Source organism: Glycine max, chromosome 13 (assembly GCF_000004515.6).
Source record: "Glycine max cultivar Williams 82 chromosome 13, Glycine_max_v4.0, whole genome shotgun sequence".
Taxonomy (NCBI): Eukaryota; Viridiplantae; Streptophyta; class Magnoliopsida; order Fabales; family Fabaceae; genus Glycine; species Glycine max.
Window position 1 is genome coordinate 10,810,908 of NC_038249.2, and position 72,089 is coordinate 10,882,996.

At 33.4% G+C, this 72,089-nt stretch overlaps 3 protein-coding genes, 2 long non-coding RNA genes and 1 pseudogene across 5 annotated transcripts; 2 read left to right on the plus strand and 4 right to left on the minus strand.

Moving 5' to 3' along the window:
* The first annotated feature begins 5,654 nt into the window (after nt 1–5,654).
* LOC112998714 (uncharacterized) lies at nt 5,655–7,548 on the plus strand. Its single transcript, XM_026124839.1, is given in 3 exon segments — nt 5,655–5,792; nt 6,816–7,238; nt 7,240–7,548. Coding segments are annotated over 3 exon segments (870 nt in total).
* Nucleotides 7,549–9,313: 1,765 nt separating this feature from the next.
* LOC100776586 (uncharacterized) lies at nt 9,314–10,324 on the plus strand. The gene has a single exon (XM_003543911.1). It carries the CDS (start codon nt 9,314–9,316, stop codon nt 10,322–10,324), a length of 1,011 nt encoding a protein of 336 aa, XP_003543959.1.
* An 8,360-nt stretch (nt 10,325–18,684) lies between these two features.
* On the minus strand, nt 18,685–22,098 carry SWEET31 (sugar efflux transporter SWEET31). The gene is made up of 6 exons (NM_001357959.1): nt 21,653–22,098; nt 21,480–21,516; nt 21,248–21,343; nt 20,639–20,918; nt 19,369–19,488; nt 18,685–19,134 (listed from the first exon to the last, which is right to left on the minus strand). Exons 1-6 carry the CDS (start codon nt 21,684–21,686, stop codon nt 18,955–18,957), a joined length of 747 nt encoding a protein of 248 aa, NP_001344888.1. The 5' UTR covers nt 21,687–22,098; the 3' UTR covers nt 18,685–18,954.
* A 1,413-nt stretch (nt 22,099–23,511) lies between these two features.
* Nucleotides 23,512–24,177, minus strand: LOC100776051 (uncharacterized). Its single transcript, XR_417459.4, has 3 exons — nt 23,939–24,177; nt 23,693–23,817; nt 23,512–23,533 (listed from the first exon to the last, which is right to left on the minus strand). It is a non-coding gene; the product is annotated as an uncharacterized lncRNA (long non-coding RNA).
* A 21,942-nt stretch (nt 24,178–46,119) lies between these two features.
* LOC106795673 (transcription factor MYB78-like) lies at nt 46,120–52,004 on the minus strand (annotated as a pseudogene).
* Nucleotides 52,005–53,214: 1,210 nt separating this feature from the next.
* LOC102665096 (uncharacterized) lies at nt 53,215–56,127 on the minus strand. The gene is made up of 3 exons (XR_417456.4): nt 56,061–56,127; nt 55,878–55,954; nt 53,215–55,244 (listed from the first exon to the last, which is right to left on the minus strand). It is a non-coding gene; the product is annotated as an uncharacterized lncRNA (long non-coding RNA).
* Between the last annotated feature and the right edge of the window lie 15,962 nt (nt 56,128–72,089).

Below are 72,089 nucleotides of genomic sequence, written 5' to 3' on the forward strand. Positions count from 1 at the left end.
ACAAATTTTTTCTTATGCAAGAAGAAGGGACTCATGAAAAAGAATTGTCCTAGATTCTAGAAATGACTTGAGAAGAAAGGTAAATCAATCTCATTAGTATGTTATGAATCTAATATGAATAGTGTTAATATTAACACCTAGTGAATTAATTTTGGATCTACAATCCATATTGCAAATTCTTTACAGGGTATGCAAAATCTAAGGAAGCCAGTGGAAAGTGAGCAAAGCATTTATCAGGAAACACTACTACAAAAACAACATACTACGATGGTTCTTAACCATATTTAAAGACAATTTAGAACCGTCTTTGAAGTCAACATCGTTGAAAGTTTTGACTTTTGACGATGATTCTCAAAAAACTATCTTAGAAAAAGATACCTTTCTAAGACGGTTGTTAATTAAGAACCTCTTAGAAGTGTGTCTTAAAAAAGTACCCTTCTAAAACAGTTCTTTGAACAATCGTCTTTGAATGATTTTTTTAAAAATAAAAAATAAATAAAAATAGAGAATTCTGAGATGGTTTTTTAAAGAACCGTCTTAGAATGTCTTTTCTTTAAAAGAAAATAGAAAAAATTGAAAAACTGTCTTAAAAGTCTTTTCTAGATCTAATCGACTTTAATTAGCCCAGGAACTATTTGACAATAAACTATGGTGGGGAAAAAATGAAGGAATCCAAATATTTAGAAAAACAAAGAAAGAAGGAAACCTTGGTATGATATACAGCAGTCATCTCATCTAGAAACGTGAAATCAAGGCCAGAAACATCTGCGACCTCTTTGATAACTTTGAAATCTGTTGCATATTTTATAACCCCGGAAGAAAAAAGATTCTGCAGCATTTAATATCCTTTGGAACTTCATAAAAAAAATATTGTATATTGTATGTAGAATAAAAGTAAGACAAATGGGAATTTTTTTTTGGCCTAATTAAGAATGTATACTTGCTCATGTTGTACCTCCCTGTAAGAATTTCAATAAATTTTATTTAATTTGACAGTTAAATTTTTTAAGATTTTGATTTAAAGGGAGAAAATATTACCCAACAATATGATCCAACTGAGACAACTACGGTATATATGCAATAACATGCATGTAATACATCCTACAGTAACAATTTATGTGTGGGTATATATATATATATACCCTTCCAAAAAATATACAAATATATAATTTTAAAAAAATGTGCGACTTTTAAAATCTAGTTATATATTGTAGTTAACTGTGATTAATTAATAACCAGACATGATGACTCTCAGTATGCTTCCTTCCAGGATGATTGGAAAAGGTCGTCAGATCAAGAATAAGTTTTTGCATCGTCTTTTATTGTTAATTATTCCATAATAATAAGTGTGCTTCAGGTACCAATTTTTATATAGTTTTTTATCTATCTTTCGTTCCATTTTTTTATCAGGTAAGAATCAAATAAAGTTAATTAGTTTACAAATAATTCCAAACCTCGGCAGTGTTTCCTTCTTCACCAATCTTAAACATAAACACAACGGGATTCTTTGATCCGGTACCCTAATAAGAGAAACAACAAAATTTTCAGTTAGAAGCATAAATTTATTAGGGTGATCTGATGACAAAAGGTAGGCCCGTCTCATCTCACCATCAATTGGTCAAAAATAAAGTCAAGAGTGAACTAGGGTCTTGTTTGAGAACAAACTAGAAGAGTTTTTAAGAGCTTCTTTATAAAAAATATAATAGGAAATGTTTTACTAGAAAAATTCTCAAAAACTCTTCTAACAACATTTCTAAATAGACTCTGGTTCATTTTTAGAAAATGGTTTCAAAAACTACTTAGTTCAACTAGTTTAAAGGTGGATTGTGATACTGCACCTCAGAAGTACTAGACTTTGTGAAGCCAATGTTATCCAGATCAACAGCCAAATGAACATTATCACTAACAGGATGTTGCATATTAACAAAATTCCATGAGATGGGTGTTTTTATTTATATATATGTTGAGGGAAATATATCATTTGATTTTAATATATGGAAGTGAACTAAAATCCTTTCTAATCCACACGTATTCACTCTTGTAGCTTGTTCGAAAAAACGCTATCCGTAATTAATTAAAAGTGTCTCCAAACTAATGATGTGAGAAAACAAAATCAATTAATTATTATTAATTTAAGATGTATTAATTAACAAATAATTGAAGACCTGGGTTCTGAATCCTCCTCATCTCTTGTATTGAAGACGAATATAACAAAATTCTTAAATCCAGCACCAAATGCAACAGATTGAGACAGTCCCTGAGCAAGTTCCAACATAACGACTACATTTGAATTATCATCTCCACCACCTCCTTCTGATCCTTCTGATCTGTTATATCTTTAGCAGCAAATAATTAACAATTCCATGTAATAAAACTTCAAAAGCATCGATCAAATAAAGTAAAATTTAAAATTAAAGCCACTCCAATATCATAAAAAGTTAGTCGTCAAAATTAAAAATAAAATGTTAATTACTTATGAAAAAATAGTATCGATATGAGCAAAGACCAGAATAGCATTCTGTTTTTTAGCTTCAGATTGATTTTTAAGCGATACTTTTAGTACCACCAACTCACGAAACTTAGCGGGGACACGATCCACTTCAACTTTCACGTTCCCTTTAGCTTTCCTTAATAATTTCACTTTCATGTAGATTTATGTTGAAAGTCTTAGCATATTATTAGTGTAATGTGTTGAAAGTGTCTTCTCCTTTCATTTTTACCATATATTTTCTTAAAGATTTTAATAAGTAATTCTATTTAATCATTAAATTATAAATAATAAATAAAAATACAAAATAACTTTATAAGAATATGTTACTAATATTTCTCTTCTTTATCTTTATCATTTACAACAATTATATATATATATATATATATATATATATATATATATATATATATTTATTGAGGATTAAATTATAATATAAAAAAATGTTAATATATTGATCAAAATAAAACCAAGTTCAAACTTCTTAAATAATGTTTCATGGTTATTGGAACTTGCATTTTAACTTTAAGTAATGGTTTTATTTTGAAATTAGAAAAGACCTTTTATGTGTCAAGTTTTTCTCAAAACTTGATTTCTGTTTCCTAACTCGTACCTTTTGGATATTCCTTTAATTTTAAAGACATGTCATTTGAGTTATTTTATAATTTTGAATGTGCTGGGAATGATATCTTGTTTGATGGTTTTTATCTTCTTGGTTTACAAAATTATGCCACTTATAGTTTAATGAATGTTCAAACTGGTATTGAAAGATGTAATATTAATGAGAATTCCTCTATGTTATGGCATCGGAGATTAGAACATATCTCCTTTGAGAGGATTAAAAGGTTAGTGAAAGATGGGGTACTCAATACTCTAGATTTTGTTGACTTTAAAACTTACTGCATTAAGGGTAAGCAGACCAACATGTCTAAGAAAGGTGCTAACAGGAGTTCAAGCATATTAGAAATAACTCATACTGATATTTGATGTCTAGATATGGATGCACGTGGTTAGAAATATTTTATCACCTTTATAGATGATTATTCATGATATATGAATGTTTATTTGCTTTATAACAAAAATGAAGCATTGGATGCCTTCAAAGTCTTTAAGGTTTGAAGTTGAGAACTAATGTGGCAAGCAAATAAAAATAGTGAGATCAGATAGAGGTGGAGAATATTATAGTAGATATACTGAGAATGGATAAGCACTTGGTCCTTTTGCAAAGTTTCTTCAAGAACATGGGATTGTTGCCCAATACACTATGTCTGGTTCTCCAAATTAGAATGGTGTGGCAGAAAGAAGGAACTGAATATTATTGGACATGGTATATAGTATGCTTAGCAACTCCAATCTTTCTAAATCCTTGTGGGTTGAAGCACTAAAGACGACAATGTATATATTAAATTATGTTCCAAGCAAGGTTGTCCCAAAGACACCTTTTGAGTTGTTTAAAGGTTGAAAACCGAGTTTGAAACATATGTGTGTTTAGGATTGTCTGTCTGAGGTGAGAATATATAACCCACAAGAGAAGAAACTTTACCCGTGGACTATTAGTGGGTATTTCATTGGATATCCCGAAAGGTCTAAAGGTTATAGGTTTTACTGACCATATCATATTACTAGGATTGTGGAATCAATAAATGTCAAGTTTCTTAAAAATAACTTGATTAGTGGGAGTGATCAATTGAGGGACTTAGGTTTTGAAATTGATCATATAGAGTCTCAACCTTCCACGTCAAGTAAAAGATTGGTTGTAATTCATACCCCTCAAGTACAAAGGGATGATGAACAATAAATGACTAGCATTTCACAACATGTTGCTAATAATCCAGTAGATCAAGTTGATAATCAAATTCCTAAAAATGATGACCAACCAGCTGAACAACATGATACCTAAGAAAATGTTGATGCAACATTAAGGAGATCTACTAGAGTAAGAAATCAGTTATTCTTAGTAATTATATTGTAAATTTGCAAAAGTCTGACTATAATATTGGACCTGAAAATGATCCCAAAACTTTTGATCAAGTCATGAGTTGTAAAGAGTCAAATTTATGGTATGATTCCATGAAGGATGAGATGAATTCTATGCAAAGTAACAAAGTTTGGAACCTTGTAGAGTTGCCTAATGGGGTAAAGGCCATTGGCTGTAAATGAGTCTTTAAGACCAAAAGGGATTCATTAGGCAACATTGAAAGATAGGCAAGATTTGTTGCTAAGGGGTTTACTCAAAAAGAAGGAATTGACTACACATAGACTTTTTCTCCAGTATCTAAGAAAGATTCTCTTCGTATTATCTTGGCATTAGTTGTTCATTTTGACCTTGAGTTGCAACAAATGGATGTGAAAACAACCTTTCTTAATGGTGATTTAAAGGGGGAGGTTTATATGAAACAACCTGAAGGCTTCTCCTCTAGCAATGATGAACATTTGGTTTGCAAGCTTAATAAATCTTTATATGGTTTAAAACAAGCCTCTCGTTAGTGGTACCTTAAGTTTCATGGGATAATTTCTTCATTTAGTTTTTATGAAAACCCCATGGATCAATGCATATACTATACCACAAGGTCAATGAGTAAAATATGTTTTCTTATTTTATATGTAGATGATATTTTACTTGCAGCCAGTGAATGGGAGAGGTGAAACAATTTCTCTCTAAGAATTTTGACATGAAGGATATGGGTCATCTTATGTCATTGGCATTAAGATTCATAGAGATAGACCTCGAGTTATTTTATGTCTATCACAGGAAACCTATATTAACAAAATTTTAAAGAGATTTCGGATGAAAGATTGTTTACCAAGTGTCGCTCCCATTGTGAAAGGTGATAGGTTTAATTTGAACCAATGCCCAAAGAATGACTTTGGGAAGGAACAAATGAAAAACATTCTTTATGCTTCAGTTGTTGGAAGCCTCATTTATGCTTAAGTATGCACAAGGCTTGACATTACTTTTGCAATTGGAATGTTAGGAAGATATCAGAGTAATCCATGTATTGACCACTAGAGAGTTACAAAGAAAGCGATGAGATACCTTCAAGGGACCAAAGATTACATGTTTATGTATAGACAGACAGGAAATCTAGATGTGATTTGTTATTCAGACTAAGACTTTGTTGGTTGCGTTGTTTCTCGCAAATCAACATCTGAGTACATTTTCGTGATGGTCGGTGGAGCTATTTCGTGGAGGAGTATTAAGAAGACTTTGACTGCTACTTCTACCATGGAAGTTGAGTTTGTCTCTTGCTTTGAGGCTATATCACATGGTGTATGGCTTAAGAGTTTCATTTCTAGACTAAAGGTAGTTAATACTATTTCAAGGCCTTTGAGAATTTTATGGGATAACTCAATTGTTGTTAATACTAAGAATAAAAAGAGTGAAAGTCGAAGTAAACACATTGACATTAAGTACTTAGCCATTAGAGAAAGAGTAAAAGACAAAAAAGTGGTCATTGAGCATATAAGCATTAAGTTGATGATTGTTGATCCTTTGACTAAGAACATGCCACCATTTAAATTCAAGGATCATGTAAAGAGAATAAGGCTTGGTTCCACTTTATGATTGTATACATATAGGTTAGAGTTGAAACTTTTATATTGTGATATTTCTCATATTCATGTGCAAATTGATTTATTTGAGAATAATTATATTTTGGACCAAGAATAAACATTAAGTTTATTCATTAAGTTTTATTACCAGCTTGGGTATACTACTTGGGAAATTGAGCATGTTATAATAGATTAATGATATAACTCGTTATAAGAGAAACTATCGCTATGATTCGTATGTTCATTACTTAAGAAGACTGAACATTGACTTATTTTAATCAATAAGTCAAAATGTTCAGACCAGGTGAGAGAATGTAATAATTTTGATACGTACGTTTTGGAATGTTAATTCCTCCATCAATTTTTGAATTGAAAAGTCAAATATTGAACGACTACTAATGGATGATAATGACAACTAATTAGTGGTAATGACTACTAATTAGTGTAATGACTACTAAAGGTATTATTGATGGTAAAATGCCTATATATAGCACATGTGTTTGATCTGTGAGCTCACATCTTTCAATTTTCATGTGATACGCCATCTACTGAAAGAGTAGAGAGAGTGAGAGTTTGAAAGAATTAAAACAAAATAGTTCTTTCATGGCAATCGCTGGAGATATATTTTGATTGTTTTTTCGCATTTGTTAATGACCTGTATTTCGTTTTGTAGTCTGTAACATATTAGATTTGTAATTTTAGTCTTAGAAATTTCCCACAAATCAAGAGACTTTAAACGCCACATTTTCAATCTATTCCAAACCCTACTCTCCAGTGTTCTTGTCTTGATCTTCTTGGTCTCTCTCTCAGCAGTGGTCTGCACCACGCTTCCATCTACACCGCAAAAGATGTAACATTCAAAAGGGTCATGAGTGCTGTCCCTGCGGTGTGTAACAGGCTCATGTGGACCATTTGTTTTTCCATAACTTCTTTTATTATTTACAATCTTTTTGGTTTTTTTTTAGTCATGATCTTATTACTATTCCCAATTGTAATTGGGGTATTTGGTAAAGGAGTTGTGGTTTTTCTTTTAGTTTTGTTTGCGATTCTATACATCATAGAGTTTGTGTACGTCACCGTGGTGTGGCAAATATCAAGTGTTGCGGCTGCGTTAGAAGACTATCACGGTTTCATCACTCCCGAGGTTTCTCTTTATAAGTCACAAAAGAGCAAGGAGTTGATAAAGGGGAAGAAGATGGTTTTAATTTTTGTCAATATTCTTGCTTTTCACACCGGTGGTTGCTCTTGTATCGATATTGGTTTTGTTCCAGGAGATGGTGGTGCAAGGATGGAGTGTGAGTCCTTTGGAAGGAGCAGCATTTGGGGTTCTATGCTTCTTGTTATTGTCTTGTTCGTTCCCTTTCTGGTTTGTTGTGCAAACTGCGTTCTATTTTGTTTGCAAGTCCTATCACAATGAGAACATTGACAAATCAGCTTTAGCAGATCGTCTTGAAGGGTATGCCAATAATGGAAGTCCGGATGTTCAGCTGAAGCAAAACCAAGTTTGATTTATAATAATGTAGCTTAGATAAATTAAATCACCATTCATATGCATGTCTAAATTGGTGATGTGATTATATAAATATGGTTTGTTTCTTGATGCCATAATTAAGAAAATATCATTTGCGTGTGAAATTCAGCCAGGTATGAAATGAATTGTGAGTACTATGCACAAGATTGATTTTATGTTCAATTTACTGTTCAAAAATAGGGCTATGTGGATTCTTTTGTAAAGGTGTTACTGCTTATGATGCGATGGATATAATTTAATTTGTTCACATCAGTTTTTGACTGTGAATTTTATGTTTAGCAGTATCAATCACTAGCGAATTTTAGCATAAAATAGGAGGTAGAAGAAAGAAAAAAATTAAAACCCATGTAAGAGAATGAAATTTAATTTGTAGCTTACATGTACGATTTTAATTTGCAAAGTATAATATTAAAAGTTTATAATATTCACTCATTCTATTCAATTAGATGTAGTTGATACGAAGAAGGACAATTGGAGAAGGATAAATTTACTTCTATTATGTCCCATCGTGGAAAAATTATGAACGTCAAAGCTTTACTTAATTGTGACGTTGTTTAACTATGATAAGTTATTCAAATTCAAACACGACAAGCACTTGCAAGAGAAAATATGAACTATCCCAACCTTAATATATATATATATATATATATATATATATATATATATATATATATATATATATATATATATATATATATATATATATATAAACTATTCCAAGATTTTCCATGAAAATAGATTTTTGTTTCTATTATAACTAGACGAGAGTTAATTGGAAATCTTAGACCTAGAGATATAATACTGTAGAAGTTACATTCTTTTTAAGTTGCACCTTTTTAATTTGAGGGCTATGATCCCTTTCGGCTCGAAAGAATCTAAGATATATGGATGGGCTATGATTTGAGTTTGTGACTGCTCTAATTATAATTTTAAAATTAAACTTAAATTACTAGACAATATTTGGAAATTCATTTTTTTAAGATTATAAAATTTATTATTCCTTATTAAAACTTAGACGTGTATTATTAAAATAATTAGATAAAACCAACATATGTTGTTACCTCTGAGTGCCGCGCACTGAAAAATTTGGATCATGTAAATAAGATTTTGATTTTAAGCCGGATGAAAATAAAATGGTTGAAAGGAAAAATCTTCATTGAGATAGTTAGTTAAATGTTGAATAAAAATTAGTCATGGCAAAAAATCGATGAATATTTCACATCAATAATCAAAATAAAAATAATTAGATGAAAATAAAGCTTATTAACATGATTGTTCAAATTAATATAACTAAGAATATTTGTATTAGAACTTTTAGTGTGTGTTTAAATAGAGTATTTTGTATGTTTAAGAATCAAAGACAAATCTTAGGAGATTTAGATATTGTATTTAATAATTAAAAACTCTAGGAAATAAAATTGATGGATCAAAATTCTAAATATACTTAGAAAGAGAAGAGACATATTACAAGAAGATTCTAAACGTTTAACGATACTTTTCAAGAAGATTCTATCCATCAGACAATCCATTATTCTCTTGATGAAGATTATATCCAACAAAGTCAGTTACACCAGATTTGATCTTCGGGAAGTTCATTTGAAATTTGAAAAGTAAGAGTAATTTGAAGTATGCAAGTCCAAACCCATTTTGATTTTCTTTAAAAGCTTTCAACACATTCATCCTCGCCCAACCACCTCAACCATCTTGCAATCCAAAACTCCATTGAGGAAAATCCAGAGGCCATGGATAGAGAACAAGAAGAGATGCAGTCTCTAGGGTTGTTTGGCTTCCTTTACGAAGAAGCCTCCAAGATCACACTTTCATGGAGGAAAATCCTCACCCAAATCACCTTAAAACTAATAATCCCTCTCTCCTTCATCTTCCTCATCCACATTGAAGTCTCCAACCTTTTCTTCAGCAAGATTCGCTCCCACACTAAAGAAATGCATGGAACAAACCCTAACCCTAACCTACCTCAATATGTGAAGCTCTCTGACAAGATCTCGTCTGAATTGATCACTGTTTCAACATTCCAAATCGCTTACTTCACTTTTCTTCTTATCATCTCCCTCCTCTCCACCTCATCAGTGGCATACACCATCGCTTCCATCTACACCCCCGAAGATGTAACATTCAAGAAGGTTATGAATGTTGTCCCAATGGTGTGGAAGAGGTTCATGTTGGCCTTTTTATTTGCTTTAGCATTTTTTTTCCTTTACAATTTTGGGAGCATGATAGTTATATGCTTATGGGCAAATACATTTGGGATAATGAGTGGTGGGGGTGCAATTTTTGATTTCATAGGGGTTATTTACTTCATAGGGCTTGCTCACTTCACCGTGGTGGTGCAACTAACAATTATGACTGATTTGCATGACTCTTGGGAAACCCTAGCCATGGAGAAGAACTACAAGTTGATAAAGGAGAAGGTGGTTTTTTTAATATTCACAATTTTCGCTCAAATGGTTAATCTTGTTTCAATAATGGTTTCATCCTCTGGGAAGATGCCGATATTGAAGGAAAGGCGGGCGAGTTCCGTGAACAAGACGGCGATACTTCTCTCTTTCTTGCTCGTGACTTGTTTGTTCCTCTTTGGATTTTTGCTGCATGCTGTGATCTACTTTGTTTGCAAGTCCTACTACCATGAGAATGTAGACATGCCGGCTTTACCAGATAATCTTGAAGTGTATGGAGGAGAGTATGTGCAATTGGAGGTCAATGATGTTCAGCAGGAGCAAGATTTTATAATATAGCTTATTATTATTATCTGTTATGGTTTTTGGTTGATAGGAATTGAAGTTGAATAGGGTTTATAGCAATTCACAGATAGTGCTGAACTAATTCATGAATTAGACTTTTTTATATATATATATTTTATAGTTGATTTTATATTTAATTTACTTCAATTTAAATATGGCTATGTGGCTTCTTTTGCAGAGGTATTAATGCTATATTTGATGGGTTGTAATATGTTCACATCAGTTTTTGACTATGTGTGTGTGAATTTTATGCTTAGCAGCGTCATTCAGCGAATCATGTGTTAATTAAAAAAAAAAAAAACCCATTTTATTGTTCCTTTAGTAAGAGAATGAAATTTCATAGGTTATGTAGGAAGGGGAAATTTTGTGCATGCACACTTCATCCGATCAGACGGCGGAGAAATTAAGAACATCTGACAAGAGCTTTAATCTTAATTGTAATGCTGTTTAGTGATGAATATTTTTTCAAATTTAAATCATAAGGCAAGCATTTGCCACAGAAAATATGAACTATTCCAAGATATTAGAAGAAAAAAAAAAGGAAAAAGCTGGATAATACCAAAAATTTGACGCGAATAATGGTGCATGGATGTGGTGGTTCGTTTCTGTTTCCCTTCATTGGTATTTAATTATCAACCAATAACAAATCATCACCGTGATTTCATATCAATCCGTACTCAAATTATTCGTATGAGGCAGTTCATTGACGTCACTTAAAAATAAATCACATTATATGTGTTATATATTATTTAATCATATAATATCACGTGATTTATTTTATATTGCATTACAATTAAGTTTAATTTTTTTTGTTTTTTATAATTACAGTCTAAGAACCCCTTTTGTAAATTTGATATTTTTTAATTTAATATATTTTAAAAGACTAAGTAATTCTTAATCATTCTACTTCTAAACTTAACTTTTCCTATTTTCTACCAATGTTTCCCCCGTGGGTTACCTATGTGAGCACTCCGCTAGGCCAAGAAACAGAAGATGAAAAGATCCCAATGATCTCTATTTGAATGGGTGGTGGACCCAAAATATGTTCTCGACCAATTGCATTGAGGAATCCCAAATTTTGTTTGGCTACAAGAGGTCGAACTAGAGTGCATTTGATTGGCTAAAAAGACAGAACAGAAAGGATAATATTGAACAACTAATTGAATTACATGATAACTTTTTGTATTATACGTTGTTTAGTGGTCGATGCAGAGGCGCCTCCATGGAGGAGGCGCAACCCCTGACGCCACCAGGTGCAAGACCTGACAGTGTGAGGTCGTCATAGGGTCACGATGATGGCGGTGGCGGTAGGACGGTGCGATGCAGCTTTGTCAGAGTTGGCCAAAAGAAGAAAAAAACAAACGACCCTTGCCAACAACCAAGGTGTCCATGCCGGCTGCCAAGGCGGCTCTCACCAGTGACCAATGTATAATGTTTGGAGAGTGAGGTTTATAGAAGGAGGCGCATATGGGAAAAGAAAAAAGTGTGGGATAATGAAAAGTCAGAAAATATGGATAGTATTGTATTTTTACTTTTGTTAGACATTGGACAAAAAGTTATACGAGACGAATGAGTTACAAGTTTTTGGGTATTTGTCAAGTCTATCATTTTTATTTTGTATTGTCCATTAGTCATTTTTTAAACCAAGCGTTGGACAAATATTTTTATGTTGTCAAGTCCTTATTTTTTTTAGTGAATCAAACGCATCCTAAGTTTTATGTGAAGTGAATATTTACATATAAACTTACAACAAAAATAATTCTAAGAAAATTATTTTTCATTCTTACCATTCATTTTCTTAAAATTTAATGGTTAAGATTAATTACTCATTATAACTATTATATTTTAAGAAAATGAATTATAAGGATGAATAATAACTTTATTAGGCATGACAATAAACATTGAACCTGTGGGTATCCATCCGATCCATTCCGATTTTGACGAGGAAAACCCGTTTTGACAAGGGTCTGGGTTAGGATCGGGTTTTTCCCGACTTAAAGAAACATGATTGGGTATGTTACTTCCTGCTCTCTTCCACTTTACTACATATATTTTTATAATTATTAATATTATAGTTATATTATTATATATTTATTTTGATATTTTATTATTTATAATTACTTTAATAGTTAAATAAATAATATTATACTTATATTATTAATTATAACAAAATTAAAACTTATATATTTAACTAAGAATATATTTTAATTCTTAAATATGTTTACGTTATTTATTTTTTTATTAAATTATATATAATGATTGAATTAAAATATAATATATAATTTAATCTATGATTTATTTAATGTATATGAATAAATTTTTTGTTTTTAGATGTGAGATGGGTTCCCCATAAGTTTGTCTAAACTTGATAAAATCTAATAGTGATGGGGTTGGATTTCATTTTTTCACACCCGCCTTTATTAAACCCGAATCCATTCCACCTTCTATGGGAACGGGACAGGGATAAACTCATTTGCATGTTGTTGTTCTTAAATGTAACTTGATCTCTCCTTATATTTATATAATAGTTGGTTCCCAAATGTTTTTGGCTTTTTCCTTGTTGTGTTTGTGCTTTGTAAACTGTTCTGATGTAATGTGACCCTAGGGATGCATGATTAATTGCCACAACTTGTCTCATTATTCCTATTAGGTTATTATCATTAATATTATCTTCTTGGCTCTAAACAAAAAAAAAAAGGAAAAAAAAAGTAGAAGAATAACCTTCCTTCTCTTGTTCCACTCTTTTCCTTCTTAATTTGAAAACCCTTGCCAATCTCTTCCTAATTCCCCTATTCTCTCATCCCCTTTACTTACTCTTCTATATATTTTAATATTTTTTTGGTGGAGTAGGATACTCTTCATTTGAAATTGAAGGACTAATCTCTCAAAGTACTGAAATCTATGGGGTTGATCTCTTCCAAGAAATATTTTTTTCAACACATGGGACAAGGATCGAACCCATAACCACATGTTTAAGGGACAAAGTTATCTACCAACCATGTCACACCTTTATGATCCATGTATTTTAATTTGAGTACAAAAAAAACTCTTTAAACTTTTTAATTTTTTAAGAGAAAAAAGGTTGTGCATTAACAATGTAAAAAGTTTTACATAGTCATCCATTTATACCTCATCATGTATGATCAATTTGTTGACTTTTAAAATAATTAACTTAAAGTAATTCAAAATATGATGCAATTTGGATAACAATATAAGATTTTTTTACCTTCAATATATAAGTATTAAACTCTCTTTTTTAAAATCAAAATAAGTTTTGTAGTTTTTAGATCTCGTGTATGGTAGTTGTAAGTTTCTAACTTTTTTGTTTTTAAACTTAAATTTGAAAATAAATCTTGTTTGGATACAAATGGATGGAAATGGTTTTTAATTGAATTACAAAATCATTTTAACTTGTTTTGAAAATTTAAAAAATAAGTGCTTTCCTAATTCTAGTTTTAAATTTTTAGAAGTTTCTTACTTTTGGTCTTTTTAGACTTTGGACCCATCTTAGCTTAGTTGCATAAAGCTTCAACAAAAGTTAGGCTTTCATCAAGCTTGTGCTTCATTTTAGAAGCTTGAATCAAATGTATGTTTCTTGGCTTGGCCAATTGTGGCCCACAACCCTAAGCTTGTGATCAACTTGCCTTAATTCTATTTGTTGGACCGTTGGTTTTGGACATTAATATTTGAGCATGAATAAAATGTAGGTCTCTTTTAAGCCCAATATAAGCTTAGCCCACAAAAAGTATGTGCAAATTGGGCTTTCCATGATCTTAGAGGTAATAACTCTCACATATCCCAATATTCCATGATCACTGCCAAAATTCGGAAAAAAGTGCATAGTTAATTTCAGCTACCTTTGCTAAATACAAAATCAATGATATCCTTAGGTTTTTGGACTAATTGATATGAAAACCAATGAAAAATACTTGGTAGAGGCGAAGAAGGCAAAGATTCGCGTCCAGACTGTAAGTTTGTGATGAAACCTAAAAGGAGACAGAAATTGGGTTTCGTTTCAAACCTAGGTTTTTGGATTTAGGAAAAAAGAAGATAAAGAAGGAACCTGGTCGTTGACATAGTTTTGGAGATCTGGAAGAATATTCGGGATTGTATCGATTGAAGGCTACAAGCTACTCCACTGTGTAAGCTACCTTTGTTGTCTCCTTTACTCTTCCCATCTCTCTCTTTCTCAACGCAAACCCTACTTAGCCTCCCTTAACCCTTCTCATGGCATCGTGTCTAAGGCCTTCACCATCACACACACAATACTTTAAGTGTGGTTTAGAGAAATTTCCTTCGACGTTGGTCTAGAGAAGAGAAAGAGGCAGAGAGAAGGAAGAAGCACGACAATGAGTGCGCTGCCGATGCAAGAGAGAGAAAGTCACAACTTTTAAAAGCTAGCTATAAGCTGTCTGATGAGAGAGAGAGAGAGAGAAAGAAAAAAAATCCAATTACAACGATTTTTCAAATAATTGTTTTTGAATTCACAATTTTAAGGCGGTTATTTGAAAACCGTTTTCGTTATTAATAATTTTATTACAATATTGCCACCGGATATTTTCTAAAACGGTTTTTGGTCAACCGTCGTAGTTGACATGTCTAATAAATGTTTTTTTTAGTAGTGTTGGACCATGCTTTAAAAGTCCTAATTTTATCCAAGTCATTTTAACTCATGTGATCATGACTAAATCTAAATATAGCTTTGAGAAAACTTATACCTGTTGATTTTCATCAAATTTGAGCTTTACTTCACAATTTCAAATTGAATTTAGATTTTTTTAGCTTAACTGCTATAGTCGATGACTTGCATTAAGCCCACAACTGACCAAATACTCAAACTTGCTCGAGTTTAGAGCATGATGTTTAAATTTTGAATACAATTTTTTGACTCTTTAGTACATTTCAATCATGGTCCAATTTGAACTAATCCTGCAAAATTTAAATTTTTTATTTTTATTTTTTTCTCACTGTCCAAACCCTCTTATCATAATCTCATATTAAGAGTCTCGCATCTTTTTTGCAAACATTTTAAAAGAAAATTATGAACAAAATGTTAAAATTAGAAGAAAAATATCTAATACTACATACTAAAAATAGAAAGTTGGTTCCCCCATATCTCCTAAAACCTACCCAATATTTAGCTGGCCAAAATTATGTATTTGGTTTCCGCAAAATTTTTTGTCCGTTTCTGAAAATTAAAATGTGTGACTTTTTGGTTCAGAAGTAAATTTGAATTCATCCAAATTTATATGGTATTTTTATAGTTTAAATTTTAAAATATAATTTTTGAGGATTAAAAATCATCACAAATTATTAAAAAATTAAAATAATTAAAACACAATTTTTGAGAGTTTAAAACCGTCAAATTTAAAATCATCACAAATTATAGGAAATAATATATATTACAAGAAACCCCTTCTTCCCGAATCAAGATTATGTAAATTCCTCTCAAATTCAAACACAACCTATATCAAGTTTTTGATGAAACTCAACCACCTCCATCATCGAACACCATAACAAGTCATCATCAAAACCACCAAACACCACATGGAATATAATTTGTGTATGGTGCACAATTTTTTTTAATTCTAAGATTAGTCTTTGGTGCATCATGATATCTTGAACTTCCCACACCATTCTTTTCTCCTCCAACTCTTTTCCTTATGAACCTTGACATCGTTGATGCAATTTCCGATGACTCCTCCAATCACCACCCACCCCTGCCACAAGCGCCACCGTCACCCACCAAACCCCTTCTACTCGTTCTCTCTTTTTATCCCAAATTGCTTCTTGCTATAATATTCAGAGAGCACACAATGAAAGTAACTACCCGGTCTCACTTGGAAGAGGCTTGGAGGTGGTGAGAAGTGAGGGAGATGAACGAGTGGAGTTTCGTGAGAGTGGCAGTCTTATCTGGAGGGTAGTTCGAGAGAGAGGTTGAGAGATTGGAGAGCTTCGTCGAGCTTGCCCCAACTTGTTAATGAACAAAACCCCCTTAAAAGAACCATTAGTGCAGCAACGAAAACCCTTCAAATGGAACCTCAAAATGAAACACAAAAAAAAAAAAAAAAAAACAATGGAAGAGCAAGTTCAATAAAACAAAAATAAAAAAATTAACAGCATGTTTGGAGACCTCGCTCTCTCTTCAGTTTTGAGGAAACTAATACAGACCTCAAGATGGATCCACCATGACACTTGACAAGATCGAGGAAGGGGCCGGTCAACCTCGTCAGCGTCATCAATGTCATCGTTTGTTTAGAGAAGGTCATTGGTGTAGTTGACGACGTGCTTGGGTGAGGATGACGATGAGGAAGGAGGAGGTTGGCATCCATGATAGTTTTCTGCATTCTGTGAAAGTCCAACAAAGCCTTCTTATTTTTGGTCACAGGGGAGAGAGGAAGAAGGATATAGTGTGGAAAGTTCAAGATATCATGGTGTACCAAAGACTAATCTTAGGTTTAAAAAACATTGTTCACCGTACACAAGTTTACATACTTGACAACCGTTGCCTACGCCATAAAACCAGTAGCCGACATTTCTATACATAACAACAGAAATTTCCTTCAAATAATAAGTTAGCTTTTATCCTTTTCAAACTAAATTAAATTCAAGGCCCTTTGTATGCTCTGCATACTAGCTTTACTATGACAAGAACCAAATACTCCGAGAAAAAAATCACTCAACTGATGAGTATTCACTAACCAGTAACCACGACACACCAAACTCGTGCCATACCCACCTCCAACCATCATTAACACAACACTAGCCAAACCCAGTACTGTACCACCACCACGTCGGATTACCAAGAACCGCACCACCTGAGCCAAACGCAAAATGACCCTTACCATCCTCAACCTCGACCACTACCCTCCAACTACCTCGGCGCACCCAAACTGCCACACTTACCCGATCCACCGCGTGCAGTGTGCGTCACCACGACAGACCACCATCATCAACCTTCGATGGATTTGGAACAAAAACACCACAACCTAAATAGTCGTCTGGTCCCATCATTATCAGACTTCCCTTGCGCGATGACTGCGGAGTCGAAATCGCATCGCTACAGCTTCATCTGCTTTGTTCTCTACCGCGACTCTCTCCTCTTGAATAGCCCTGGCGAAAGCGAGTTGCGGAGTCGGAACCCAACGAGGAAGAAGAGGCTAGGAAGAGAGGAGAAGCACATGTTGGATGAGGCAGGAGAGGGAGTACCAAACCAACGATAAAAAAAATAAAAAAAATCATACATTTTAATCTTCTAAACACGAAAAAGGGATAAATTTTTTGCAAAAACTAAAATCAAACTTTGGATATTTTGTTGGAAAAAAACATATTTTAATCTATTTATCTACTGCTACCACTCCACACTATTATTAAATTATATTAATTATTATTGTCATTCTTAATATCACACCAATAGTCATTACTTTTATTGTCTTGGCCAATGCTAAATTATTACCGTTATCACTAGTCAACCATTATTATACTATTGTTACTCCCACCACCCTGTTGTCATACACTAACCACACTATTGCTTTTGCTACATCAGGTCACCAGTGCCAGCATTTTTGCTTCCATTGTTTATCATCATTTCACTAAGTCTAAATGGAGAAATGATAATTGTTTGTTGGTTCATTAAATTTAAAATTTATATTAAATTAAAAAAACTTAAAATTATAAATCATTAAACTGAAAAATAATTTTATTTTCTTTTAAAAATTTTAAAAGTTCAATTGATAACCATCCTAACAAGTCCTTTAAGTCATAAAAGTACTCCCAAATCACATGCAATAAATACCGAAGGAAAATGCTAAACTCTACTGTGAGTTAAATGCACGTAAAGAGACGAAATAGCAGTTCTCGATCATTACAAAATTAGTAAGTTTCCATGATTCAAACTCTCTCCTTGTCACATTCTTTGTATGTTAGCCAAGACTCGAGTTTAAATTTCTGAAGCCCACACAATTTCAATCTCTTCTCCATTTTTTTTATTTAATTAAATGAGAGAAAAGTTTATTCTTTTCAAATTTTATTTCAAATTTCTCTGTCTCTCTATTCCTTCTCGTGTCAAACCTTGCATAAAATTAGTTAATTATTTAACAGAAAGAATTAAACCCAAATATCATTATTTAATTTTGATGAAAAATTTAATAGTTTGTTTTAAATTGAAAAATAATGGATAAACACTTATTATACGCTACTTGATACCAAGAGAAATAACAAACCAAAAATATGAATATTTTAAATTAAAGATAGAAAGATTCACATATTCATTACTCTTTTAAATTTTATCCAGACAAGATATCGCTCGGATGTGTCTCGACAAATGGACTGAAAAGGAAGAAAAGAAAAGAAAATTCACACAACACAAACTCGTTTCAATATGGCAAAACTTATAGTACAACTATCATAACTAAAAGAAAAAAAAAACAAAAACTACAAATCGTGGAGGAAACAGAGTCACAAAGATGATAGCAACAACAACAGATTTTTTAAAAAGAAAAAAGAAAAAAAAAAAACAACAACAAAGATGTAAGCATAGTCCAAATTAAAGATGTGCTCTTAATGCTTAGAAAGAGACAGAGACAAAGATAACGGCATGTTCTTTTTAATGCTAACACGCGTCCCTAGACGCGTCCCTCTTGTATTCCATTCGAGTTGGATATGGGATTTTTATTAGCGGTGCCCATTTCCATAGCTTCTTCTTCTGTTCTTGGAATCTTCTTTGGATCACTTTTGTTGTCACGGTAGATAAAATACAATATTAGTTGTGCTGTCCCCAACGCAGAACCAACGCCATTAGGTACCTATACGTTCAATACAAACCAAATTGCAACACAAGAGGGTAAAATCAATTGGTGACATTTTGTTTAAATAGTGACAATTTGCATTGTATTCAATTTATCCAATTGAAGATTGATAAACAAATACAAACCAATTGCAATACAATAGGGTATGTTTAAATAGTGACATTTTGTATTTGTATTGTATTGATCCAATTGAAAACTGATAAACGTGGATAATGTGAGTGTGCTACTTACAGCCACAAATGGGTCACGGCCTAGTAGCCCGTAGATGAACCAAGATGTGCCACAGAGGAACACAAAGAGTGAGAGGAAGAAGGGCATGAACTCCACGCTCTTGGTTTTTATCACTAGCCTCTGCATACACAATGCCAAAGTTCACTAACAAAAAAATCTATGCAAAAATATCTCATATGAAATTTATATAATAATATGTTTGGAATAAGATTGCAACATACTTTCTAGACACAATGATCTCCAGTTATGTTTTTTTTTATATAGTTTTTTTATAATTATTAACTAATTGAGTATGGTAGATGTATTCCAAAGTTTGTATAAAATATATTGCATACATTTTTTTCTATAAAAGATTTCAATCAATATATTCCAAAGTGTATTATAGAGCATCATACCGTTTTGTTTTTTTTTTCAACATATAAAGAGCATCATACTATCTCTTTTCATCATCTCAGTGACATGAAGAGATAAGAATAAAATTAAGGAAATGAAAATAAAATAAATGAAGTTATAAAAGAGAAAAAGAAATTCTAAAACTTCGAATAAAAATAACTTTATAAAAGATAACGTCAGGTTTCACTATAAAGTGTTAACCACTAACCATTACCAATAAGAAGACAAAGATGCTTAGGCAGAACTACATGAGCCCTTTCTAAATCTGTGCACAGCAACCACCATTTTAATAAATAAAAAATATTTGGACTTTATAATTAATTTTGCATATTGACATATTTATAATTCAAATCAATTTTCAGTACCTATAATTTTTTACTTATTTAAAGTAAGTAAGCAAGAATATCTATTGTCCCGCTTATTTAAATAATTTAATTTAAAATAACTAATTTTTCTTTGTTAGTTGAATGAATGATTAAAAAAAAACTAAAATTCAATCAAACAAGAGTAACATAGACACTCTTAAAATAATGTTTAACAAAAATGGAAATCTAAAAAGTAACATACTAAAATAAGAAAGGAGAAAATGAAAAAGATAAAGAAAAAATTGATGATGCGATAATGACACCAGGTGGTTTAAGACTATTATATTATTTATAATCATGATTAATATAGTGACACATATATAGATAGGTTAGTTTTTAAATTGATCAAGATTTTTATATAATAAGAAATAATATAATATTCTTATTCATGTGACATAATTATTAATCGGGATCATAAATAATGTGATACTCTTGTACCCCTAATAATTTATATGCGTGAGTGAGGTATAGACAAAAATAAATTAATATTAATATGTGTGAGCTAAGCTTACCATAATTGAGAGGGGTGAACCATACATGACGATGGAAAATATGGCAGCAGCGAAGCCACAGAAGAGCTTTCGGGCATTGCCCTGCAGAGCAAACAGTGACACCAGAACAACAACAGAGAACACTGCCACCACGAAGGAGAAAAGGCCAATAATCTTGGTCTTCTCTTTCTTTGGTGCGAAGTAGATGAATATAAAGACGTATATGATTTCAATTCCTGCTCCTGTGCCATTGATAATTGTCACAAGTAAGTTGTTTGGGGACACAAATGGCAAACCATACCTGTAAACAGTAAAGTCAACAGAAAAAAAAAAATTAGACCCATCATGAAAATTCAAAACTTTACTAGTAGGGAATCAACCCATTTGAATTTTTTCCTTCTCAAATTGAAGTAATTAGAAAATAAGCACAAGGGTATGGTTTCTAAAGCCAAGATTTGACCAAAAAGTACTATTATATGCCTCGACTCTACTCTACGTACCCATATGAAATTTACGTGAAAATGATGAACCAAAATAAAAACAAATGCAAGAAATGACAACACTAACCAACAAAAAAAAAAAATCTAAAGATGAAGCTAAAGAATTGAAAGAACTGAGTGAGTAACTTACCAAGCAGAAAGGAGACAATTGAGAAGTGTCATAGGGTAAGGAACCCCCGAGAACTTCTCTGTGGATTTGTTCGAAACGATCCTCCAGAATGTCACTCTACAAAACCAAATTTCTCATAAATTTTGCTCAAATTGGCATAAAAAGATGATTTTATGAGCATTTAAAAGAACAGATAAAGGAAAATAAAGATTGACAATGAGAAAACAAAAGGAGGCAGTTATGAGATACATACATTGGGGCCAAGAAGAGGAACAAACCAGAAGCATTCCCTGCACCACAAAAAAAAAAAAAAAACATTGAGAAAAAAAAAAGCAAGAACCATAAACAAAGAATAGCATTCAAATGCAACCATTGCGAAGGAAGATAAGAGAAACCCATGTGAGAAAGAAAAGAAAAATAACTAACCAAATATCCCGAAAATGAAATGCGCAACATCCATGATCTTGAAGGTTGGATATTAGAGACAAATATCCTTTGGGATTTGAAGAAAAGAGGAAAATGAAAAGAGAAATATCCTAAAGAACAACGAGTGGTTTCTTTAAGAATGTAAGGAAACTCAAAAACTGCTGCAATGAGGGGGGTGGTAGTTTGAAGAGGTTATGAGAGGATTATATATACGGAAAGGGAAAGAATTGAAGTTGAAAGGTAACTTCTTTGGGGCAGTAAAATTATTATAAAGAACAAATTTTAGTGTTTGATCTTATCCTCGGGGATTCGATGGAACCGTTTTTTTGGCTTCATCGAGAGTGTGTGTCTTTATATATTAATTGCACCAAAACCATTTGAATGCATGCAGATGCTAATGTAGCATTCTGGGTTGAAGGCCAACCTGCTCTATAGGGGGATAAGGTGAAGCCTCGACCAAGAGAAAGAAAGCATTAATATGCATACAAGTACAAATGAGGACAAACAACTTATATTTAAGTGTTAAAGATTAAATTGGTTGAACACGGTTTTATTTTGATTTTTTTAAGGAAATAATTTTTTGTGAAATTTATTTGTTTTTTTTTTTTGTCTAAACTCTGGATTAGTCAAGAGTTTCTTTCTCCTTATGGATTGAAGGTTAGAACAAAAAAAACTTATAACTAAGGGAACCAATATAACTAGAAGATAATATTTTTTACTTATTTATGTATTATAGGTGTAAAATATTTGTTTTATTGATGATTAACCTTTGTCAAAAAATTTAACTTAACACCATTGATGATGTTTCCTCTTTTAGTTATGTGTTTTTTAATCCATAAGACTCAAATACTTAAGAGATGAAAACCAAATATTTATTGATAATAATTAACACAAAATATTAGTAATGATTTATTTTCATAATTTGTATTGATCTCTAGAAACAATACTTTGTCTTAATTATATTGCTTCTTTCACACATAGAAATACGTCTTTCTAAGTCGGTTAAGTAGTGTTTTTAACGATGGTTTTTAACCGTCGTAATTGTTGCCGTCGTAAAAGGTAAATATAACTTTTTACGACGGTTGTTGATGAACCGTCGTTGTATGTCTGTGCTGTTTACGACGGTTGTTGATGAACCGTCTTCGTATATGTGCGCTTTTTACGACGGTTGTTGATGAATCGTCTTCGTATGTGACATGCAAAAATGACTTTTTACGCCGGTTTTGATATAACAGGCGTAGTAAGTGTAATATACTAAGACGGTTGGATTATAACCGTCGTAGTATTACCAATTTTTTTTTAACTATTTTACGCCGGTTGTGAAGTAACCGACGTAGTAAGGGCAATATACTAAGACGGTTATAGAATAACCATCGTAGTATTGTTATTTTTTTTATTGTTTTTTTTTGTATATTTTCTTTTTTTTGTTTTTTTTTAATTTGATAAGAACCAAAACTATCAAATGAAAATGATGCAAGAAATTAATAAGTCTATCAAAGCAAATTTATACTAGATTTTCATTCTAGAAGATTATATTAAATATTTTTAAAAATAAATTAAATTAAAAATTTTATTAGTAATTTAGTCAAATAATAATAGTAATAACAATAAATGGGGATGATCTATTTAACATAAATCCTGTTATGGATGAATTTCTGCAGTCCATAAAAAGTTAAAAAAATGTTCATATCAACAACACTCATAATATGCTACATCTCCATATCAATAGAACCAACATTCCAATCATGCGTGCTAGAATCATCACAACTGCATCATTTGGAAATTAAATAGCACCTGCAGAAGACATAAGAATTCAGCATAAGTTTCATTTGTTTTTTTTCCAAGTAATTCTTGGCAGCTTTCAAGTAAATCTTCCCGTGCCTAATGATAAAAAAAAAGGATTAGTAGATTACCGCATCTAGTTTCTTATTTTGGGCAAAGATTGCAGAACATATACAACACAACAATGCAAATGAAACTATTCTCAAGTGACATAACTAAAAGCAAATGTTCTAGAAGGATGATGTTTATTTAAGTTACCTTGAGGCAGAACCCTTCAGCTTCTCAACTTCCTCTTCCATTCGGGTAAACACGGATTTCTTCTCTTCATCGCTGGCAGCTACAAACTCCTTAACCAAGACATCCAAGCTTTCTACTATACCAGCCTGTACAGAAAATATCAAATGTATGAATAAGACACCAACTGCAACAATTTTAACTTTCATCCCCGACCAAAAAATAAAATAAAACAAAACTCTAGCTTCTCTTTGATGTCATTTCACTAACTTGGGAAGTAAGTTGTCCTTTTACATCTCGACTTGTTCCAGATTTCTCATTGATAAAAGCCACAAAGTCATCCAAGTCTCTTCCACCTCCGTACTCTTCACCAGCTTTGTTGCCCTTTGGGAAGAACTTCAAGGTAGGAAATCCACTCACATCATACCTGCATAAATATTATTCCAGCAAACTTCAATTATTTATCATGTTGTAATATTCCATCTTTATCCTCTTCGCTGGATTTTTTGTTTTCTTAACCACTGTAATCACATTAGTTATGTAGTATCATTTATTAGCAGTATTAACACATTTATCTATTTCTGTTCCTATATTATTTTGTCTTGTTGCTATATTCTATAAAATCCCATATATGAATTACACAGAAATATAGTCCCTGAACAGGTAATGATTCATATATTCCATCACATTATGACTCGAAAAGAAGACAACTATGAATAAGCACTATGCAACGTGGACATCTATCAGTCTAGGGCCTCTAAAAACAATTTTACTTCTACTGGCCTTCACCTGTAAAGTTTGATTCACTCAGAACAAACACAACTACTTCTAGTGCTCAGTTTAATTCAATGGTTATACCTATATTGTAAAGCATTGTTTTAATGGGAGCAAACAAGACAACATATTGCTAGGAAGAATAGAACAAAAACAAAACCCCATATAATAAGCTCTTATAGATTATTCAGCTCAAACATGCCGATGATATTTCCATAGATTTCAAGGGAGAATACTGGGAAGTGTCAAGGATAAGGATTTAGAGCTAAAGTTTCAGAGAAAATTATGACAGTGTCATTGGGAATCCACATAATGAACATCACAAAATCAACATCTGCAAGGATACATGACCTTCTATGCATTCTGAAGAATCTCACCTCAAATGCCAACATTTTTATTTGCAGCCTGAATGAAGCTTCATCAGAAGAATCAACATCGTTTGGCAAAGCAATACAGTCCCACCACCTACAAATACTTTGTAGTGACTCATCTTACATAGTTCAAATAAAACCATACTACAATGTTCAACATCAAATGGAACAAGAAGATCATAGTATTCCCTTTCCACCAAAGTAGCATATTTGAATGATAACAAAACTAGATTAAATTATTCTTTTGAAATTTGAGCAATGAAGTTGATATTTTATTTGATCAGTTTTACAAAGTATCTTGATGGAATGGGAACTATGATTACATGAAACAATGCAAATAAAAGTTTAATATTTTAACAAAAAAGAAAAAATAAATGCTGTTTTTTCAGTTAGAAGTCTTTTAGAAAAGGACATCATTCACTCTCTAAACAATTTGATTAAATGGATAATTTAACAAGAGAACAGGAAAAAAAAATGATAAGACCAAAACATATATATCTTGCATTTTCTCAGACCCAATGAAAATTATCCAATTTCAACAACCCTGCAACAGAAGAACATGAGTTGTAACATATATATCACAAATATTTAAAAAACCTAAATTACTTGAAACCATGGTGCAGTGTATTCCTCGAATCATGCAAATTTATCAAATACTTTTCCTCAAAAAATTTCCTCACCATTAGCTCTCTGTATTAAGGCCTCATGTAGCAGGTAAAGTTAGTAACTAACTACCTTCTCTTGTGTCCCATCAATATAGGCTTCCAAGCTTCCAAAAGAATAGATAAGTTACAGTGGTTTGAAACACAGGATGTATGATGTTTCATTTGCTTTTCAAGACTGACTGCTTTTAAGTTGTGATACTTTAACATGGTAGAAGAAATGGCCTAGTCACAAAATTCAACCAGGCCTCCATGTCAGACAAATCTAGTAAAGATGATTTACGCAAGACTAATGAAAATAGCTTATTTAATAAGTTGAGCATCTATTAATACACGCATGTCTATGTCTAATGTCAAATTAAAGGCTAGCTTAGATAGAATAAAAAGCGAGATGTAAAATAATTAGATAAAAGGACCATAAAAATTTGAGGAAGAAGCAATCTCTTATGTTATGAAAGCAAAATATTCACCATATTTTTTTTCTAATTGATTTGCTTGATGTGACAGCATTTACTAAAGAGTAATCTTTATTGAACTCTAATGATAACAATATCAGGTGATGTTATCAGATATACATGCATAAACAGTATACACATGCATGTGCATTCTTCAAGCAGGATTCGATAAACATGAAACTCAGAAAAATTAAACCTTACCTTTGCAGCAAGGAGGAATATATCATTTGTTTCTGGGAGAAAAAAATAAAAGAAGGATAAATCAGCAAGAAATGAAACAAAAGGGTTCAGACTTCAGAACACATTTGGATTGTTAAGAAATATTCACACCCATAAGGAAGGAGTCTTACATTAGCATGTTTGATGAATTTAAGGGGTGCCTCTCTACGAGCTGAATCAGAACTCTCACTAGTACAGAGTAAAGAATGGGAGGATTCCCAATCCGCCTCTGCACATGACATGCTACAGGTATTGACTACGCCATCAGAAGAGATTACATCATACTTTGAACGCAAAAGAATGATGTGCAACAGTTCAAGAACATACCCATTATCCCAATAACCACAGGAAGCTACAGTTAAAAACAAAGTTTTTTCTTTTTCTTTTTTCAATCTAATAGACCTTGGAAAGTGTACATGAAAAGGGATAAAAAGATGACTGAGACTCAGTAGGCCAGAATTGTTAGTGTCTGTGCAGTATTTGTCATTAGGTAGTTATAGAACCGAGTTATTATTTTTGTGTATCATTTATGTTTTTATGCAGTTATTTAGGCACCTATACATAGTGTGCCAGATAGTGTGTGATCTGTAATGCTTTATGTGTATGGAGCTTGGGGAGTGGTTATTCGTGGGGTGGTTAGTAGTTTTACTAATTGCTGAATGCAGACGGAGACTCCTTGTTAGGGGGAAACCCAGTGTGGTCTATGTCTTGTACTTCAATTCTGGCCTAAAAACCATATTGTGTCAAGTACTCCCTCCGCCGACCCTTTTTAAAAATTTGTTTGTTCCTTTTTATAAGATTATTTTTTAATTTTTAGATGTATTAACTATTTTTTTTTCCACATATCCTTACTTAATTATTCTTTGTCCAAATATTAATGAGAAACAATTAAGTGGATAGAGAGATAAGAAAAGGATAAAATTTAGGAATGCTAGCACAATTAATTGACAGATTTAATGTGGTTAATTAAACTAGGTACTTTTCTTAAAGGGCGTAAATTAGTTGAAAGAGTCTTATAATTAAGGACGGAGGGAGTAATAAGTACATAATTTAGTGCGCTTACTCTATACTCTAACACAATCCTAAATACATGCACAAAAATCAAAGTTGCAAACTGTCAAACTCTCAACCTATAATCAGCTTTACTCTTCTACAGTTCTACAAATTTATTCCTGTTCCTTGGCAAGAAACATTGGCAAAATAAAAATATTATATATAATCTATTTTTTCTTTAGGCAACCATAGCCTTACCTGCAATAGTAAGCTTCTCCACATCCACCAGGGCATGGAACAGCTGGCGGCAAGGAGACTTCTCGGAGAAAGGCAACACCAATTGGCCATTCATTAAAGATTTCACAGCATCTTCAGGGAGAGGAACTTTAGTTTTGGGACTACCAGAAGTGCATTGCTGAGTGCTCTCCTCTTCATCTGAAGATTCCATTTCATGGCAGTGTTTCTAAGAGCTTCCCACATCACAACCATGACTCTCGTTGGCCCTCAGTTGTTGCATGTAAAGCCTCCTTCCAATTTCAAGTTCTATGGAACCAACAAAACGAAAGCAGAAGCTACACACCAAACAATCAATCTGCGAAACAAGGTAGAATATAAGAGAAAGGAGCAGAAAGCTTTTAATATGGCTACACAAGAACAAAAACTGTGAAAATGAAAACAAACCTTTTTGAGGGGATGTTGAGCTCCTACAACATGGGGTCCTTCAGAACCAGTTCCCCCTCTTTGAAGTCCATGTCTGCATATAAACCTGCAGTTCTCCAATTGCAGAAAAAACACATACTATGAACTAATAATTGCGTTGATCCTATTAAAATGAATATTTTATAATAAAATAAAACCACAAACTAAAACAATTTAAGCATAAACAATGGAGACCTTAATTGTGCCTTTCATATAATCAGATGAAACAATTGTTTGAAATTTTAAACGAAATGATGTAATGACACTAAAAATGTTCTACTACATAATGAAAATCCTCTTTAGCATCCGCTTTTCCTAATACTTAAAAAGAATGTTGCCCATTTTTGGCGAAGTGTGGTGATGGCCTCCACGTCTAACGGTGATCCATCAGAAAACCACTACAAAATTAAGAATTGATGACATTATTAGTAAGTTAACAAATATTAACCAAACCTACAATCGTAAGTCCATGCATTACGTATACCTTGTTCCAGTCATCCTTCAATCCACCAGTCACTATGCACCACATCCAATGCATGACATAATATCCGCACTCGTACGCTCCAGTTTGGACATGACTCTAAATTTAACATTGAAAATTGTTAGTTAAGATACAAGACTTCAACATGTACAAACACTTCATTAGAAACAGGTAGAACTTCAATAATTTCTAACCTTTGGTTCAACCCACCGAGGTGCAGCTTGATTAGACATGCCTTGGAAAGAACTGGTTATTGTCTTCATTGCACTAGTAAAAAAAATACAAACAACCATATATATGACAACCATTATTTATGTATATGTAACAACAGTTACCTCCACAGACCATCATTTGTATATTTGAATAGAACCTGTTAATTGTGGCTTTGATGTTAATATCTGGCTTCTTCCTCAGAGAACAAAACCAAACAACCGTGTTTTCCCTTGGACACAAAACAAATAGTTGCCAATGTGCCCTGAAGTTGACAATTACAATTAGGTTTTTATTCAAGAAAAAAAAAATGACTTTAATTACAACAACAGTTCAACTTACTGATGCAAGTAAGCCCCTAAGTACAACTGCCTTTGTGATTCCTTGACCTATGTTTGAATGTATTCTTGGCATTGTTCACGTCTGTCCTTAGCATTGTGTATAGTTTGAGGCTCCAACAGACCATACAGTGACTGATCAACTTTGCTTCTACCACAGTTATTCATAAAACTATTTGCAACACAAGTCATGAATATTGTAAATGTTTTAGATTCAAGAATGTTGGTTATGACGTAATCAAACATAAAGGTTGACAAAAAATGACTTACATGGTCCACAGCTGCAGGATAGATATGTTCAAACACTTGTCACCTGATATTATTTCCGCTAGATCAGCATGTGTGATGAAAAATTTTGCCCCAACATCAGGAAGTCCAAATTGCGTTGCCTCCCATGGCACTTCCACTGGACTCTTGTACACGTAAAACAATGTCTTCATTAATTCGCCCAATGGATCAGGTTCAGCTGCAACCTCAGTCTCACCAAGACGTCCAACTGGCAAACGCGCATTATGATTTGAATCCTATATGGTACAAGAAAATAAGTAGTAAAGTTAATCACAAATGGTGTATTAAATTAAATGACATTAGGCAGGGCGATAATTATATTACTTACATCAGTTATAGGCTTCACTAGATGTCTGGGCCATGCAATGAATGTGCTACTCGCGTCCCTGACATACTGAATCTCTGCAGTGGGAAACGGGACAGTGGCGTCACCATCGTAAATTGTGTCAACACAAATCCTTACTACATCATCTGCGTAAGCAACATTGTGTATAATGCCACCAACTCCATACATTTTTCCCGCAGCCACCACCTGTGTACTATCACCACACACAATGTATAACCCCACAATAGAAGCATCAAGTGTAGACCGCTCCTTAGCAACAACATTTGCAGCAGCCTCGGCACAACTTTCTTTGGTGCTGACACGTGCAACCAATACATCAGGGATAGACGGTCTACAAGGAGCTGACTGTTGCGTTTGAATTTGTGATAACTCACTCTTGATCGCATCCAACTGCTTTTGCAATAAGTCGATAGTCCGTTTGTTTTCGTCTTCTACCTCTTTCCTCAACTCTTGCTTTATACTTCCTATGATTTCCACCAATTTATCTGCGGTCATCGTCGCCGAAGAAGTGTTGGAGCCACTACCACGCGGTCCATAGTAATTACCTATCGTGACACCATGTCCAGCAACACGAACCCGACCTGGGTGCTCTGGACGGCCAATGGCAGTGTTCAAAATGTCTTCACGACCATGCGGGACAAAAGTTCCCTGTGTTGATTGTTCCTGCAAATCATCCTGTAACAATGACAACAAGTAAACTCATAATTGTCATTACAACTTACAATTTTTAAGGGAAACATATATTGAGCTTACAATTTTGTCTGCGATTTCTTGAGCTGCAGCAGATGTCATTTGCCCAAATTTGTTAGTTCTAGCCTTCTTCCACTTCACATGTCTTGCAATAGGGGATGGAGGGTCGACGACCACATCTGTATTGTCAGTACCATCACCTTGATTCACTCTTGAGTTTGTTTTCTCGGCCATCAATTTTTTTTCAAGCACGTCGTACCCTCCACGAGATAGTACGTGGGGACAGTCATTGAATTTTTGAATTTCCTGTGCTTTTTTGCGGATTCCCTGTCAACATTATTAAATACAAGTCAATATATCAAAACTTTGACAACAATTAAATAAGTTAAATGTTGAGTAAAAACAATTAAATTTAAACCTTCCAAGTTGGTGTCTGTCGTGTCTTTGAAAATGCTTCCCATGTTTCTCGATCGAAACCATACTTAGCAGATGGATCAATGTTTTGTTGATCGTCTTTGTCAGTGTATAGATATCTGGAGGTTAGGGAGGACTTAAATTGCCTCCATCTTGTTGCAACCGTGGACATAACCTTCTTCTTCGCAGTTAAACCTTCAGGAATATCAAATTTGGCCTAAAATAATAAATACTTTTCAATCAGTAACTGCATAAACCACATTTCCACAGGCATTAAATATACACAAAAGTAAACTCGTTACCAGTTGAGTGGACTTACCAAAATGTCATCCCATACAATAACTTTTAAAGTTTCGGGGACATCTTTCCAAGTAGCATGAACAATAGGGATTTTCTCCCGCGCCACTACCCCCAAGTAACTATGGAATTTTTCTTTATGTGGGCCAGATCCTCTACCAGTACTAGTGTTGACGTGGACAGTTGGTCGTGGTTGATATAAGCTTCGTGCAGTCAACCTTCGGAGCCTGGTAGTTTGTCTAGTCTTCCTTTTTGTGGTTGCACTAGGAGAATCTGGTGGTGGAGGGGATCTCGGGGGTGTTGTCATGGCTGCAATCAAAAAGAAAAATTAATTATGCCAACTTAATTGTCACAACATAGAAGTATGAAATTATAATGAAAGAAAAATAATGGCAAATTGAAAATCAGAATGGACAACATAAAGAAAATTTGGGTTATATACCACATTCAAGTAGCAATATTTTCCCATAAACCTTCATCATGATCGATACGATTTGCAAATACATCATCCTCCTCATTTTCAGCATTTACCGAAGGCATTTCTGTGCAGAACGTCGGGATGTCATTAACATCAAGGGTTGAAACATCAATATCGGGAGGGATACCAGTTGTTTTACCCTGAAGAACCACTGACCATCTTGCGTCACTGGGATCTTCAACATAAAACACCTGTCTTGCTTGTGCTGCCAGGATGAATGGCTCGTCCTTGTAGCCAATCTTTTGAAGGTCAACCAAAGTAAAACCCATTTTGTCTTGTCGGACACCAGCATTTCCATTAACCCATTGGCACTTGAAAACAGGCACTCTAAATTCACCATAATCAAGCTCCCAGATTTCCTTAATCAGTCCATAATAAGGCATGGACGCTCGAATAGGATGGTTATCTAATGCACTACTAAAGTGCTCCGAATGAGCATCAATCGTTACTCCACAGTTTTGCACAGTGCTATTATCATCCTGGGATTTTGTGTAGAACGAATAATTGTTGATATCATACCCCCTCCAAGTCAAGACATTGAGATTAGGCCCAACAGCTAACAATGATAATGTCTTAGAAGCGTTGTCGCTAGCAAATATTGTTTTTCTAAACCAATTGACGAAACTCTTATTGTGCTCCTGCAACACACGCATCATATTCATGGTTGGGTGACAAGCTGTAACATATTCTTTGTGAGCATCTATGTATGGTATAACTTCAGCTGTGTTGTTTAGTACATATAAATGCGCTTGTGACAGTTGCTGGCGATCCATGGTTACAACATTGAATCCTCGTTTCTTCAATAACAACAGTAATTCGTTGAAGCTTTTGTCACTCCACCCAAATCTTGCTTTCAAATTCACCAAAGCTAACACCCCTGACAACCGTGTATACTTAGTGCATCCGACATACAACGGTTTCTTTGAATCATTATCTAACTTTTCAAAATATGGTGCGTGTGTTTGCCTAAAACCCTCTTGTCCAAGATCGCGTAGCATGTCTTCTATACGATCACCAACTTCTTCATGAACTCCAACATTTGCAGGGGTTGATGACATTTCTGATAACTCACCATGCCATATCCATCTTGTATAAGTAGGACAGATACCATCACATATCAGATGTGTTCTAATGTCATCCAAAGATTGTCGTCGACCATTCAAACATTTCACACATGGACAGAAGTATACCCCACGAAAGTCTGGAGCATTTTCAGCAGCAAATTGCAAGAAATCTTCAACCCCATTCTCGTACTCTTCAGTTATGCGTGGTCTTGTCATCCAACTCCGATCCATATTTAGTGTACTGTCAAACGAGGTTCATTATCTGATATGCATGCGAACCTCTCTTTTTTATTGTAAAAAGGTGTGACCCTACCCCATTCAGGAAGACACTTTTTTACTTCATTCAAACAAACAAGTTAAGGCAGTTATGTTAAATTTGACTAAATTTCGGCAGCATTTCGCTTTGGTCTCCAAGTACACGACATGAAACCGGTGACATCAATTGACACCGATCATGTATGCACCCGGAGAACAAAGCAAGATGCAGTGACCGAAATATAATAAAAAATAACACAACATACTTGTAAGTCAAAATGAAGTAAAAAAAATTGTCTTCCCAAACTGTCTAAACGGACAATTCAAGATTCAATACAACAATTAATCCAAACTATCCGTATTAATCGTTGTATTGAAGCTCAAACGGGGAACTATGGCTCACTCAATGAGGTAGAATGTAATAATAAACAATACTTACATCAGGGGCAAAAATATAATAGTTAACCACAACAGTTTAAGAATGACATACATACCTCCGAAGATGAGCAGTATGACAGTATTTGTTGCAGTAACACTGAAGTTGGCAAGTACTTTTTGCCAATCCGTAGCAGTCGATACCTACAAATTAAGAATAATTTCATATTTAATAGCACAGCAAGATTACAGTTGTGCAACAAAAAAAATTGAAACACACATTTTTCATATGGCTGTAAGGTAATTCAATGACACAAAATTGTTTCCATCCATTCCTTCCATTTTCACCCTTTCCAAAAGCACAATAAATATACAAATATAGTTGTGCCTTTTTTTTTTCCTTTTTTTTAGTTTTACAAGCATAATTAATATTTCTAAGTTGCAAACTAGGTGTTCTAAGTTGCAAACTGGGTGTTCAAGCTTGTGCTCAAAGAGTTTCTTCAACCAACCACTAGGATCGGTCTAGTGGTAGGAGAATTTGGAAAATTCAAACAAAGTCCTAGACTCTTGTACACCAAAACAGTTTCTTTGGCCTCTATGTATAGTACCCAAAAAAAAGGTAAATATGAAAGCGATCAAGTCTTACAATGATTCATCTACTAAGGTACAATGAATTCATATCCTTAATGACATTAATGTTGTCCACATCCAAAGCTTGCTTCAAATTACCAGAATTTCTAAGGCAAAATTCATGAGAAATATATTTGATGTGCTCTAACTCATATATATATATATATATATATATATATATATATATATACACACACACACACAAATATTAATTACAAAGACATCTAGAAAATTTTGTTTTCTCTTTCACAATATTAACAAAGTAGTGAATAGAATAATATAACTCAAGAAAAAGAGTAGAAAACACCCTCAAATTTGACAAGAGAGTTACAAAGCATTTCTTTTACTGGTACTTAATAGAATTTTTGTAGTTACATGTAACTAGTGATGACATTTATCATCTTCCATGGATTAGAAATGACTCTGCCTTAATTCAAGCTTTGCAACGTCTTGCTGTAACTTCTTTATAGTCTTAAATCAGACAGCTTTCCTTTGGAAAGTAGAAAATAACACCAGTGACTTTATTTTGTTCTCACGCTTTGGTTGAAAATGTTTTGGACAACAAAAGTGTTAACTTGAGTTCTAAATTGGACGGGCTCTGCTAACACAACTGAGCAATTACGGATCAAGTGGCCCAAAAGAGACTGTTGCTTCTTGCAACCTTTCCCAAATATTTTTTCTATTGGTTATTTCAGAAACCAGAAAAAGGATGCATTTTGAATTGGTCATTCCAAAAATAAAAAAGGAAGTATAGGAAGCAACTGGGAGTTGCATGAAACAGAAGTCCAAAAACATGGTAGGAAAGGGTTGGTGAAAGTATACATAAGGAGACAAAGCCGTTACTTCTTCTATCCCAATTTTTGCTATCTGCACCCCATAAGAAAAGTGAATGGACAAATATTGTGTTTATAAGTCCATGCTTGACACCTATATGAGTTTGATATATAGAAGGATAGTTCTCCAGCCGCAGGAGACATTGGTGGGCATATAGCAGCAGCCTTCACAGAAATTAATGATCAAGTTTTTAAATATAAACCCAGAAAACATTAATGGGTTTCCCCCAAAGAGTTAGCCAATAGTCAATAATGATTTTGATTGGTTTCAGTCCCGTAAGCATTGCAAGCACCAAATTAAGAAGTAGGCAAATGCCTATTAATAACTAGAAAATTCAACTAACTAAAATGGTGAAAATTTTTAATTCGGGTATATTGCATTTTTCTTATGCTCTAGATAACCTTTAATAAAAGGTTTGAACTAAGGGGCTAGTTCTTAATATTCAATGTGTTTTTTTTTGTTAGAGTTTTTTTTTATCTTTTTTATTTAATAGAGATATATTCAATGTGTTTGCTATCGAGCATTTCCTTGCTCATTTTTATTTATTTATTTTTGGACATATTTATTTTAAAACACAACTGAGTTTGCTACAAGAAGTCTGGATAATGAATTGTTAGGAGTGGATCATGAAAGTTAAAGCCTTAATTCAATTTTGAAATAGAACAAATCAAAACCTTCTCCAAAATTTCCTAATTATGTACTTGTTGTCACTCATTTACTTAATCCTAATTATGTACTACTTAATCCAAATTACTTAATCCGGAATAATACTATCAACTTCTTGAGTAACTGTTTCAAAAATATCATTGCTTTATTTTGAACTTAGTAATCCAGAAAACAACATGGATTCCAAATTACTTAATCCGAAATAATGCTAGGATATTTTCAGAACAAATCCAGAAGCCTAAAAAAATATTTTCACAGTCCGATTAACTTATGGATTACTCAATTCATAATTATAATTGCTGGAAAAAAAAAGTAAACGAAACTTGTTTGAAGTATAATGGGCCCATCCACCTTTACTGGGACGGTATGACAGAATGACAGAATACACTAATTGTTTGACAAATGGAATTCTAGAGGCATACTCAGGGATCTTAGAAGGATTTAAAGGTTCCCCAAAGACCCAATTTCTAATGTCTTATATATGCTCGTCACTTTGCTTTGGGAAATCCTTCCGAGGATGAAACGAAGCACAGAACCAAAAGTGAAGAAGAAAAAGAAATGAAATTTGTTTTATTTTTTAAACTAATGATAAATATAGTAATTGCCACTGTTCATAAATAAAAGCCGCTGAAATATGAAATCAAATTAAACCTCTTAATATAATTTGAAGACCAAATTGATAACTAAGATACAAAAAGCTTATTATTGGACATTTGAATGAAATTAATTTTGTCAAAATTTTGTTAAAGAGAGCTACCAGTTAAATTAGGAAAAAAAATATAATATATTAATTTTTTGTAAAATTAGCCATGAGAGTTAAAAGATCTAAGCGACAACTTTAAATATCCATCTTTATGAGTGAAATTTCTTCAAATCTTGATGTTATTTTTTTTCAGCTTTTTTTCTCATTATTATTTGTATAAGAAGTTAATGTTTCAGCTTTTTTTTCTCTGTTTATTTTTCTCTTCTGTTGATGTTATTTGAAAATTGAAAGGTTTCAATTTTGCTTTTTGTTAAATAAAAATTTAAAAACTATGAGCTCATCTTATATTATAAAGGAAACAGAGGGTAGGGGAATATTATTGCATATATCCTATTGACTATGGACTTTTCTTCCTTACTGATCATAAATTTTCAAGTCCTCGACAAATAATAATAATAAAATCTAAAAGTATTCCCATCTTCTCCATCCATTTTTTTAAAGATTTGTGATTTTATAATAACTGGTTATAATTTGAAGGGAAAGAAAAAAAATAAAAAGGAAACCCACTAAAAAAAGGAGAAAGGAACAAGGAGATGTTTTTGGCCTTTGCTTTTATGTTTGCCTGATACATGACAGTGAGATTGACAAGTTTGGTAGAGGGAGATAATTTGATTCCTTTTATTTTTCAATTTAAGTTGCAGTTTGCATATGAATTGTATATGTGAGAAAAATGGATTATAAAAGGTTGGCCTATCAAACTCAACCTAACAAAAGTGAATTGAAATTAGATTCGATTAGTTTAAAATTTAATAATAATTTTTTGGATCATAATAATATTAAATTTATGAAAAGTTTGATTACATTAATATTAAGTTGAACTCAAAGCCTGCTGTTTTGGGTAACAAAAGCCTGCTGTTTTGGGTAACAAAAGCATGCAGCAACCTTCATGTGCTTAGGATAGAGTACAACATGAAAGTTTGTATTAGAGTCAAGCTGCGAACTCAACTCATTTCTAGACATGTTTTTTTTTTTTTTTTTCTGATTTCTCATTTAGTGTCAACTATCCCTACTCTAATTTTATTTATTATGTTTTAATATTTAATCTTCTATACTTTTGTAGATTTAATTTATTGTTTTAAATATACTATAGCAATGTGTGTGCGCGCACGAATTTATGCATTTTTAGGTTTGGTGTATATTGTTTATCGACAATTATTAACATACCTCCTCTAATTGTTTATTTTTTTTAATCCCAAATTCAAAAGCTAGCCTCCATAATTCTATATTGGGTTATCCGATTTTAAACTTTGCAATCATATTTTATTGTGTTGTCAATGTCCCTTGGTCCATATGTCTAGAATGAAACAAGTGAGTAATAATGTTGAAAGTTGAAATTGCAGAGATAGATACCTGGCAGAGAATGTGAACCGCAGTGAGGACGAGAGAGGCACTTGCACAGATTACCAAACAAATGTGAACCCTAGCAGAGATCTATATGAATAAAGTAATTTTCCTTAGTAACGAACAAAATTCAATTTGCTACATCAGGAATTGTAGCAACGGATAACGAATTGGTGGAAATAATAATAAAGAAGGGTGAGGGTTACTTACGTAGACAAAGTGAGTGCTCCAAGAAAGAGAGAAGAATGGACTGCGACGGAGGTGCAGCGGAGGACGGAGGTGACGACAAGCAGACAACTAAAGATGTGAGGCTGCAATGAAAGGGTAGCGAGTCTGGTTCAAGGTTTTGATTATTAAATTGAAATAATTAATTTTATTGTACAAAGTAAATGAATAAATAAATAAAAATATCTAAAATAGTTATAATTTTAAATCAAACTGAGCTAACAACTGCTCATAAGTTTGGTTCGGGTCGAATACCAGTAAAAAATAAAAGTTTGTATTAGAGTCAAGCTGCGAACTCAACTCATTTGTAGACATGTTTTTTTTTTTTTTTTTTCTGAATTCTCATTTAGTGTCAACTATCCCTACTCTAATTTTATTTATTATGTTTTAATATTTAATCTTCTATACTTTTGTAGATTTAATTTATTGTTTTAAATATACTATAGCAATGTGTGTGACATGTTGCCTAACTAAAAAAGTGAGAATTTAACCTTCAAATTGTTAGAATCCAATTGATGTTCACTTGATTTTATATAATATGTTACAATATAATATAAAACATAAAGCACTAACTTTTATTTATAGTAATAATCTATCATAATCCTAATTAAGTAGGAAACAAATCATGAGATAATTGTTAGAATCCAATTGCAAGGTATGGGGCTGGAGTCCCACATTGCAAATATAGGATTTGAGTGTCAATTTAAAAAGGCCTTGGGGTCTCCAACTGCAATGGCTAGTTTTTTAGGATTGGTTCTCTCTTGGTTCTTGTCAATAATAAGGAAATATGAAAGCCAATCCTGGGAGGTAATTCAGATAATAATAAAATATAGAACTAATCTTAACATATAATTGAGATACAATTGGATGTTTTTCATTTATTCTAACATTATTCAACAAAAACAAACAGAAGCCTTTTCCACTAGGTAACACCAGCTACATGGATAAAATAATGTCATTGTATTCTGTTAACAATTAATAAATTTGTGCTTTCAGAGAAGCTAATGTGGTGGCTGATTATCTAGCTTCAGTGGCTTATTCTTATAACATAAGTTTACATTTACTTGTTGTTCCACCATCTCGGTGTGTCAATTTTCTGTTGAAGGGTGTAATGGGTCTTCCATTGACCCAAAGAACTAATATGCTAAAAGAATAGTAAAACAAAGCTATGGTACTTACCCAAAAAATTGTTAACCGAATTAACATACTAAAGCAAGTAAGCAACATGGCTATATGAAACACCTCAGATTCTAGAAATAAATTTTGTACTCGCACACACACACACAATGAATGAATGAATGAATACAAGAAGCTTTCTTTCTTGATTGCTTTCTTAGTTACTTGAGGATACTTTTAATGCAAATTAGTTGAAGAAGAAAGAAAGACACGTTACTTGAAGAGAAGAGGTTTTTTAAGTTAGGGTTCTTCGCCTATTTTATTAGTGTTATATAAGCACCACATCAATAAAATTGTTTCTTAGTGTTATATAAGCACCACATCAGTAACTTCATTCCCATTTAACTTGATGGCAAACATTTAGAAGTTTCCTCCTTGATTCTCCCTAGGTTTAACTACTTTCTAACATTGATTCTTACATAAAAATAACAAGTAGTGCTTTTTACTAAAATAAGAAAACAAACAAAATAGAATTGGATTAAACAGGCAAACCATGAATCTTCAACTATTAATTTCAAATTCTGCAGCATACACGAATCAAATTAGTACAAATACAGTTTCATTTTCCTCATTTTGAATACATAGCATGAAACTGTGAAGCAAGCAACTTGTCAAGCAATAGAAAAAATACCAGACCAAGACATATACGTTCATAACAGTACAAGAATCTCAACTGCTTCAGATGAGAAGAATCTTGGCTACTATTTCTAACATAAAGTCCAAATATATACGTCTTTTCCGCCAATTACTCTATAGCCATCATTAAGCCAGCTTGTCAATGTCACCCATTATAAGTTGATCAGTTGAACAATTTGGAGAGAAAAACATGTTTACAGCTTTAAAAAATTGAATTTTAGAACTCAAATTGCTATTTATTTAATTTCTAATTTAGGTTCCATTTTTCTTTTGACTGGTTTGGTAATACACTTGAAACTTAAAGCCCTTTCTGACTCATGATAGCAATCACTTAAAAAGGTTATAGCCAGAGGAGTTGGAAAATTAGTATGCAGGCTTTGCCTAGTCTTTTGGAGGTGCATGCATGAGAAATTATTGGATGGTAGAAAGTATCTAGACTATTAGGTATGTGTTTGTAGTCCTAGTTAATTTTCAGCAGATGTGATGTCAAGTTTTTTAATTTATCAGAAAGTTAATAAAATTCAACTAATCATCATTTAAAAATCAAACTAATTAACTAGAATCATAGATAAGTAGTACTAGTTCTAGACCAAAGTGCATGTTTTAGGGGTGCCAAAGAAATCTAATGTCAATAAGGGGTGGGTAGGTAGGGGTGGGGTGGGGTTACACAGCCTGCAGACCAGTTCACATGACACACAAGGCTGGACAGGCTTAGGTCAGCAAAATCTTTTTCCATTAGCCTATGCAGGTTAGTTCGCATAACACGTGTTAAACATATTTGGTTGTGGACATTGTTGTATTACTAACTGGATTTATGAAGTTGTAGGTATTGTTTGTTAGGAAAATCATTTTATTCCCCTATTAAGAAAGGTAGCCTTTAGGTGAGTGATTCGAAAACTGACATGAAACCAATGGATTTTTACCAACAAGGTATTTTAAGCATTTTCCCCCACTGGACTTACTTTTTAACTTTTATTATATAAACCCTATTGTTACAATGCCTTTATTCACCAAAGAGTCTAAACTAAATTATAGTTCAATGAAGGATATGGTATAATTCTCCCACCAGATGGGGTGAAAATGGCAACAAAAAAAATATTGATTCCAACCAAGAAGAGTGAATGGAGAAATATATATCGACTACAAGAAGAAAATTAATCTAAGCATCTCACTTAGAATGTGGTTGTGTTTGTATCAAATGCAAAGCTGAAAGACCAATTTAAGTCAAATAGATCTAGGCTATTTTGATTTTTTTTTTTCCTTTTTGGTTTACTTGCTTGATCCTATTAGGTTATTTCATTTGTCATTTGTCTGATTGTTTTGTGGTAAATTGAAGGCAAAAACCAAGAAGAGTGGAATGAGTCACTTAATTTTCCATATCCGGCAAAGATGACACAGCCCTCTGCTCAATTGTGATGCATATGAAAAGCTTTCATTATTCTCTTTTATTCTGCTTTTAGTTCTATATAAAGCACTAAATTTAGATTACATGTTTATTGCTTCATTTATTAAAATTTAGTGTCAAGCTTAGATCAATATACCATCTGAATTGATATTCTTATGTAAAAGGATGGTTTTATTTTCTCTTAAACCTCACAAACTAATCTCTTTATTTGTATTTCTTTTATATTGTTATAGCAGATTTGTTAGCTTTGCCAAAGCTGCACAAATGATGTTGATGTCAAATTTGCATAAATCAGTAGAAGGGGTTCAGAGTACTCATTATTGTAGGGGTCTTTGGGGGACTTAAGCATGTTATGGCCATACCATATTGACATCTTGGACAGTGCTAATATAACTGATATATATTTACCCCTTAAGATTTTTATGGCTGGAGAATTGTGTGTTGGTGAGTATGTGTTGTTATCTAGAGGTAGAGAATGGTTGTATGTTATGATTTTGAATTGATATAACTAAATCCCCTGATCAATCTGTTGTTGATGTGGAACACTTTTTCTGACAATATGTTGTCATTGTCTGCAAAAGGAGCTTCATTTAAGTAAAAATAGAGCCATGCCAATGAGTATAATTACATCAACTTAAAAGATATTTAGTTAATCAATCTACATTGAAATAGGAGGATAAAAAACAAGATTAAGCCTAATGGGTAAAAAATATTTTCATCAACTCAGTTGCTGAGAATGTACTGCATATCTTCATTTGTGCCAAGTGGGTGAGAATGTTTTGGGTGGAAGAAAAGGGAAAGGATTGATGTATTTGGACTGGGCTTCAGTACATACTGATCAATGCTTTGCCTTCTTTACTCTCCAAATCCCTTCTACCAAGCATATAAGCTGTGCTATGAGTATTCTTGTTCTTCTCATTTGTAATATTGGTTACATTTTTAATTTGAGTTTCTGCTCTCAAGATATTTGTGCATATTGGCATCTTTTGTGTACAAACTCCTTACATCTAATTGCACTCTGCAGGTGCTAAGCAATCCAGAAAAGACTCATCTTCACACTTTCTTTTGCAACTATGATTTGAGTGACATGGCAGTTGGTACCAAAGTAAGATTTGTCAGTCTGGCTGAATATATGACTCAATTGATCTGGACATTTTCATTCCTAATGGCATAATTGTTCTGACAAGGCTAAATTTAGCTTTGAAGTTCATTGAAATCAGACTGTTGTGACCAGATGAGTGACTTGTAGAGGTTGTAACCCAAAAAATTGCCTTAAATATTGCTAGGCAGGGTAGCTTGGCCATAATTTAAAAAAAATAAAACTAGAAACCAATAACAAGATTTAATTGTAAATCAACCATCAGACACATTACAAAATATTAGCATCATTGAAATACACAAATGAAGTGTTGAAAAACAGGAGAGCTAACACACTAATGGAAACTATATCTTAAAAAGCAAAGTACTACCAAGACATGAATAACATAAAGTAATAAGACTTTTCTCACTAACATAAAATAAAAATAAGAGACTGGAAATGGTAAGGAGTGCTAGCTACCAGTTCCTTTGGTGGAAGGAGGGTGGATGTCAAGCTTCATTTCCTCTAATAATTTTTTTTTGGTGAGTTTGATTTACAGAAATCACATTCAATCCATTTGCGGTAGGAATTTTCACATGGTCTTTTGCTTAGTATTAGTCAGGTCTTGCCTCTCATATTGTATAAAGCTATGCACATTTAATTAATAATAGGGGATATTATTGGCAAAATATTCATTCTCTTATTGTTTATTAATCTTAGAATCAGAAATATGCCAAGATTGTAAGATCCAAATTTGGTTTTCTATGGCTTTTCTAGTGAGTTTTATTGGATCTAGTAATAGGGGTACTGAATCAAAGCTTGCAAGTTGAAACTTAGGGGTACATAGCTTGTCCTGCCACACCTGGGTCCTGTATTGTATCTGTGAGTTGGAAGGATTCATTTTATTTGGTTGATAGAGTAAACTTATTTTTAAAATATAACAAGTATAAATATAGTACAATTTGTAAATTTGATATTCAGCAAATAAAAAAAGTTTTTTTCTTCTCAAAATCATTTCTTCCTACATTTTTCCTCCACTATAAAAATGATCCAAAAAGCATAGTTGTTGACTTCTTGTTTAAAATCAAGGCGTCCATCACCAATAGTTCCTCTAGGCCATTAATTACTATCAAAGTGATTTTTAACTAGATGTACTCTTCATATTGGTCTGGGTAAAGATCGTTTAAAAGATGTTGTAAGAAAAGAAAGGAAACACATGTGAATGTAATATGTGAATCAGAAGATCATTAAAACTTGGTTTGTAGTAAATGGGAAGAACACTTCACACCATACTCATGGACGACAACACAAATTGGTTGAAATTGTATATCGCGTACAAGTCATCCTCATCAATCAGAATTTGGCTTTCATTTCCTTTCTCTAACTTTCCACACTAACACTATGAAACCAACATCAATTGTAGCGACCTCATTCCCCCTCCTCCCACACATCACCACTATTCATTGATAAGACCATGATCATCCTTCATTCTTTGTGTGCCATTCTCTTCACTTCCGACATTATACACACATATAATATTTATATTATAATTTAATAATAAATTTATGTTGAAAGGCATAGTAATTTAAAATGAAAGAAGCAACTACTAAGTGGGTGGATTAACTAGTGTATGATTGGTGTAACTTTGGGTTCAAATTCTGAATACATAACTGCATTATATAATGATTCAAAGAATACATTTGAGTTGGTGTGAGAATCACAATTCACAGTAAAGCAAAGAGAATGGACCGTGCCACATGGACTTGGTCCAATGAGGGAAGCCGCTATCATTTTTGTAATACAACAATACAAGGCTATGGAAAATTTCTAATTGCATTCTGTAACCTCTCTCTCTCTCTCTCTCTCTCTCTCTCTCTAAAGTTGGTCTCTTTGTATTTGCTAGTTATATGTGATAAAGTGTGAGTGAAGTTCATTTAAATTTCAAAAATTGAACAGCATATGAACTGGAAAAAAAGGAGGGCAAAGTTGGCACACCTGAAAGACCCCTTTCAGACCTTGGACTGCTAAGCTACAGAGGATATTGGACCAGGGTTCTCTTAGACATTCTGAATAAGCACAAGGGAAACATTTCTATCAAGGTACCATATTCTTTTCTATTAATGTTTCTAAGACACAGAAGAATTCATCTATTCTGTTTACAAATAAAGTTCATTTGATTGTGCCTGTGTTCAATTTAATTAACTCCAATTATTATATATAAAGTATAAACATGAAACCCCAATTATATCAACTAATAATTAACTCTTCTTTTGAGAAGCCAAAGAAAAGAAATTTTTGACAACCCAAGTGTACCTTAGGAACGAAGTATTGCAGGAGCTTCTAGTGCAACGAGAGAGAATATTATTAGTGCTGCAGCCACCAACTTTGTTTGAAACTGAAGTGAAGTACACCCATGGTGTTATCAAACTTGTGCTTCCATGTTGAGCCTGCAAATCGAAATCCAAATCTAATTTTCTTTTGTTAGTGGCACATGGTCAACAGATGCCTTTACAAAAAGAAAAAAAAATTGAACGATAAAGGTTGTTACAGTCCAAAACAAACAAACTCATAAGAAATTTTGAATATGCCTAAACCCCAGCCCTAACATTCAACCCAAACACTAAAAATTGTTTGGGCGAACAAGCGATTGTAAACACATTTCGTTACCTGTGGGCGAACAAGGGACTGTAGGAGGCAAGGGATGACTCCTGCTACCGCGCGAACTCAGCCCACCAAAAAACCCAGCCACACCACGTCGAACTAGATAGGGATGACTGCTGGAAGTGCGCGAACTCAGGCAAGGGATGACTGCTGGTAGCACGCGCAATAGACACGCACAACGGACGACGAGATGCAAGACACAGGCTGAGAGGCAAGATTGAAGCTTTTCGAGCACGAACGCGTTTCAGTAGCTAGGTTTTGTGTTTTATGTGAACATCGATAAAACGTCGTTCCACGTTATTACAAAATTGCCACTAGGTGGCATTCTAAGACGGTCGTAAGGAACCGCCTTAGATTCTGTGACGTAAAAAAAATAAAATTATTCTGTTAATTACAAAAATGCTACCGCGTGGCATTCTAAGGCGGTTCTGTAGAACCGTCTTAGGTTCAGTGTCGTAGAAAATTAATTTTCTAGTAGTGTTTTAAGATTGGAGGTTCGAGCTTAAAAATTAGGAGCTCAGGGCCACATAACTTTCAAAAAATATTTCTTATTTTTATATCATGTTTTCATTTTTAATTATAAGCATGATATGTTATTTGGATATGAAAATTAAGCTCTCAAACCAAATTAATAGCCCAAAACAGAATCAGAAAAAAAAAATCAAAAGTCCAAAACACCATGTTTATCAAATTGATTTCATGTGCAAGTTCCACACGCTTAGACACAAATGATGAACATTGCGTTGCTCCCTTCAGTGTGATAGTGATAGTGATGGAACCTTTGTCATGCAATCTTTCCTTTTTCTATTTTCTTTTAAAAAACCAAAACAAAAGGGCAAAGCTCAAAAACAAATGGAAAACTAGAAAACTGCAACTTAAAAGCAAAATTATGTCTTACATTATTTTAAGATGTTTTTTTAGATGAAACTTGTTAAGACGATAAGTTATTAGAAATAAAATTTAAATATTAAAAATATTGAATATGTTATTTTATATCATTTAACATTTATCAATTAATATTACCTAACATTCAATTAAATCGGATAATTTAATAATTTTTAGCTCCTAATTTATAACTTAATAAACTTTTAAGTAATTTATTAGCTAGATTTATCAAACATAACCAAATGCAATTATGCAAAAGTGTGAAAGTAATTTATCAAGTCATTCTAACCCATTCTCATAATCCAAACCATTTTTTATGTGGCTGTCAAAATTAGGATATAATTTTGTACAATAACCATTTTGAAAAAAAAAAGAAAGGAAAGTAAACAAACTACCTGATGTGATCCTTACTAGAAGCGGATTGCTTGATACAAATTACAAAATTTTGGATGACGTCACTTCCAAAAAGGGAAGATAAGTCAGGGTAGACGTCACAGGGATTACCTTGATAAGTCTGAGATTGATTCAATAAGGAACCCAGAGAGAAGTTCTCACAAAATTTTATCAAATGCCAAAAGTATCTCTATTGAAAACGAAATCCATACATATAGAGTATCTGAACGAAAAGATAGAAATAGACATGGGTCTTTAAAACAGTTTGGACCAAAATGACAATGAAAAAATTATAAATAAAAAAAGAACATATTTGGTATGGGTCTTTAAATTAGTTTGGGCCTTCAGCAATGATTAATATTCTTAGCAGTGTCTCTGCCTCTAGGCCTTCATTTTTCTCCACCTGGGCCTTGTTAAGTATGACTGCTACCATTTGTTGGAGGGTATCTACTGACTGTTTGGTCCTACTCCTGATCATAGGTCCTTGTATTTGGGCAGTTTTAGGATTCTCATCATTCCCTCCTTCTTGGAAAGCATCTTCCCTCAAATGTTCAAAATCATCACCAGGAATATCGATCTTGTAAGCATTGTCATTGATCCTCTCTAGTGCTTGGAAAGGTCAGTCTCCTCTAGGTTGAAGTTTGAACTTCCTTTGTTTAGGAAATCTCTCCTTCCTCATGTGTACCCAAATCCAATCACCTGGTTCAAGTACCACTTCCTTCATGTTCTTGTTTGCTTGTCTAGCATAGCTTTCATTCTTCTTTGTAATTTGAACCTTCACCTGCTCATGCAATCTTTTCACATACTCAAATTTAGTATGTGCATCCTTATGCTGAGTCTCTTGGGGATTACTTTTGTAAGTTGGCCTATTAGGCAATGAAGCTCCTGGAAGGAGGTCAGTTTGATGTTCCATGCCTCTTGAAGGTGGCAATCCATGAGGAATCTCCTTGGGAAAGACATCTTTAAATTCCTGCAATAAGGGTTCAACACAAGGAGAAATAGAAATAGTTAACTCATTATAATTATCAGTAGAAATTTTATTGCCTTTGCAAAAGAAGAAATTGACAAAGAGGACTTGACTGAAATAGAAGAGGATAATGATTTCAGATTTTTTGTGAAGAGATTTAATAAAATTCTAAGAAACAAAAGAAATCAAAGGAAATCAAACATCAATCCAAAGAAGAAAGGAGAAGATTTCTCCTTAGCCCCAAAATGCTATGAATGCGATCAAACTGGGCACATGAGATTCGATTGTCCTGTCTTTAAAAGAAGAATGAAAAAATCCAACAAGAGGAATTTCAAAGAAAAGAAAGAAAAGAAATCATACATCACTTAGGAAGATAATAACATAAATTCATCAAGTGATTCAGAAAATAAAATTATAAATTTGGGTCTCATGGTAAAAGACTATGAAAACAGATAAGAGTTGGCACATTGATAGTGGTTGCTCCAAACACATGGTGGAAAATGCATCAAAGATTATTCATATTTCTCCCAAAGATAGTGAATATGTGATCTATGGAGACAACAAACAAAGGTCACTTGATTAACAAGCCCAACAAGTGGTATCAAATGATACCAAAATGTCACTTGTCTTTGATTGATTACTTTTGATTATTTTTGCCTATAATTGTTAATTTTTGATTGAGTTTTGATTGTCCTTGATGATTATGATTGATAATTATGTTGATTGTCTTTGATGATTGTTTTTTATTGTCTTTGATTTGCTTTTGATGATTGTTTTTGATTGTCTATAATGATTGTGTTTGAGAGTTATGATTGTCTTTGATGATTATGTTTGAAGGTTATATTGATTATTGATAACTTTTGATGTTTTTTTATTATTATTATATTTTGATTGTTTTATACTGGATATGTATTTTTGTGGGTGCAAAATAGTTTGTTTTAATGCCTTTTGGTATCACTTGACTCTCATATATTGTAATAAGCAGTAACATTTTCTTTTAGGCCATGAAATGATACTTGTATGGTATGACATTCTCTACTCTTTTAATTCATTATAAATTGCTGAATGATTTTCTCCTCTCTGCTCATGATTTGTTTTTGATGTTGACAAAGGGGGAGAGATAGATAAAAGATAAAATAGTAAGAGAAATTATCTATTCTTTATTAGACAACTTTTTATATATGAAATTTATGAAATCTTCAACTATCTCATATAAGCAATCATTGCAAAATCAAGGGGGAGTAAACTATACAGAAAGATATTTTTTTGTTGTTGCTCCTAACCTACAGATGGTTGTCATCATCAAAAAGGGGAAGAATGTAAATCATGCAGGTTTTGATGATGTCAAAAAGAATTTGCTTGATAATGAGTGTCATCATCAAAAAGGGGGAGAATGTGAATCATGCAGGTTTTGATGATGTTGAAAAGAATTCACTTGATAATGATTATCATCATAAAAAGGGGGAGAATGTGAATCATGCAGGTTTTGATGATGTCGAAAAGAATTCACTTGATAATGATTGTCATCATCAAAAAGGGGGAGAATGTGAATGTATGAATGCATGATTTTGATGATGCCAAAGTAGAATCAAACAAAGTTGCTTCAACAAACAAAGCCTTGCTTCAAGATTAACTAAAGATCAAGCCTTGCCTCAAAACAAAGTGTTTCCAAGACATCCAAGGCTCTAGTAATCGATTACCAGGTAGTGTAATCAATTACCTGAAGACAATTTTGAAAAATAGCTATTAAAAAGGGTTTTGAATTTGAATTTTGAACTTGTAATTGATTACTAGATATTTGAATCGATTACCAACAACGAAATTCTTGAAATTCAAATTCAAAAGTCATGACCCTTCAAAATATAACTGTGTAATCGATTACTAGAAACTTGTAATCAATTACCAGTGAAAAATTTCATAAAAGACTTTTTGAAAAGACACATCTCTTCAAACCATTTTGAAAAGGCACGAAGGGCCTATATATATGTGTGTCTGACTTTAAAAAGCAAGAGAGAGATATTCTAAGAGAACTTCATTGTCAAATGTTGTCTCAACAACTATTGGGCAAGCACTTGTTGTTAGACAAGTGGTCTAAAAAATTTTAAGAAGGGGGGTTGAATTAAGATTTTGTTGACTATTCCTAATTGAAAACTTTCCTTTCTTAGATATTCCCTAGATTCAATTATTTCTTTAATTGTAAGTTACTCGAATAACAAATAAGGAGAAGTAAAATTAAAGAAATATAAACACAACAGAAAGTAAAAGAGATTAAGGAAAGACAGAATGCAAAATCGGATTTATACTAGTTCGGTCACAACCCATGCCTACGTCCAATCCCCAAGCAATCCGCTTGAAATTTCCACTATCCTTGTAAAATCCTTTACAAGCAATGAACCACAAAGGACTTCCCTCCTTTGTGTTCAGTGATTACAACCAAGAAGTTATTCCCACTTCTTGCAATGAACCCCAAGGAACGTTGGTCCCTTGTGTCCTCTGATAACAACCAAGAAGTTATACCCACTTCTTGCAATGAACCTAAAAGACGTTGGTTTTTTGTGTCCAGTGATCAACCAAGAAGCAAATCCTGCTTCTTGCAATGAACCCAAGGAACGTTGGTCGTCCCTTGTGTTCAGTGTTTGCAACCAAGAAGACATTCTCTTGAAAATAGTCACCAAGAGTAGGTCTCTTGAAAAGCTTTTTGTAAGAATGGAGGAGAGGAAGAAAATAGAATAGCACAAGTTTTTGCCCAATGAACTTTTCTTGACAAAGCAAGTGTTGAACAAAAACTCTTAGAAAAATGTTGAGAATTAGTGTTAATCAATTCTGTGAAATTCGTGTCATGGTCACATATTTGTAGTCATTTGATGGCTCTTGAAGAACCATGTTAAAAGTTGTGACTCTTGGCAAAAACTAATCACTTTAAAAGTTGTGACTCTTTGGCAATTTATTTTTCAAAACCAGACACTGGTAATCGATTACCATTATGGTGTAATTGATTACACACTTTATTTTATCAAAGGTTGTGACTCTTCATGTTGAAGTTTGAAATCCAACGTTCAGAACCACTGGTAATCGATTACAAATATTGTGTAATCGATTACACTATTTTGAAAATATTTTGTCACAAGTTGTGACTCTTGAGATTTGAAATTCAGCGTTAAAAAATATTGGTAATTGATTACATGCCCATGGTAATCGATTACTACTTTGTAAAACAGTTATATAACTATTTTGGACTCCTGGTAATCGATTACTGCCTTGTGATAATCGATTATCAGAGAGTAAAAACTCTGGTAAAAGATTTTTCTTTGAAAAATTCTTTTGGACAAATTGTGTTACTCAATCTTTTCTTAGAAAATTTTTTTTATACTTATCTTGATGCTTTTCTTGAGGTTCTTGCATATCTTGAGTCTTCTCTTGAATCTTCTTGATTTCTTTAATCTTGTTCGAATGTATCTTTTTAAAAATCTTTGGCATCATCAAAATAATCTTGGAAGCTTTGCTTCTACACTTGCAAATCTATTGAGAGTTCATCCAAAAACATCAAATTGTATTATCCACTCTAAAGGAGAGAAATCTTTTTGTTCATCTCAGAAAGTAAGTTGTAATCAAGAGACTCATTGTCTCTTGAATTGTGAGTTTCCTAAATACAAGGGAAAGAGATTCCTTGGGTGTTCAGAAGTTGTAAAAAGGTTTTTTTTACAAAGTTAGTGAAAATCTCAAGTGGGTTGCTTGAGGACTGGACGTAGGCACGGGAAGTGGTCGAACCAGTATAAATTAAGTTTGTATTTCTCTCTTCCCTTATCTCAGTTATTTTAGTGTAGTTTACTTTGTCTTGCACATTTAAAAGAATATTGTTAAATTGATTCTTTCTTCTTCTTTTGCATTCTAAAGCCTATCATTTAAATGGGGGTTAAAGTTTGTTAGTGGGAAAATTTAGAAACTTAATTCACCCCCTCTTAAGTTATTGAGGCCACTTGTTTAACAAAAGCGTCTTAGAAAGGTATTATTCTAAGATGCTTGTTATAGAAGAATCGTCTAAGAAGAATATCATTCTAAGAGAGTTCTTAGCTAAGAGTTGTCTTAGAATGATACCTTTCTAAGACGGTTTTACAAAGAACAGTCTTAGAATGATATCATTCTGAGACGATTTTTTAAAGAACCATCTTAAAATATGTTTTTTAAAATAATTAAAATAATGAAAAGAATATGTTAGAGCTTTGTCAATATGCATTGCTTTTTATAATGCATATGCGTTTACATATTTAAACTTGCTCAAATATATAAATGGATTCACAACAGTGTCATGATTGTATTCAATTTTATATTCAATTTATCTATGAATATCATATTCAATTTCCTTTCAAATCAAAACAATAAAAGAAAACAAACTAGGAAGTAAAAAATTAAATAATTTCCAACATAAAAAAGAATTCAACAAGCTACAATTTAGGGTAAACAAATTTATATTAACTTATAGAGAAAATAATTTATAAAATTTATAATTTCTGCTACAATAAAAAATTTAAAGCAGAACAAATGCACAACCAAACATACCTCATGTGCAGTCTGTGATGTGGGCTAAAGTCGCTCCAGCAAGCGCGGCATCCACACGTAACACAACGTGTCTCTGAACTGTTTGCTATTCACATTGCACTTTAGCTGCTTCGCTTGTTTTATCACTCAATTCTCCAATAGTTCTTTATTTTGTTGTCTGTTCTTCCTAGCAGCTGTTGACATGTTTGACCACCTATAAAAAAAACATTCATTCATTCATCCATACTATGTTATATATGTGTACACCCAACCTTATAAAACAATATATATATATATATAGAGAGAGAGAGAGAGAGAGAGAGAGAGTAGAATATTTTTATACCATACATGTTGCCCCTGCGACAGTGAAAGTCGAGAATTAATATTTGTTCTTGGAGTGTGACATTTCCATGCCACACGTCGGGGCGCAAGTAGTTTAGCCACCTTAATCTATAACTCTTCCCACTCCTCCTTAGACCTGTAATTGATAAATCTCATAATTAATATATATACTATTATTACTTAGCATATGCAGAAATTAAATTATAATTAAGATGCATGCATGCCTGCACATCTTGCCACAGAATTCCAGTGACCTCCACCGTGTGTGGCGATGTAATTGAACAGAATGGTGTCCTCGCCAACCGCCCATGGACCTTTTCTCATGCCCATCTCCTTTTCGTTATGCTTCTGCAACTTCACTTGCATTTGTACTAAAGACCCACCTTTCTTAACATCCATGATAAGTGTTTAATTTGGAGGAGAGGAAGAGTGTTTATATATATAAATCAACTAACATTAGGGGATTTGGGCATATATTTAATTGATTGATGGTTTTACTAATTGGGGCATGTGGAGTTATATATATATATATATATATATATATATATATATATATATATATATATATATATATATATATATATAATTGAGTTGGATAAGAATAAGGGGTAAGGTCACTCCAACGTTTCATTCGACGAAACCAAAAGGGGCACAGACCACACACATTCCATTTCATTTTTAATTATACTGTTACAATTTTTTTTCTCTCAACAATGTTGTTACTAGATTAAAATTATACTACAACTCTTAGGATTGAGATGGAACTAAACTAGTAAGCTTGCTATTCGGGGTTTGTATGCTTGACTCTTTCTTATCCCTCTGAGACTGAGACACGCGTAAAGATTAATGGTGCAAAGACTGCAAATTGTGTGGGGGATTTGGAATCTGGTAACCGTTTCACACTTTTATTCATATAAGTAATTATTATTATACACATTCGTCCCTTTTTGTTTTTCTCTTTTGTTGTTCAAACAGCCATAGATACTTTTTTTATTAAAAAAATGTTGACTATTGTTTTTAAAGTACTGATTAAAAATAAAAGTAAAGTTAGTTTAATAATCTTTTAAACACATGAGTTTAATATCTATTTACTTTTTAGCGTGTAAAATAGTTTTATAAAAAATCAAATCATAAATTATTATTTTAATTATTTTAAGATAATTATTTTAAAAGTTAATAAACTTATCATGTATAATGAGTAATGAGTTGTGATTGTATAATTATATAAAGTATTTTATATTGTCGGTGTATAACTTTTTTTCTTTTTAAACATATTCTAAATTATTGATTGAAGATTACAAGTTTTAGTAGGTTTCACTTCTCATTTGTTGAATATTTTTTCTAATAATTTTGTAAGTATATCCTTTGGGTCGAATCATAATTTGATCCCTATGACTTAGTCTTTACACACTCCATGTTTGAGTAATAATAAATTATATATATCACTTCAATTTATCTCACCAAGATCTTGTTTTTTACACGGTAAAGAAATTATAAACTCATCACAAAAAGTAAATAGTTATATACTAAAAATATATAGTAATAAATAGCAATAATAATATATGAATGATAATACTCCACCAAGTGTCTAATAAATAACATGTTTCTACCCAGAAAATTAAAATTGATTTATCTCTACATGAATATGACTGTATAAGACAATAAGGTTCATATGCACACAAATTGATTTACTTAAATCATGGTAAAAAAAAAGAGAAAAAATTGAAGTATTCAAATTATCTAGTAACTCACTAGTAAATTAAACATGATTGGTTAATACGTCATTCTCATTAGTAAAATATCCCTTAAGAAATCTTTCACAAATAGATGCCTTGGGGTTGACAATGACATGTCTATAAGGACAATTTCTATCTGAGCATAACCAAATAGAAATTAGATACATAGAGTTCCTTAAAAAATTTCAAATGTCTACATGGTTAAATAATTCATACAACTTCACAAAATGGCACAGGCCAGAATCTACTCACAATCATAAGCCAAGAACCCCAAAGAGATTAGATACATAGAGTTCCTTAAAGTCACCAATGTTGTTCTATGCCTAGAAAAATCAGCAAGAGTACATCTTAAACCTAAATTTGTACATGAAGCACACATGTGTCAATAAGTAAAGGATATTGTGTAGTTTGGAGCATGAGTAATTGAATGAAAAATTTATTAAGAGTGTAGTCATCCACCATGTGTAGCAATCAACAACCAGCTTGAGTTTTGACTTTAAAACTGATCAATCAAATTTGAGTAATTACTAAAAGCAATTTTAATTAGAACCTCTTACCAAGTTAGTCAACACCTTTTTCTTTTTTCTTTTTTTGAAGTTTAGCTAGCAAACACTACCTAAAACTAACATAGGAAATAACGATAAATTGACTTGTGCAAAAGATTAAAATCTAAAAACCATCCTAAGTTACAAACAAAGCATCCTAAGTAAGCTACTGACCTACAAATATTCTTTCTGCCTTTTGAGCAGTAAATTTTAGTTCTCTGTTATAAGTTCCCTAGCTAAGAATAATACAAACTGAAATATATTTATAGTATCAAAACCCAAATAATTAAGTAGGGGGTAAAGTTTAATGGCACGTCCATCCCTTGTTCTTTCTCATTTCCTCTATTTCTAAAATAGAACAATAGTGAAGAGTTTCAGACTATCAACATGAGCAATTTTAATTTCATTTGCCATGTTTAGCTGCCCCTTATCATTAGCTGGACTATTTTTTCTCACCTTCTCCATATTGAATATTGAGACAGGCTCTACAAAAAACACCAGTGCTAAAGTGACATATAGCACAATCATTCTTTCCTGTTAGAAAAACATTGTGAAACTATTGTGAAACGGATGCAAAAAGAAAAGAACTCAAAACATCTCTTGCAGTCTTCTTCACCACACAATTTCTTTTGCCTGCATTTGTGTATATAGCTTCACATTAAACCTTTACCAATCAGGGAATTTTTCTAACATCCACCAGATTGAATGTCAAATTTTAGGCAATGACCAAAGATAGTATCATCATTTTTGGAGTTGCCTTTTCTGCTCCACATTTTCTCTATTTAAGGTCTAGAAAGCTCGACCCTCTCTAGTTGATTTCTTTTCCAGGTGGGTGGTTTAGGATGAAGTTTCCAACAATTTTCCTTAGTGTATTAGAAGATAGGAGCAAGGTGTGAGCTTATATCTTTGGTAAATTCCTACACTTTTTTTTCTTATAATTATTATTAACAAACCTAATCCTTCTTGTATGGCTTTCTCTAGAGCCTCTAGCTCAATCTATCTGTCCTCCATGAGTTGCAAAAACCATCAGTGTAAAATTACCAATGAAAAAATATAAGGATCCGAAATGAAACCAGGTTCACCTGTGTTTTGTTAACAACGAATCGATAGAAAACTTGATAAAGCTGAACTCAACTATAACCATAGTGATCAAAAGAAAACAAGTGTTGAAAAATTAAATAATTATTAAGAACAATATCTGCCAAATTCATGTTTCAAGATAAGACTTGCCAGGCCAAAAACATACCTAAAATCCACTTAGAAGGGTTTCCAGTTGTGATAGGATACTATCACAATCATGAATTTGATCATGAAGAGAAACTAGATTATCACTTTCTTTAAAATAATCCTGTAAAAAAAAAGGAACAATAGGAAACTAATCATCAAATCAAGCAAAATAAAAAGCATTAGCTGAGTACAAACAACCACACTTTAACCAGATATTCATAATAATCAGGATAAGCAAAATAAAATGGAGTAGCTGTTAAAATTTTCAGAAATTGACCACAAACCTGAATTGAATCCAATTCAATTCACACACATAGACACGAACAACCTTGGTTATCGAAAAACATGTGATTCTCAAATCAAAGCAAATTTATTGTTTAGAAAGCATCGACGGTCACTAGCATCCACTATCATTGACATTTTAATTAGATTCAAAATTCAAAGGGCAATAGAAAAAATTGAACTTTCTTGAGGTCATTCCTGTGGAGATATTTACTATTTAGATATCCCTTCTTTTTTTTAATCTTTCCAGAGAGAACAGCCTTAAAAAATGACTTGTAGCACAGTCCAAAGTAGAGCTATACGACCAGCCTTATAGAAAGCATCGGTAGTCACTAGCATGATACTATGATACTATGACATTAATAACAAAGTCCCAAGAATGTGTTCATTAGCCTAAAATCCCACTATTGTTCTGAATGATTTGGCAATGAAGTACGAGGAAATGCAACAACTACTTTCTGGAAGGACTTACTGAATGTCCCAAGATAAAGCTCCTTATTTCCTGCAACTCTGGCTATCCTTGCTTGCCACCTGCCATGTTGGTGGTGTCTGCATAACATTAAAGGTGGATTTAACCCTAATTAGCAAACATGTTTAATTTCTACACACACACACACATATATATATATATAAGTAGCAAAGGAACAACATGAACCTTGCCACTCCTCTGTACATTGAGGCACCCCTTGAAAACCCACTACTCTTTCTACAAAGCAATCACCAACATCATCAATATACATTAAAAATAATTGGTAGCTTTTAGCATAATAATAATAATATATGTGTACCTTCTTAAGTGGGCCACATATTTCTGCCTACTCATATTCTTCATTTCTTCAAGTTTAGTTTGGTAATTTTCTAACTGCCAAATACAAGATAGAAAATGGGACTCCAAAAAGTTGTACAATATTTTGAACCAGAAATGCCACCAGAATTGAAACATACCGAGAAGTTTATGTGCGATGAAGGTCCATTTTAATAAACATGACATGTGAAGTAATAATTAGGGATTTATTTTAATCTTCTGGAATGGCCAATGGAAGTAGTGGCAGTGGCCTAAGTTATAGATTTCATTGATTTTTAAATTTGAACGAGGGAGATAATTTGGTACAAAATTGTGCTATCTAGCAGTTAGAATTTTAGAAATTTAGGTGAAAAAAGAAGTGGGGATCAAAGCCTGATGACAGAGAGGAGAAAAAGAAAATAATAAAATAAGGACATATTATAATAATTCAGAAGCACCACGACAAAAGATGAGAAGGGAAGAGAAGGGAGTACTGAGTAGTCAGTTAGAGTTTTGAGGATGGTCGTCATGGAGGTTAGCAAATTTATGTTTGAAGGAATCTTGGCACTGTAACCACGTCATGTGACCCTGCAGATTGAACAGAATTGAGGAAAGCTAACTTAAACTAACCTAACCTAACCTACCTATAGAGCAGCATCCCAAGCGATAAGGAAAGACCTTCACCATATTTCTTAATTCCATTTTCATCCCAATTCCAATACCTTGCTATGGTCAAGCCACAGCTTCGTCTTTGATTCAACAATTTCAATCAGTACAACTTTGGTGTACCAATTCAACAATTTCAAAAAAAAAAAGAGTAAGAAAAGCACTACTTCAAAATAAATAATGTTTTCAAATTACCAATGAGTCAATAATAAAGCTTTTGCTAACTAACCTTGTCGTCCTTTCCTAGTTTGCCCTTCCTTCTTGCAACTGATACCATCACAAATGCGCGTCATATCTAACAGTCCATCTATGCCTGCATACACAACAACCTAGAATGTCACCACAAAATTTACTCAAAAAACAAAGCAAACAACGCATTAAGTTAAACTTAAAAAGTAACAACCACCATGAATTTGACTAGATAAACTCCAAAAATTTTAAAAATAGGAACTAAAGAAAAGAAATGAATATTACTATGGTAAGATAGGACCACTAGGATTAGCTTAGAGGTTGAGGCGGGGCGCTTCCCCCATCCTTTCGCTTCTTTCCTAGGGCTGATTTCAAGTCTACAACAACCAAATAGAATACTACATTATTCACATTTCAAAATAATAACAATAACTTCAAATTAATTACGCTATAATAAACTGTTCAATTCGGTGAATGAAGGAAAAAATGTTATCTTCTTCGAGATCGCTGCCGGAATCAAAGGTTTAAGGATCAGGAGAAGGCTCAATAACGGAGTTAGGGTCAGAGAGAACACCGAAGGAGGAGTAGTTGATGTTAACGGTGCCTTGGTCGTCCCATTGGGGCTCTTCGGCGAGGATTCACAAGAGCTTGGCTGGAACGAAGAAAAAGGGTTTAAAAAGGCTAGGGTTCTTCTTAGGGAGTCCCACACAGAGAAAGAGATATTATATATATATATATATATATATATATATAGGTGCAAAATATTCTAAGACGGTTATCAAAAACCATCTTAGAATGACAACTTTCTAAGGTAATTTTTCTAGAATCGTCACAAAGTTGTTGCATTTAATTTCAAAAATGCCACCGTGTTCTTTCTGTGTCATTTTTTGATCAAAATAAAAATGCCATCAATTATTTTCGTTAGTAACTTAAAAAATAAAAATAAAAAACAAAAAAAATGGTAAATTGTTGTAATCATACCATTGGAAGAAGGTTCTTGAATGAGGCATAGATTTCCTCTCGCTGGAAGGACCCAACTTGAATAGCTGAGACTCGGGTAAGGGAGCCAAAGTAATTGGCTTGTTGAATCGTGTCCTTTGTGGCCCATGAAATGCCCATAAGAAATCATAAAATACAAAATGACCTATAAATAAATACCACAAGATTCCCCTTAATAATACCAAAAGATAGAGGCTAAGAAAATGATAGAGACAAAAAAGCAATTACCCCATGGGATGTGTTTGGCTGAGGCCATTTTCGACCAAGTTTCAACTTTGTTCGATGCGCTTTTGGACGGAAAAATCTGGAACTGGATGACGGGGATCTTGGCATTCTCCATGCGGGTGGGTCCCCTAGCGGCGTGGCTGACCTTCTTGTCAAAGACGAGACCTTTCACGAGCTCGGTGTCATCAACGATGCCACCGCGCTTCTTCACGATCTTGACATCACAGAGATCAACCATGTCGAGCTTGGCGGCATCCATGATGAAAAGAACAGCTTTGGCGGTGAGGGGAGTGAGGAGCATGGAGTATTGGTTGACGACCTTGCTATTGAGGGAAGTTCTGGCGGACTTCACGAGGGAGTCATTTGAATACACAATTGATAATGATACAACATTCCAATTAAGAATCAAAGCTTGGAGATATATTTCAAAGATAATTAAAACTATAACCCACATCAGTAGAATACAACCCTACAACTAAATTTGAAAGTTGGAAAAAAGAATGAAAAAAACACCAAATACATACTGTGTATAGGACTCTAATACAACTAGAAAATCTTCATATCCCTTACCTTCTGTTTGTACTCTCTAACGTTCACAAAGGAATGAGATACATAAATGCAATATGATAGAGTTTGTTGAACATTGCCACTCCTTGTAATGGCCTCCTCTAGTTTATCTAATCTCCTGCATTCAATAGCAATTCCTATAGGTTGTTGGTATTTCCCATCCACGATACACTTAAATTAGGGAAAAGCAACAAAAAGTGAAGAAATTTCGAGTTAAAATGCATTCGGAAACAAAAATAAGTAGAATGATTACAACTCACTTATTCAACAGCTTCTCCATAATTACTTCCAACCTTGGACTTAAGGCTAGCATATTCATCTATGGCTTTAGCTAAAGATAAAAAAGATAAACATAATGTCGATTGGAACTTATCATGATTATACTGTAGCTCAAAATTCACTTATATTAATAACAAAATACTTAAGAATACTAAAATGAAAAAAATCAAATCGCTAGCAACTGAACCAATATGAGGAAATCTTTCACCCCATTGGGTATACCCTCCGTCACCAACCTCAACCCTTCTCACTTTTGCAGCATCCTTGCCTTCGCCATGTCGTTGAACTCCTTTGCCGTCGGCGACCTCGGCGCCTTCCTCGGCCTCCAAAGGGTTTCGCGTTTGGGTCTCGTACTCAAACATTCGACCAAAAGATCCATATTTGAAGGTGGATCTTGATTTTGGTATGTACATTAAGGATTTCATGTATATGGGGTTTTCTGGGTCTACCCAACATAGCATCAAGGTTCACAATGTTGAGTGGTGCATAGCTAAGGAGGTGGTGAGGTTGACAACGGTTACACGGTGGTCTCGTGATTTGGGCATGGCTAAAGGGAGGGGAAATCAAAAGAATGTGGTGGTGTTCTGGTTAGGGCTTGTGAGTGTGGGCAGGTATGGGTCTAGTGAGAGCGAAAGGAAAATGGGCTTTAAAACCCAAAATCACAACCATTCATTTTTTAGATGATTTTGTAAAAATCGTCTTATAATGTCAATCTTCTAAGATGGTTTTTATAAAATCGTCTTCGTTGAATAATCAAGTATTTACATAATTGTCACCGCGTGACATTCTAAGAAAGTTTCACATAACCGTCTTAGAATGTGTGTCGTAGAAAATAATTTTTTTTAGTAGTGTTTTGTACCAGAACAACATGAATAAATCTTAACTATACAATCATACATGAATAGTCAAATGTGGTTAGTTTAAAATATCACTTGACTTTTATGTTTTAATCTTATTCAGTTGTGATTAGGTCTGATGTTAAATTTTTTCCTCTCATTGTCACATAAAAATAGATTCATTGTACATTATTAAGATTCTAATACATGGATATGGAAATATTTTAGAAACTTGGAACCCACCAATACTTCAAAGAACATACGAGCAATAATTTGTCTTGTTTTCCCTTCCAACATGTTATTCAAGCTGATTGGAGAAAGTCTTTTCACATATTCAGCTACATGCCTGGAATTACATATGTGAATTGTGATCAATACTAGCAATGTTCAGACACTATAGAACTACAATGAATAAGAAAAAAGTATTGTAAAGAAGCAAAAGGACATAAAGGAAACTTATACACAATATGAATTACCACATTCTAACTTTTGGGGAAAAAATACAACATGAAGAAAATGGTTTTAATTGCTAAGATTTCTTTAAGGGTGTCCTCACTAATCACTATATCTAGTTATATCCATTTACCAGAATATAATTATGACAATATTTTCACACTTGATCTTGCTTGTTAGATGTTTAATATTTCACTCTAATGCATATGTCTTATGATGTATTAGATGAATGATCTTTTCAAGCAAGGAAGAAAGTCTGCTAACAATTCATGTGGAGTAGAGTATCTCTTTGAGTCTATCATAAAAATTGAGAAATACAAAAGAAAAAGAAATTATGAATTTGAAATTATGGAAGACCAAAATCACAATTTAGTCTATTTTTTAAAGACCAATGTGATAATATATATTTTTAAGGAACCAAATGGTGTTTTACCCATTCAGTTTTCTATCACAGAGCCATCTTTTATCCACCACAAAGCATCATTCATCATTAAAGTTCCCTACAAAACAAGAATTTGATAAGCACGATGCATGAGAAATCAAATGATACCTTCTTATGCAATCCTACCCCCTAAGGGTATTGGATAGAAGACCCCAAAAGGATTGGGTTAGAGCTGCTAAAGAAGGCCTTAGGGTTCTCATGAACCTCAGGGTAGATTTCTGAGCCCATGGGTCAAGGTTGGGTCCACTCTTCTTTGTAAATATTAGAATAGATTTTTCCTTCTTTTGGGCCTTGTATTTTGTCCATTCTAGTAGTATAGGGTTTTAGCCTTGTATTTCAGGGCATTTTGAGTAGTTTGTCTTTGCAGTAGGGACTTTTTTATATTTTCATGTATTTTGGCATGAGGGTGAGCTTAGCTATTAGAGGGCGGTGTAGTTAAGCTCTAGTTTCTCATCTCAAGGAGGTGAGCTTAGCTATTAGAGGGGTGTGTGCAGCTAAGCTCTAGCTTCTAAAGGAAGTTTCTCAAGGAAGCTTTTCAAGGAACCTATCTAGGCTATAAATAGAAACATGTGTAACACTTGTTGTAACTTTGATGAATGAGAAACTTGTGAGAAACAATTCAAAGTTCAACTTCTCTCCCCCTTTTTCTCTTTCAATTTTGTGCTCCCCCCTCCCTTTCTCGTTTTTTTTCTCCATTGAAGCTTCATCTCTAAGCTTCTTATCCAAGGCATTCTCTTGGTGGTGAAGCTTCTCCTTCCATGGCTTATTCCCTAGTGGATGGCGCCTCCTCTCACCTCTTCTCCTTTATCTTCCGCTGCAACTCCATGGTTGAAAATCACCATTGAAGGACCTCATTGAAGCTCAAAGATCTAGCCTCTATAGAAGCTTCTCAAGCAAGCTTCCATCAAGTGGTATCAGAGCACAAGAGCTTCAAGTAGGTGCTCCTTAAACCTCCATTAATTTTTAGCTTTACCTTCTCTTCCACATTGTTATTTCTTCATTTTTCTCCATGTATCTCCTCACATGTCTTGTTCTATATGTTGTTAACATGATTTTTTAGAATTTCCACCAATTAAACTTGCTATAGAAGCTAGATTTGATTTTCTATGGTTCAAATTTCTTGTTCTTGTTCTTGAACCATGAATTGTGTTGAGTTTAGGTTCCTTTGAGTTTTTTTTTTTTGCTATTTTTTGTGGCTGAAACCTAAACCATAAAATTCTTACAAAAACATTAAAGTAGAAGAAAATCTCAAAAATCTGGAGTGACTTTTTCACCTATTGTAGTTTTGTCATAGAAGTCATGAAACTTGTCACATAAGATTCCTTATGTTGTGCTGAATTTTATTTTTCTTGTTTCTTTGTCTATCTCACTTGTTCATGAGTGTATGAAATTATTTTAGCCTATTAGTTGTTTTGAATAAAATCTTGCATGTTAATTAGTCCTTAACATGTTCATGAAAAATTCTTAGAGTCTTTGATTGTGAACCTTTTCTTGAACTTTAAGGTTTCCTTACGATTGTGTCTATTGTGAATTTGAGTTTTGGTGATTGAATTTCTGGCTAAAATTTTGATCCTAAGTGAATATTGAACTCCTAAAACTATGGTAAACAAGCCTAGTGAGTTCAACATACATAGGAAGGTTGAAAGTAAGCCTAAGGCAATCAATATACCATGCTTAAAAAATTCGAAGTCTGAAATCGCTGGTGCTAGCAGCTTGAACATACGAACTTGTAAAAATTACTGGGAATTGGTCACTGCAAATTTTGAGATGCAAGTTTTATGGAATTTTCTGGACATATGGAAAAAAATTAGAAAAAAAGAACCAAGTTATTTGGATAAAGGGAAAAAATAATAAAAATCATACAAGTTGGCAAGAAAATCAGTGTCCAAGAAAAAAAAAGTGAAAGGGAAGTGTGGTTGTTGTTTTGGCTCAATTTTTTTTATAATTGGTGTCTATTTTATACCAATCTTAGTTCTAAAATTTCAATTGAAAATTAGTGTGAAAACAAGTGCCAAAACTAGAGGTTTCTTGAATTTTTTTTTGAGTTTTTTTTTACTCTACTCTAGAGCCATTCTAGGTTTCTCTTTGAGTCATAGCTTGCTTTTATATGCTTTTCATTGCTTTAATTGTTGAATAATTCTTGAAAATTTGTCTTGTTAAAAATCTATTGGTTTAGTATGCAAGAGAAGACTAGCTATATAAAGTGCTTTAAATGTCTTGGAAGAGGACACATTACTTCTCAATGCCCCACCAAGAAAACCATGATTATGAAGGACCAAGACATTTATAGTAGCCAAGATAAGGCTACTACTTCACCTTCCTCTAGTGAAAGTGAAAAGAAAAAGAGGAAGAATCTACTGAAGAAATCTACCCCTAAGAAGAAGGACAACCTTTAATGGTTAAGAAAGAGTATAAGGAGGTAAGTGTTTGCTCCAAGAGGTTAGCTAAGAAGGAAAGTCATTTTGCAATAAAGACAAACATTAAAGAAACTTCCCCTCTTAGACAACCTCCACATCTTCTCCTTTGTAAAAAGACACTTGTTAGCACTGTCACACCTCTTGGGCTTGAGGATATTCCTTAAGTAAAGGAGTTGTTGGATGAGGGTTTGGTTCATAAGAGCTTAAATCCTTGTCCTTTGTTGGTGCCCAACATAGGTATTATTAGGCACCAAATCCTAAAATAGGTGATATGATGAATGTGTTGAGTGGTGCAACCTTCTTTTGTAAAATCACTCATGCACCCAACATCTTCATGATTCGTGTACATAGGGACTCATTAGGTAGGTTTGGTCTTATTTTTGTTTTCAATACAAACATAGGTGCTCGTATGGGAAACATTAGGTTTGTTGTACTTTTTTGTAGGAATAATCAGCATGAAAATACAGAAAAAATGTATGTTTTATTGCATTACTTTCCTTAATTTTTTAAATAGTGATCAAGGGATTCCCACGGACCCTAAGAGAATAAAGGTCATTCCTGAGTGGCTCACTCCACCAAGTATAAGGGAAATCTGGGGCTTGCATGACTTAACAAACTTTTACAAAAGGTTTGTGCCATATTTTTCTATACTTGTAGTATCACTCATTGAGTTGGTGAGGAACCATGTTCCCTCATTGGAAGATGCCCAGGAAAAGGGTTTTCAGACCTTACCTTACTCTAACATACCCAACACCACTAATATATATGTTTTTATTCTTTTTACAGGTGTTGAGGGAACGAGCCCAAAGTACCAAGAACTCTGGATTTGAGGTCAAATCTTTTCCAAGGGGGAAGGGATGATGCAATCCTACCCCCCAAGGGTATTGGATATAAGACTCCAAGAGGATTGGGCTAGAGCTACTAAAGAAGGCCCTAGGGTTCTCATGAACCTCAGGGTAGATTTTTGAGCCCATGGGCCAAGGTTGAGTTCACTCTTCTTTGTAAATATTAGAATAGAGTTGGATCGAGTGACCTCAGAATAATTAAGAAGGGGGTTGAATTAATTATTCCTAAACCTTTACTAATTAAAAATTACTCTTCTAAGGCTTTTACTAAATTGTTAAGAGAATGAGGAGTAGAAGAGAAACTTTAACAGAAAGTAAAAGCAGAAATTAAATGCACAACGGAAAGTAAAAGAGTAGGGAAGAAGAAAACAAACACACAAGAGGTTTTATACTGGTTCGACAACAACTCGTGCCTACATCCAGTCCCCAAGCGACCTGCGGTCCTTGAGATTTCTTTCAACAATGTAAAAATTCTTTTACAAGCAAAGATCCACAAGGGATGTACCCTCTCTTGTTCTCTTTGAAACCCTAGTGGATGTACCCTCCACTAGAACTGATCCACAAGAGATGTACCCTCTCTTGTTCTCAGTCAAACCCAAGTAGATGTACCCTCTACTTGAACCACAAAGGATGTACCCTCCAATGTGTTAAGACAAAGATCTCAGGCGGTTAAACCTTTGATACTTTGTGAATGGGGATACAAAAGAATTCTCAGGCGGTTAGTCCTTTGAACACTTTTGTATAAGGGAATGGGAAGAATCAAAAGAATTCTCAGACTATGTCATTTTGAATTCTTTGACAAGGGAGAAGGGAGACACAAAAGAATTCAGACGGTTAGTCCTTTGTTCTTTTGGAAAAGGGAGAAGAGAGACACAAAAAGAATTCAGGCGGTTAGTCCTTGGCAAATTCTTTCTGGAAAAGGGAGAAGAGAATGAAAAGATGAATAACACAAGTTTTCAAGGTTTGGAAAACCAGAAAACTTCAGAAAGATTTTGGTACAAAGAAGAAGAAGAAGTACAAAGAGATTCAAGGCTTGTAAAGGATTGTAAGAGATTGATTGGAAAAGTATTCAAGATTGCAAGAATGAATTAATTGAAAATGCAAAACAAAGCCTTGCTTTTATAGACTCTTCATGTATGGTCAAGAAGACCATTTAGAAGAGTTATTACTTTTAGAAAAACTTAAAACCAATTTGAAAAAGTCAAAACCTTTTTGAAGAGTTACATCTTTTGATTTATTCAGAAACAGTCACTGGTAATCGATTACCAAATTAGTGTAATCGATTACACAAAGATTTTGTGTGAAAGGATGTGACTCTTCACATTTGAATTTGAATTTCAACGTTCAAAGGCACTGGTAATCGATTACCAAAACATTGTAATCGATTACAACTTTTTGAAATTAATTGGAACGTTGTAAATTCAATTTGAAAACTTTTTTGAAAACAATTTTGCTACTGGTAATCGATTACAGCAATCTGGTAATCGATTACCAGAGAGTAAAAACTCTTTGGTAAACATGTTTTGAGAAAAATCATGTGCTATTCAATTTTTGAGAAAAACTTTTCATACTTATCTTGATTGAGCCTTCTCTTGATTCTTGAGTCTTGAGTCTTGAATCTTGATCTTGATTCTTGAGATCTTGAACCTTGAATCTTGATTCTTGACTCTAAACTTTCTTCTTGAGTCTTGAATTCTTATTGATTTACTTGAGTTGTTCTTTGATTGATCTTTGATTCACTTAAGTTGTTCTTTGATTGATCTTTGAGCTTTTTGTCATCACCTTTGTCATCATCTTTTGTTATCATCATTGTTATCATCAAAACACCTTTGATTCACCATGAAGCTTTGCTTCTACATATTAGAATAGGTTTTTCCTTCTTTTGGGCTTTGTATTTTGGCCATTCTAGTAGTATAGGGTTTTAGCCTTGTATTTCAGGGCATTTTTAGTAGTCTTTGTAGTAAGAACTTTTTTGTATTTTCATGTATTTTGGCATGTGGGTGAGCTTAGCTATTGGAAGGGGTGTATGTAGTTAAGCTCTAGCTTCTCATCTCAAGGAGATGAGCTTAGCTATTAGAGGGGTGTGTGTAGCTAAGTTCTAACTTCTCAAGGAAACTTCTCAAAGAAGCTTCTAAAGGAAGCTTTTCAAGGAAGCTACCTAGGCTATAAATAGAAGCATGTGTAACACTTGTTGTAACTTTGATGAATTAGAAACTTGTGAGAAACACTTCAAAGTTTAACTTCTCTCCCCCTTTTTCTCCTCCAATTTCGTGCTCTCCCCCCCTCCCCCTTTCCCTCTCTTATTTTTTTCTTCCACTGAAGCTTCCTCTCTAAGCTTCTTATCTAAGGTACTCTCTTGGTCGTGAAACTCCTCTTTCCATGGCTTATTCCCTAGTGGATGGCACCTCCTCTCACCTCTTCTCCTTTATCTTTCGCTGCAACTCCATGGCTGAAAATCTCCATTGAAGGAGCTCACTGAAGCTCAATGTTGGATCAAGTGGCCTCATAATAATTAAGAAGGGGGGGGGGGAGGTTGAATTAATTATTAATGAACCTTTACTAATTAAAAATCTATCCTTCTTAATGTTACTAAATTCAATTTGGCTTTTATTACCAAGTTAAGAAAGTAAAGAACAGTAATTGAAAATTAACCAAAAGTAAAAGCAATAATTAAAAGTGCACAATGGAAATTAAAAGTGTAGGGAAGAAGAAGACAAACACAAGATTTTTATACTGGTTCGACAACAACCCGTGCCTACATCCAGTCCCTAAGCGACCTGCGGTCCTTGAGATTTCTTTTCAACCTTGTAAAAACCTTTACAAGCTAAGATCCACAAGGGATGCACCCTCCCTTGTTCTCTTTGAACAACCAAGTGGATGTACCCTCCACTTGAACAGATCCACAAGAGATGTACCCTCTCTTGTTCTCAGTTACAACAACCAAAGTAGATGTACCCTCTACTTGTACCACAAAGGATGTACCCTCCAATGTGTTAAGACAAAGTTCTCAGGCGGTTAGTCCTTTGAAATCTTTTGTTTAAGGGAAAGGGAAGAATCAAAAGAATTCTCAGACTGTGTCGTTTTGAATTCTTTGAAAAGGGAGAAGGGATACATAAAATAATTCAGGCGGTTAGTCCTTCGTTCTTTTGGAAAATGGAGAAGAGAGACACAAAAATAATTCAGGCGGTTAGTCCTTGTCGAATTCTTTTTTGCAAAGGGAGAAGAGAATGAAAAGATATAGCACACTTCTGTTTTTTGTGAAAGAATAAAGTTTGGAAACCAGAAAACTTTTGAAAGCTTTTGGCAAAGGAAGAAGAAGAAAGATATCAAAAGGTTATCAAAAAGTTGTGTGTAAAAGTTATAATAATTATCCAAAATGCAAGTCAAGGTCTTGCTTTTATACACTTTTCATGTCAGGTCAAGAAAACCATTGGAAGAATTATGACCTTGAGAAAAACCTGAAAACCATTGGAAGAGTTACATCTTTTGATTTTTATTCAAAACTTGTCACTGGTAATCGATTACCAAAACCATGTAATCGATTACACAAAGCATTTTATGAAAAGATGTGACTCTTCACAATTGAATTTGAATTTCAACGTTCAGATACACTAGTAATCGATTACCAATATATTGAAATCAATTACACCATTTAAAAAACAATTGGAACATTGCAAATTTAGTTAAAAGCTTTTGATATCAAACTTTGCCACTGGTAATCGATTATAGGAAACTGGTAATCGATTACCAGAGAGTAAAAACTCTGGTAACTTAGAAAATTTTGAGAAAAACTCTTTTGAAAAACAAAACTGTGCTATGTTTGTTTTTTGAAAAATCTTTTCAATACTTCCCTTGTGAAGTCTTCTTCTTTTTTTTCTAATCAGCGTGAAGTCTTCTTAATTTCTTCTCTTGAATCTTGAATTCATCTTCTCTTGAATCTTGAAATCAAACTTCTCTTGATTCTTGAATCTTCTTGATTTCTTCTCATGAAATTTGAAATTAATCTTGATCTTGAACTTGTTGACTCAATCTTGAAATCATTTTCTTGGGCTTTTTGTCATCATCTTTTTCATCATCAAAACTACTTGAATCAACTTAATTCATCATCATGAAGCTTGCTTCTACAATCTCCTCTTTTTTTATGATGACAACCCTGAAATCAAGAAACACATACACATTCTTTTTCCTAGTTGATCACTCACTTAATTCTCCATATTCTCCCCCTTTATTTTTGAGTTTAAGCTTCACTTGAAATTAAGTTATTTAATTATGTGAGTTCTTTATTTAATCCCTATTTTCTCTCCCCCTTTGGCATCAACAAAAACCCAAAGTGCGTAAAACATACATGATTTTAGAAAAAAAATCATACACATAGCATCCATTGTAAATCAATCATAAAAGATTCTAAACTAATCATGAAGCAAGACATGAATAGACCAAATTAAAATATAAACCACATAGTCATATAACATAATTCACAAATGTTCAGTCATACTAAGCAAATATTAGAAGAAATACTAAATGTTCAAATGTCATAATAATATAGCCAAATACACGGCTAGAAATCAAAGTACTAATAATACTAAAGATTTATAAAGTCTAAGATGATGGTGGTGGCGGTGGTGGTAGATCAAAGCATGTGCGGATGTAAGAGACATCTCCTTCAACCTTGGTGATCCTTGAATCCATCTCATCGAATCGCATGTCCACTTGTAACTACAAAGCATCAAACCTTTCACCAACAAAGGTTTGAAGACCATCGAACCTATCTAAAATTCTTTGAAGAAGAGAGGAATCTTCTCCAACTGGTAAGTGTCCTTCTTCATCAATGGGTTGAGCACCCTTTTTTACCCAAGAGCCATCATGCTCTTTACGGTAACCAAAAGATGCAATCACAGTGGCACCGATTAAGAAGGATCTCTTGATTGGAACATAAGGTTCAGAATCAAGAGGGATGTTAAAGTGTTGAAGGAAGAGAGTGACTAGGTCCAATCAATTTGTTGGCCTTTATGAAAAGCCCACATAACAATAAGATCTTCCTCAGAAACCTGTGCAAGGTTTGAAGATCTTGGAAGCAAAATACGCACAATGAGATAATGAAGGATGTGGCTTTTAAAAGCCAATGAATCAGCAAGAAGCCTTCCGGTCATATCTGCTTGGTTGGTGCAAACCAACCGGCGGACATCATGCACAGAGAAATCAAATTTCCAATCATCATTCAGTGTACCTTCAAATGGTACACCTTCACTAGATAATTGGGTCAAGTCATAGAATAGGGATTGGTCAATGACCATTTTTATCCCATAAACTTCAGAAATCAAAGTGTCTTCTTGAATTTCGAGGTTAGAATAGAAGGCTTTAACTAATTCAGAATAAACAGGAAATTTTAAAGACATGAAAGGAATGAGATTGGAGTTCTCAAATGCCTGAATGCATTCAAAACTCTCATTGGAAAAGAAATCCATGTCAATGAATTTTTGGATCGATAATGGAACGAGAAGAGAAAAGATTTGTGTACCGTATCCATTGTTTTTCTGTTGAGAACAATGAAAGAGGAAATGGAGGAGGGAATTTGTGTTTCCTGAGCCTCGGAATGCCGTTGGCATTGACTCGAAGATCCTTTGTGCTTCTTTGATGGTTCCGCCATTTGAGAGAGTTATTTGAAATTCCATCAGTTCAAGTGAAAGAGAATGAAAAAAGATGAAGTTTAGGCTTTGTGGGGAGTGATTTAGACAAGAATTCTGTGAGATATGGCAGAAAGAAGAATTGGGAACGAGAGTTTCACGAGAGAATGGGGAGTTGCAGTTTTCAGATTTTGAAATCTCAATATATAGGAGCAGGGACACCTTGTAATCAATTACAGTATTTGGTAATTGATTACATCCTTCTTAACTGCCTGTAATCGATTACACTTTTGTTGTAATCGATTACCAGAGAGCCTTTTAGCCAAAACTAAATGCTGAATGACTTTAAAGGGAAAAGGATTTGAATGAATATCAAAATATTATATATATATATATATATATATATATATATATATATATATATATATATATATATATATTATCAAAATAATCAACACAAGTATTGAAGAATAATGATCATAGACATTATCAAAATATTTAAAAAGAGACTTCATGCTTTGAGAAAGAAAATTAACTCAATCAAGAACATATAAACACATACTCACAATTTCAATCAATCAAGACAAACAAATAAAATTTTGTTAGTCATCATAATCAAATTAATTGAAAGGAAAATTTCAACCAAAATAAATTTTTAAAAGAGAATGGTTTTGATGTTACCTTTTTCATGATTAAAGTATCTAGATCTTCATAAGATGGAAGTCATACTTTTATTTTTGTGCTTAATTTTCTTGAGAGATGTTTTCATCACTCTCATAGTCCTTGGTTAGAAGGTTGATTTCCTTCTCTGAACCATCGGATGAGTCATTGTCATCCCATGCAATGTTAGCCTTTTTGGTTCTTCTTTCTTCATACCTTTTCTTATCACTTTTCTCAGGCCATTCCTCATTTGATGGACAATTTGCTTTGATGTGACCAATTTGATTGCATTTGTAGCATCTATGAATTTGAGAATCTTCTTGAGATCTTTTTCCATTGTTGAAGTTTTGATGTCTCTCGATTCTTCTCTTCTTGACAAATTTTTTAAACTTCTTCACAAAGAGTGAGAAGTCTTCTGATTCTTCTTCTTTATTTTCTTCTTGCATTGATGAAGAGGCTTTAAGTGCTATACTTCTTTTCTTTTTGTCGGTTTCTTCATTTTGATTAAGACGTTGGAGTTCCATTTCATGTTCCTGCAATTTTCCAAACAAAGTAGCAAGAGACATAGAGGAAAGATCTTTACTTTCAGAAATAGCAGTTACCTTGGGCTGCCATTCCCTACTTAAGCATCTTAAAACTTTATTAATTAGATCTTCATTAGGGAAGATTTTTCCTAAAGAGGCAAGATGGTTGACTATATGTGTGAATCTTTTCTGCATGCTATGGATGTTTTCATTAGGATTCATCCTAAACAATTCATATTCATGTGTAAGGGTATTGACTCTAGATCTTTTCACATCAGTGGTGTCTTCATGTGTAAGTTAGAGAGTATCCCACATCTCCTTGGCATTTGTGCAGTTTGACACTCAAAAATACTCATCTATTCTTAGGGCTGAAGTAATAATGTTATTGGCTTTAAGATCATACTGGATTCTTCTTCTATCTTCTTCTGTCCACTTGTCTCTAGGTTTTTGTGTTGTGGTGCTGGTACTTGCATCTACTATGGTGGGTATGTAAGGTCCTATTTCTATTGCTTCCCAAATGTTTAAATCTATGGCTTCAATGAAAATCTGCATACGGGTTTTCCAATAGTGGTAACCCTCAACATTGAAGATAGGTGGCCTATGGATGGAATTTCCTTCAGGAAACAAAGAATTTGAAGAGGCCATGAATCTTGAAGTGGTTAAACTTTCTACAAGAAACCTGCTCTGATACCACTTGTTGGATCAAGTGGCCTCGGAATAATTAAGAAGGAGGGGTTGAATTAATTATTAATGAACCTTTACTAATTAAAAATTCTCTCTTTTTTTAATGTTACTAAATTCAATTTGGCTTTTACTACCAAGTTAAGAAAGTAAAGAACAATAATTAAAACTTAACCAAAAGTAAAAGCGATAATTAAAAGTGCACAACGGAAATTAAAAGTGTAGGGAAGAAGAAGACTAACACAAGAGTTTTATACTTGTTCGGCAACAATTCGTGCCTACATTCAGTCCCCAAGCGACCTGCGGTCCTTGAGATTTCTTTTCAACCTTGTAAAAACCTTTACAAGCAAATATCTACAAGGGATGTACCCTCCCTTGTTCTCTTTGAACAACCAAGTGGATGTATCTTCCATTTGAACTGATCCACAAGAGATGTACCCTCTCTTGTTCTCAGTTACAACAACCCAAGTAGATGTACCTCCCTACAAAACAT

Coding starts and splice junctions, on each gene's coding strand:
- LOC100776586 (XM_003543911.1), top strand. CDS start 9,314: ATGGATAGAGAACAAGAAGAGATGCAGTCTCTAGGGTTGTTTGGCTTC.
- SWEET31 (NM_001357959.1), bottom strand. CDS start 21,686: ATGGATGTTGCGCATTTCATTTTCGGGATATTTG. Junction 20,919..21,247: donor AATTGTCTCCTTTCTGCTTG/GTAAGTTACTCA, acceptor TACTGTTTACAG/GTATGGTTTGCCATTTGTGT. Junction 19,135..19,368: donor GCCGTGACCCATTTGTGGCT/GTAAGTAGCACA, acceptor TTGAACGTATAG/GTACCTAATGGCGTTGGTTC.